This window comes from Mustelus asterias, chromosome 2 (genome assembly GCF_964213995.1).
Source record: "Mustelus asterias chromosome 2, sMusAst1.hap1.1, whole genome shotgun sequence".
Lineage (NCBI taxonomy): Eukaryota > Metazoa > Chordata > Chondrichthyes > Carcharhiniformes > Triakidae > Mustelus > Mustelus asterias.
Window position 1 is genome coordinate 42,825,838 of NC_135802.1, and position 72,089 is coordinate 42,897,926.

At 44.3% G+C, this 72,089-nt stretch overlaps 1 protein-coding gene across 1 annotated transcript; it reads right to left on the reverse strand.

The window, feature by feature from the left end:
• Nucleotides 1-29,467: 29,467 nt before the first annotated feature.
• On the reverse strand, nucleotides 29,468-48,259 carry thnsl1 (threonine synthase like 1). The gene is made up of 2 exons (XM_078227692.1): nucleotides 48,069-48,259; nucleotides 29,468-31,938 (listed from the first exon to the last, which is right to left on the reverse strand). The coding sequence occupies exon 2, from the start codon at nucleotides 31,905-31,907 to the stop codon at nucleotides 29,682-29,684; it is 2,226 nt and encodes a 741-aa protein (XP_078083818.1). The 5' UTR covers nucleotides 31,908-31,938; nucleotides 48,069-48,259; the 3' UTR covers nucleotides 29,468-29,681.
• Between the last annotated feature and the right edge of the window lie 23,830 nt (nucleotides 48,260-72,089).

Below are 72,089 nucleotides of genomic sequence, written 5' to 3' on the forward strand. Positions count from 1 at the left end.
AGGAGCTGCCACCACGCACCCGACAATCGGAAGGGACTACAGACGACTCGAGCGACTACGGCCTGGCGTCTGAACCAACACCCCGGCCACCGGAACCGACACCACAACCGGCACTACGGCAGTCGCAGCGGCAGATCAAGCCCCCAGAGAGACTGAATTTGTAAATTTGTAATTTTGTAAATATCATTCTACCCACCTCATCCCCGCCGGACTCTTTTTTAAAAGCAGGGGGTCAATGTGGTAAACCACTGTTAAGCTTATTGCCTGTGTGTGTGTGTGTGACATGCCTGGGCATGCCCCTGCCGGCCCTGCCTGAGGCTCCTCCCCCCCGGTCCAGGTATAAAGGTGACTGCTCCCAACTCCCCTGCCTCAGTCGCCAGACCAGTTCATCGGCATGGGCGTGCTCCAAGTCTTTTGCGAATAAAAGCCCATTTGTTCTTGCATACAAACTAGTCTTTGCTTGATAGATAGTGCATCAATTGCCATCACAAAATCCTCCAACATCCACATCCTGGGGCTTACCATTCAAAAGAAACTGAACTGGACCAGCCATTTAAATACTGTGGCAACAGGTCAGAGAGGCTGGGAATCCTGCAGCAAGTAACACACCTCCTGACTCAAAGCCTGTTCACAATCCACAAGGCCTAAGTCAGGAGTGTGATTCGTTATTCTGGATGAATGCGGCTTCAACAACACTCGGGAAGCTCCAAAAGCAAAGCGGTGCACTGCACCCCAACCACAATCTAAAGCATTCACTCCCTCCGTACTGGCACACAGCGGCTGCAGTATGCACCATCTCGTAACATGCACTGCAGCAACTTGCCTTCATACATTGTGGGTGGGTTAAATTGGCTCGCAGTGGGACCCCCACTCCTTCACCAGGGGGAAGCCTGTCCTAAGGAACGGCTGGAGCCAACATTAGCCAACAGTTCCAGCAGCCCTGGCACTGCCAAGAGAGAATTGGCAAGAATGGAACTTGTCCCAACAAGAAGGCAAGTCGGGGATATTGAGCAGGGAGGGTTTGCAAGGGAGGGCTTTGGAGTGCATGCTGATAGGAATGAATGGGAGGGGTTCTATCTTAGGTGGGGGGTCGGGGGTGCTGCTTCCAATGTGCAAAGGTTGCCCCCCCCAAAAGGTAGACTCCATGTCCTACACACCCTTTCAAAAACAGCCAGCCCACTCACACCCACCTGTCCATGCCAGTTGTATTATCAGAGTCAATTGGCTTGTTAGCAAGCTCAACTGACCTTACTTATTTATTTACACATAACAGCTGGATGCCAAACACACCTAAAGTGTTATGGTGGTGAGTTTGGGGGTGGGAGGGAAGTTGGTGGTCCACCCTATTTTATCTGCCAATCCCCCTCGCCCCCCCCCCACTATGTCCCCCTCTCCACCCGCCGCCATGCTCCCCCCACCCCTCTAACCCCCAACCCTACTGAAAACACAGCCCGTGGTGACGTGTAAAATACAGCCCCATATCATTGCACCTTCACAGTTTCTGGATCAGGATCCAGGAACTTCCACCCCAGCTGCACTATAGGTTTACCTACAGCACAGGGCGTGCGTGCAGTGCTCCATGGTAATGGCTCAACACATTTTCAAGGGTACTTATTGATGGGCAACAAATGCTGACATCACCAGCGATACTCTAATCCCATGAAAGAATACAAAAGAAGTCTGATACAGACCGGTAGCTTGGTCAAAATCAAATTTTAAATATAAATTTTCATGAGGATAAAAACGCAAACACAATTCCGAAAAGATCAACTATGCCCAATTCCAGACCCACCTACACACAAGTGCTTCCAGATTACAGAATTCCTTTTGTATTTAGCTACATCTGTCCCTTTACTTTCCATCAGACCGCTTCACTGAGTGCAGACAGATTCCAGGCATAATCCCCATGATAACTGTCCTCACCCCTGCCTCCCAAGTGCTTTTATATACTTCAGTCTTCTGTCAGTTGCAGCCAGATGGCATGCCTTTATTCATGCTAAATTACTTCTGCAAGGTCCCAGTCCCCTATTCTCCCCCACTGCTGAAAGGCCCTAGCTGCACTGATCAGACTATTCTGAGGGCCCACAGCCCTCTTCCCTACCTGCCGCCAGGGCAGAGGCTGGATTCCTTTGAGTGCTCCAGGTGTCGGATCTGTACTCCCAAACTCTAGTCTGAGTTACCGTTTGCCCATTCCTGCTCAAGCTCCTGTGACTTCTGAGCTGTGTGAAGCCCAGACCCAGCTTCACACTGCTTTACAACCTCAGCCTACTGCCACTAGGCCCAGGTTTACCTCACTCCAGCCAAACTCTGAACTAGAATTCACTCCGGGTATGTGCTCTGATTCACGTATAGCAGCTACAGAAGGGTTAAGCCTTAGTAGTGCTGAAGGGAAGCTGACATACGAGCAGTAAATCACTTATCACCTCCTGACGCTAATGAGCTGCGAACCGGCCTTAAAAAAGGCCCCTCGAGTTCTTCCTTATTTAATTTAAATCCTTTGCTAATATTGCATGATACATTATTTCTATGTCACCTCTTCCTTCCACCACTAAAAATAAATGTTCTTTAAGTTATTTTATTTCTCAGTACCATTGACCTAATTGGACAACCTGCAAAAGTGCTGTCAGTTAGAAAGTAATGGCTTCCAGAGTTCCATGGCGCCATCTTATGGTAGGTCAGCATAACACAGATGATACTTAAAGATAAAACAACGGTCTAATTTTCAAGCACGTACAAGTCAAACCAAGGTTTTGCCCCTGCTTTCGGCATGAAACATATGGCATTAAAGCCCTGGGCAGTGTTTTTGTTAGAAAATTAAAACGACATTAGCCCTCTTTTAGAACTCTATTATTATCCCTGAAGTTTATCTTTTATTGGAAATATATCAGGATCTAGGGCGGAATTCCCCCCCCAAAAATTCTCAGTGTTGACGGGCAGGAAAATAGTAGGTTTTCTCGCCGGTTTTCTCAGCGAGGTAAGGTTCGTAAATTTTCGGCGCTCTGTGTGAAACAGGAGCGATTCTCACCATAAAGGGGGTGGATGGAGCCTAATCTCGCCGGTGAAGCCGGCTGCTGAACTCTTGGGATGCCATTGAATGGGTGACCCGATCTCCCAGAGCACTGGGAGATCTCCTGTCACCCCCCCCCCCCCTCCCCCCCCCCTCTCCACAGATATCGGGACCCACTACCAATCGTTCCCTGTGCCGGTCTGACCCCCTCCCCCGCCCCCCCCCCAATCTCCCCAGACATCACCCCCACCCCACCGATTGTTGCCCTTGCAGAGCTCCCCCTACCCCTCGACCACCACCCCTGCAGATTCCTCCCATCCCTGATTTGATTTGATTTATTATTGTCACATGTATTAGTATACAGTGAAAAATATTGTTTCTTGCGCACTATACAAAGCATACCGTTCATAGGGAAGGAAAGGAGAGAGTGCAGAATGTAGTGTTACAGTGATAGCTAGGGGTGTAGAAAAAGATCAACTTAGGGTGAGATAGGTCCATTCAAAAGTCTGACAGCAGTCGGGAAGAAGCTGTTCTTGAGTCGGTAGGTACGTGACCTCAGACTTTTGTATCTTTTACCCAACAGAAGAAGGTGAAAGAGAGAATGTCCAGGGTGCGTGGCATCCTTGATTATGCTGGCTGCTTCTCCGAGGCAGTGGGAGGTGTAGATAGGATCAATGGATGGGAGGCTGGTTTGCGTAATGGATTGGGCTTTTGCAGTTTCTTGCAGTCCCCTGATCGCTGCCCCTGCAGATTTTTCCCCACCCCCAATTGCTGCCTCCACCAATCAACCTGCACCCCCCCCCCCCCCCCCCCCCCCCCGTCATCGCAGAGAATCCCCTTCCGATTGCGTCCAGGACTCACCAATGACATTTAAATGATGTCATTAATATTGAAATCAGCTTTGTGCCCTTTCTGGGCCAGAAAGATCACGCCCCTAGTGTTTTATGAACGTTTGTTTCTGTTGTCATTTATTATTGGCCACTATCTCCTTCGTGAATTCAGTTCCATGTCCTGTTACTTTAATTGTTTCGGGAGAAAGTCAATCATTATTCTCTAGAGCAGGAATTCCCTGAAAACCGTCTTCCTGTGGGGTACTTTGTGAGAACAAAAGGGCTAACAAACCATTGCTTGGTAGGGAGAGAAATGCATAGTCTTCACCAGTGTGACCTAATGTTTAAGCTCGATCAGTGCAGCAAGTTTGTAAACCAAATAAATGCTTCATGAGGACACTGCTCCTTTTTAAAGGAAGGTTAACATACGGCATACAGTTCCAGTCACTGAATCACAAGAAGGATGCGATTGCACTAGAGTGTGCACAGAGGAGATTCGTGAAGATATTGCCAGGACTGGAAAACCATGAGCAAAGATTAGGTAAGATAGAATTATTTTCCCTATAACAGAGAAGGCTGAGGTGAGATTTAAATGAGGCATATAAAATTCGGAGAGATCACAACAGAGTGGAGAAAGTAAAGACTTATTTTTCTTCACAGAGAGCACAGACAACACCCTAACACCATCCAACCCTGTGACACAGAAGTTTTATATTCCATGGAATACTTCAGTCTGTCGTCAACTAGTAACCTTATTGATTTCACTCTCAACTACATATTTATTTACTTTTTGTTTGATAGAGGAAATTAATTCTTTGTGCAAATATTTGAAAGTTTATTTATTAGTGTCACAAGTAAGCTTACATTAACATTGCAATGAAGTTACTATGAGAATCCTCTAGTCGCCACACTCTGGCACCTGTTTGGGAACACTGGGGGAGAATTTAGCATGGCCTATGCACCTAACCAGCACATCTTTCGGACTGTGGGAGGAAACCGGAGCACCCAGAGGAAACCCACACAGACACTAGGAGAACATGCAGACTCCGCACAGAGAGTGACCCAAGTCAGTAATCGAACCTGGGTATCTCGCGCTGTGAGGCAGCAGTGCTAACCACTGTGCCACCATGCCGCCCTTCAATTTTAGTTCCGGCAATCCATGAAATTACTTTTAGCAATTTGTGATTCCAATTACATTTACCCTGCAACTAATAAGGCCAGCTCTTAGAAATAATCTAATTCACAAATAGTCTCAAAAGCTCAAGATGGTGTCAAAGTTGCTGCATAATACATTTGTATTCACTCCACCAATTAGCTGTTTGTAAAGACCTTCGAGATATCTCAATGTGCTAAGATGCAAATTTATTATTAGTTACTTACTTAATATTCTTCTATAATAATGGCACTCCCAAATGTAATCTAAAATGGTAGCAGAGGACAACTTACTTGCATGCACTACTAATGGGAACATCAACAGGAATTTGTAGATTTGCTTTCAATAGTGAGATATATGTTTCAGCTTAGCTAACTTTAACCAGAAAGGTAAAAGAGGTTCATTAATAATACATGCTTTCATACAAATAAAGTGTTCTATATTAGATGTTTGGACCGGTAGTACTAACAAGACAAAAGATGATAAGGTGCCACGCTGTGGGTTTTGAACCAACTAAATGCAGATTTCTTTAAGAGCTGTTGCCAGATTGAACTCCAACATGGAACAGAGATTTTTAAAGACCCGTGAATGCCTCTGAATACGTCATGTGACTAATCACGCAGAGATGCATTGCTTTACAGCATATAACATAGACACACTGGGCAGGATTTTCCAGCCACACTCGCCCCAAGGCCGGAAAATCCCACCCGAAGTCAACGGACTTTTGCATGGTTTGTGTCCCGCTCACTACTATTCCCGTGGTGGGCGGGATGGGAAAATTCTGCCCACTGTGTTTTTTAATTTAAGAACATTTTACCTTTCTGGTTAAAGTTAGTTAAGCTGGAACATATATCTCACTATTGAAAGCAAATCTCCAATGTTCTCCAAAGCAGGCGAAGTTAAGTAACATACCCCTCCTCCAGTGCACAACATGTTACATTTATAAAATGGAAAACCTGTTCAGGGAAAAAATCCAATCTGTGCAGAAGGATTTAAAAAGCAATGTGAGAGAATTTCACAGCACCATGTCCATTTACCGGTTGACCTCTGCAATCCAACAGCTTTCAACTGAAGAGCACATTCATTCAAGGCATTGCTAAGTTTATGGTGGCTTACAATAAGCATTGGGCTGTTCTTAATATTAAGATGAGGCTCCTCTGCTTGATTCAGGACTCCATTGTTAAATTTGTCCAGGGCAGCACCTGACCCGTTGGTTCTTAATTTACAATTCACACCTTTTGGAACTCTGATTCAAATGTATTTTATGGATGAATATCTTCAGAAGCAACAATTCGTTTCTAATACCAGAACAAGGACGTGTTAAAGTCAGTTGCCCTAAAATTCGAGCACACGCATTCGGAATCACGAGGAACATTCCATGTAAGGCAAGGCTGTGTACTTCATTCCCAGTGGAAACCCCAGACCCAGCTTCACTTTGCCTCACAACTGAGCCTCCTGCCCCAATACCCAGAAGTACCTAACTCCAGACAGACTCAGAATTCACTCCAGCACTTGGTCAACTGCTAATTCTCTGGACTTCAACCGAGGTGTGATAGAAATTTGAGATGATCAGTATTGGAATGTGTGTAAGAACTGCAGAGATATTCTGAGTTAGACAGAAAAGAGACAGAAGGAAGAGAGGTTTACAGAAACCCTTGGTTCTCCAGACCATAAGCCTCAGGCATCCTTATAATGGATCTAACGTGGTAACTTTAATCTATCAACAAAGAACAGTGCAAGCCAGTCTACTGCCAGTGTTGCAGTGCCCCTCAGGTAATTGGGTCTGAGAGTCATAGCATTTGAAGGCTAGGTTCAGAGGTTGATGAATCACTGGGTGAGGTACCATAGTGTATGGAGATTCCAGATGAAGATTGCAGAGTATAGGAGCGATTGGGACTGGGAAACAGGGTCTGAGAAATAAAATCAAGGTCAGGGATTGTAGAGGTCACCAGAGGTTGGGACCAGGAGAAGAAATCAGAAATTAGGGCCAAATGGCAGAGGTGGCTGGGATGGGTGAGTTTTTTTGTTCTTTCACAGGACGTGAGCATCACTGGAAAAGTCAGTATTTATTCCCCACCTCTAATCACCATTGAGAAAGGGATGCTGAGCCACCTTCGTGAAACGCTGCAGTCCATTTGGTGCAGATACACCTACAGCAATGTTTCAGTTTTCTGTTCTGGTGGCAGTGAAGAAACGACAGTATAATTCCAGGTCAGAATCGTGTGTGTCTTGGAGGAGAACTTGCAGGTGGTGGTGTTCCCACGTGCCTGCTGTCCTTGTTCTTCAAGGTGGTAAAAGTTGCAGATTTGGAATCTATCGAAAGAGTCTTGGAGAATTGCAGTGCATCTTGTAGATGGTACACACTGCTGCTACTGTGTGTTGGTGGCAGAGGGATTGAATGTTTAAGGTGGTGGATGAAGTGCTAATCAAGCAAGCTACTTTATCCTGAATGGTGTCAAACTTCATGAGTGTAGTTAGAGCTACACTTGTCCAGGTAATTGAAGAGTATTCCATCACACTCCTAACCTGTGACTTGTAGATGATGGACAGGATTTGGGGAATCAGGAGATGAGTTACTCATTGCAGAATTCCTAGCCTCTGACCTGCTGTTGTAGCCACAATGTTTATATGGCTGGTATAGTTCATATTCTAGTCAACAGTCACCCCCTCCCCACCCAAACCCTAACCCCCACCACCCTCTCCTTTCCCTGCCCTCCCCTACCCCAGGATGTGATGGTGGGCGATTCAGCTATGGTCATGCCATTGAATGTCAAGAGGGGATAGTTAGTTCTTGGAGATGGTCCTTGCCTGACATTTATGTGACATGAATGTTACCTGCCACGTATCAGCCCAAGACCGAATGTTGTCCTGGTTTTGCTGCATGTGAACCGGATTACTTCAGTATCTGAGGAGTCAAGAATGCTACTGAAAACTGTGTGGATATCAACAAACATCCCCACCTCTGATCCTATGACAGAGGGAAGGTCATTGATGAATTGCTGAAGATGCTTGGGCCGAGGACACTCCCCTGAGGAAATCCTGCAGTGATATCCTGGAGCGGAGATGACTGACATCAACAACCACAACCATCTTCCTTTGTACCAGGTATGACTCCAACTAGCAGAGACTTTTCCTCCTGATTCCCACAACTCCAGATTTGCTAGGACTCCTTGATGCCACACTCAGCCTCCTCCAGAGGTCCCCAGCGTCATAGATGGCAGTCTTCAGCCAATTCAATTCAATTCACTCCACGTGATAACAAGAAATGGCTGAAATCACTGGATACTGCAAAGGCCATGGACCCTGACAATATTCCAGCAATAACTCTGAAGTCTTGTGCCCCAGAACTAGCCATGTCCCTAGTGTTATGATCCCAACTGATGTTACTACTGGACAAGTCAGATACCAGGATGGACCCTAGCTTGATAGATCCTACCTTTTATTTTCTTGGTTGGAGACATGGATGAACAGAGTCACAAGACCTCCAATGAACCTTTAACAAATAAAAATATTTATTGGACAAGAAAAGATTAATCAGGTTACATTACTCATTCACTCCAACCATACCTTTTCAAATTTGTAAGGATATCACACATTACAAAATCTATCTTCTACTATAACGTTCTCAGTAAACGCACAGTCCAAGTAAGTCAAAAGGCGAAACACCTCAACCAAGTGACAGAAGCCATCCAATACTACCTTTCAGAATTCCCTCCAGTTGCTTATCTTGTGAGCCAACTGTTCTCACTGGAACTCTGACTTCCGCACAAGTGTTTCCAAACTTCACATTCAAAGAACAAGCCTTGGAATCCTCTCCCACACAATGCTTTCTCTCATACACTTTCGCCACGGATTCACCTTCAGGGTTTTCAACCTCTCCTTTCTGTATTCCTCTGCCCTGGATTGCCACAGGTATTCAAGCTTCCCCTTCCACAGACTCTCTCAGGTACTTAGCCATGCCAATAGAACACCACTGCTTCACAGGCCTTCAATGGGGTCTCACCAACCTTCTGATCAGCTCGAATGTTTGGTTTCTCTCAAGCTTCCTTTCAGATCTACCTGGTGCAGCTGTCTCTTTAATTCAGAACCCTTTCTCTGCTCTTTACTTTAATTTCCCTGAACAGGACCTTTTGCAAATTCCTGTGCTCTGCTCCTTTGTCCCGGGAAGACTGTCATTCTTTTGTCTCCATTCTCTGCTTTCTGGGACTTCCTTTTCCCCTTTTGGGAGATTTTCTCTCTGCAGTTCCCTATTCTGTGTCCAGCTGCTCCTGATACTAGTTTACAACTAACTGAAAAGCTCTTGCAGTCTCTCTGTTGCCAAGCAACAGTCTAGTTTTTTTTATACCCTATATGCTTTAACATCATAAAACTATCATTACAACACAGGCACTTTTTAAAGTGACTAAATTGAAGTTTTTAACGCTTTCAAATACAGAAACACAAAATTAAGCCTACTTAAAGCAATACTTCATTTCTAATACCCACAGAAACAAAAACAAATTACTTAAAACTACCTCTATTTTCTGACACTCCTGCTTCATCAATGACCTTTGCTCCATCATAAGGTCAGAAGTAGGGATGTTTACACAACATTCAGCATAATTTGTACTCATCAGATACTGAAGCGGTCCATAGTCATAAGGAGTAAGACCTGGACAACATTCTAGCTTGGGCTAATAAGTGTCAAGTAACATTCATAACAAGTGCCAGACAATGACCATCTCCAACAAGAGAGAATCTAACCATCTCCCTTCGATGGGCCAAAGGGTCTTTTCCACTCTGTATGACTCTATGGTATTCAATGGCATTACCATCATTGAATCCCCCACTTTCAACATCCTGGAAGTTACCATTGACCAGAAACTGTACTGGACTAGCCATATAAATACTGTGGCTACAAGAGTAAGAAGTCTCACAACACCAGGTTAAAGTCCAACAGGTTTATTTGGTAGCAAAAGCCACACAAGCTTTCGGAGCGCTGCCCCCTCGTCAGGTAGGTGGGAGTTCTGTTCACAAACAGGGCATATAAAGACACAAACTCAATTTACAAAATAATGGTTGGAATGTGAGTCTTTACAGGTAATCAAGTTTTAAAGGTACAGACAACGTGAGTGGAGAGAGTATTAAGCACAGGTTAAAAAGATGTGTATTGAGATGTGTAAAGAGATGTGTATTGTCTCCAGGCAGGACAGTTAGTGAGATCTCACTAACTGTCCTGCCTGGAGACAATACACATCTCTTTAACCTGCGCTTAATGCTCTCTCCACTCACATTGTCTGTACCTTTAAGACTTGATTACCTGTAAAACCTCACATTCCAACCATTATTTTGTAAATTGAGTTTGTGTCTTTATATGCCCTGTTTGTGAACAGAACTCCCACTTACCTGACGAAGGAGCAGCGCTCCAAAAGCTAGTGGCTTTGCTACCAAATAAACCTGTTGGACTTTAACCTGGTGTTGTGAGACTTCTTACTGTGTTTACCCCAGTCCAACGCCGGCATCTCCACATCATGACTACAAGAGTATGTCAGAGGCTGTGAGCCTAGCAGCGAGTAGCTCACTTCCTGACTCCCCAGAACCTGTCCAACATCTATAAGCCACAAGTCAGGTGTGTAATGGAGTACTCTGCACTTGCCTGGATGAGTGCAGCTCCTTGACAAATTCAAGGACAAAGCAGTTCACTTAGTCGACTGGCACCTCATCCACCACCTTAAATATTCAACTTTCACCACCACTGACACACGGTGGCAGCAGTGTTTACCACCTACAAGATGCATTGCAACAATTCACCAAGGCTCCTTTGAAATCACCTTCCAAACCTACAACCTCTACCATCAACAAGGAACAAGAGCAGCAAGCACATGGAAACACCACCACCTGCAGGATCCCCTCCAAGTCACTCACCACCCTGACTTAGAAATAGATCGCCGTTCCTTCACTATCCTGGAGTCAAAATCCTGGAACTCCCTCCCTAGCAGCATGGGAGGTGGACCTACACCATGTGGACTGCAGCGATTCAAGGTGGCAGCTCACCACCCCCTTTTCAAGGGCAAGTAGGAATGGGTAATAAATGCTGGCCTAGCCAGCAACATCACCTCCCAGGAATGAACTAAAATAAAACTGGCTCCGTGAAGCTAATTATATGTGGAATAACTTGTGGAATGTGAAATTACTCCACTATGATAAAAAGAATCCAAAGACTTCTTAAAAAAAAATCAGGATTTTTTTATCTCTGTTTTAGCTTCTATCATAAGTCATTTATTCAGCAATCTGGAATTTCATACTAGAACAAAGATCAAAGAAAATTACAGCACAGGAACAGGCCCTTCGGCCCTCCAAGCCTGTGCCGACCATGCTGCCCGTCTGAACTAAAACCCCCTACCCTCCGGGTACCATATCCCTCTATTCCCATCCTATTCAAAGAACAAAGAACAAAGAACAATACAGCACAGGAACAGGCCCTTCGGCCCTCCAAGCCCGCGCCGCTCCCCGGTCCAGGATTGAATCCTGAATCCAGGATCCCCGCCCAATTTTCCAGCCTATCTACATCCTAATATCCTATCCACCGAGCTGTCCCTCACAGCTACGATGCTTTGTTCATTACAACCTATTAACTCACCCCCACCCCCCCATTCCAGACCATGTGATCTCCAGGGAGAGGCGAAAACCCAGAGTGAAAAATCCCAGGGCCAATATGGGGAAAAAAAAATCTGGGAAATTCCTCTCCGACCCCCTGAGGCGATCGAAACGAGTCCAGGAGATCACAATGGCCCTGATCGGAAAATGCTTCCCAACCCTAGTCATTTCCACTTCCACGAGAAACAAGGAACAATTAGCCCGCGCCGCTCCCTGGTCCAAACTAGACCACTCTTTTGTATCCCTCCATTCCCACTCCGTTCATATAGCTGTCTGGATAAGTCTTAAACGTTCCCAGTGTGTCCGCCTCCACCACCTTGCCCGGCAACACATTCCAGGCCCCCACGACCCTCTGTGTGAAATATGTCCTTCTGATATCTGTGTTAAACCTCCCCCCCTTCACCTTGAACCTATGACCCCTCGTGAACGTCACCACCGACCCGGGGAAAAGCTTCCCACCGTTCACCCTATCTATGCCTTTCATAATTTTATACACCTCTATTAAGTCTCCCCTCATCCTCCGTCTTTCCAAGGAGAACAACCCCAGTTTCCCCAATCTCTCCTCATAACCAAGCCCCTCCATACCAGGCAACATCCTGGTAAACCTCCTCTGTACTCTCTCCAAAGCCTCCACGTCCTTCTGGTAGTGTGGCGACCAGAACTGGACGCAGTATTCCAAATGCGGCCGAACCAACGTTCTATACATCTGCAACATCAGACCCCAACTTTTATACTCTATGCCCCGTCCTATAAAGGCAAGCATGCCATATGCCTTCTTCACCACCTTCTCCACCTGTGACGTCACCTTCAAAGATCTGTGGACTTGCACACCCAGGTCCCTCTGCGTCTCTACACCCTTTATGGTTCTTCCATTTATCGTGTAGCTCCTCCTTACATTATTCCCACCAAAATGCATCATGTATTTGTCAACATGCCCCTTAAAAGTCACTATCGTATCTGCTTCCACTACCTCCCCCGGCAGCGAGTTCCAGACACTAAGTGTCAAGTTGCAGCCATTTTAATTCCCTGGTTTGTTCTCTTCATTGTAATTGGCTGCCTGGTTACTGGCAACACTGCTGCTGCGCACCTGGAGATACCCTGGATTTGACATCTGGTTAAAACTGCTGCTGAGAGAGCCAAAGACCGTGTCGTGGAGATTAACCCTTAGCGGACAGCTTTCTGCGGTCAGCAGCCATTGCTTCATCGCTAATCCCCCTGACACTAAGGGGCAATTTACCATGGTCAATCCGCCTAATCTGCACATTTTTGGACTGTGGGAGGAAACCGGAGCACCCAGAGGAAACCCACACAGACACGGGGAGAACGTGCAAACTCCGCACAGACAGTGACCCAAGTCGGGAATCGAACCTGGGTCCCTGGCGCTGTGAAGCAGCAGTGCTAACCACTGTGCCACCAGTGCTCAGAAGGGCTGAATGGAAGAGAGGACTGAATCTACAGCATCCATCAGCACCAGCGCAGCCTTCATACACCCCAGACCTTTGATGCACTCGGGCGCGTCAAAAGCTGACAGTTCAGAGCTTGTGTTCATACTTGACAGCTTTTGGCTGCTTACACTGGTTTGATTGAAAAAGACTGAAAACTCCCCCCAGACTGTTCCTTTGACACTTGAAAAATGAGATGGTAAAAAGTAATTTTTTCCAGCATTCGACATGACAATTTTTCAATCAGTACAAATCAAAATCAACAGAACAAATAATTAGAAAGCCAATCAAAGTTGCAGTCTAGGATGCAACATCTGCTCAACAAATCAACATTTATTTCTCCCACGACCAAATCGATTTGCTCAATACATGACAGGACCCACTTTAGTAAAAATGCTTACAAGACTATTAACAATTCCAGCAAGGAATAAAAAAAAACACATAAAAATTGCACCTACTCAACACATTTGTACGTGTGCTGCAGGAAACAGTGGACTCGGCGGGCAATTCTTTCCGATCAAACTCAGCCCATGATCCAGTCCCACCAGCAGGGAGCAGTGTTAGGAACACCAACAGGAGAGGTTTGATTCAATGAGCCATTTATCATCAAAGCTCCATTTTGTAGTTAAAAGACAGGTTTCTAGAACCTGTGGTAACAAGTTATATCTGCAGAAGGTCAACAAATCAGCTCAACTGCCTACCTCACTGAATGTTTTTAAGGCAAGGATAGATACATTTTCGAACAGTAAAGGAATTAAGCGTTATGGGGAGCGGACGGGTAAGTGGAGCTGAGTCCACGAAAAGATGAGCTATGATCTTATTGAATGGCGGAGCAGGCTCGAGGGGCCAGGTGGCCTACTCCTGCTTCTAGTTCTTATGTTCTAATGTTAAATTTCCAGACGATACTGATTGTCAAAGATTGAATAGAATCATAGAATCCCTACAGTACGGAAGGAGGCCGTTCAGCCTATCAAGCCTGCACTGACAACAGTCCCACCCAGGCTCTGTCCCCGTAACCCCATGTATTTACCTTGCTAATTCCCCTAACACTAAGAGGGAAATTTAGCATGGTCAATCAACCTAACCAGCACGTCTTTCGGACTTATGCTACGACGACTCTCACCAGGTTTTACAGATGCACCATATAAAGCTGCTTCACAGCGCCAGGGACCTGGGTTCGATTCCCGGCTTGGGTCACTGTCTGTGTGGAGTTTGCACATTCTCCTCGTGTCTGCGTGGGTTTCCTCTGGGTGCTCCAGTTTCCTCCCACAGTCTAAAGATGTGCGGGTTAGGTTGATTGGTCATGCTAAAATTGCCCCTTAGTGTCCTGAGATGTAGGTTAGAGGGATTAGCGGGTAAATGTGTCGGGATAAGGGGGTAGGGCCTGGGTGGGATTGTGGTCGGTGCAGACTCGATGGGCCAGATGGCCTCCTTCTGCACTGTAGGGTTTCTATGATTCTTCTATGATTCTAAAGCATTGTTTCTGGTTGTATCACAGCTTGGTATGGCTCCTGCTCTGCCCAGGACCGCAAGAAACTACAAAGGGCCATGAGCGAAGCCCAGTCCATCGCGCAAACCAGCCTCCCATCCATTGACTCTATCTACACCTCCCGCTGGCTCGGAAAAGCAGCCAGCATAATTAAGGACCCCACTCACCCCAGACATTCTCTCATTCGCTTCTTCTTATTCATGGGAAAAAGGTACAAAAGTCTGAGGTCATGTACCAACCGACTCAAGAACAGCTTCTTCCCTACTACCATCAGACTTTTGAATGGACTTATCTCACACTAAGTTGATCTTTCTCTACACCATAGCTATGACTGTAACATTACATTCTGCACTCTCTCGTTTCCTTCTCCATGAACGGTGTGTTTTGTTTGTATAGCATGCAAGAAACAATACTTTTCACTGTTTACTAATACATGTGACAATAATAAATCAAATCAAAACCAAATCTGTAGGAGGAAACCGGAGCACCCAGAGGAAACCCACTCAGACACAAGGAGAACATGCAGACTGCAGGCAGACAGTCACCCAAGGCGGGAATTAAATCCAGGTCCCTGGCACTGTGAGGCAGCAGTGCTAATCACCGTGCCACCCCATCTTCTAATATACTCTGTCTGTATAGCACACAAGAAACAATACTTTTCACTGTATGCTAATACATCTGACAATAATAAATCAAATTCTAATAAATGTGCATCATTTTGGCAACAATATCTTTACCTTTCCTGTAACGGTAAGGACAGCTGAGGCTCGGAAATGCTGAGCTGACATGTGTTAGCTGTAAAACCAGGGTCGAAGGTAACAGAGAGCCTTTTAGCTGACCTTAAAAAGGGAGATCATGGCAAGAAAGTTGGGAAGAGATGGGGCAAATCACCCCATGACGGAACTCAACATCTGCATTGTGAATAAAAGCAAAATGCTGTGGAAGCTGGAATCTGAAACCAAAACAGAAAGCAGGACTGCATGGTAAAGTCTCCCCCTGCCTACACTTCATTGTGTGCTGTCTGGGTATATCATTTCCATATAGTAACTTCTATAAACAAAGGCTCAGCACCTAGAACCTTAATTCCTGTCACAGAGCCAACAGCTCAAAGCTGGTTTCTCTAACGATTAATCTGCAAGCAACATTCACGGGCAATGCATCTTGGAAAGCTGCAGGTGCACATGCTGTGATTTTGTAGCCATTAAAATTAATTACTGAGCTGCTTGTTAGGGATAGATGGCATTTATTCCAGAGTGACAAAGGAGACAATCAAAGAGTTTCACACGGTATTAAGAATCATTGTGAAGTCGTCACTGGGCACTGGGAAGATACCAATAGACTGCAAATGCATTTAAAGCAGCCATATTCAAAATATTCAACACATCACACACAGGCAACTAAAGGTGTATTAGTCCAATTTCAATATTGTGTAAAATAATGGAACTGATGATTAAGAGCAAACTAGAGGATTATCTTCTGTACAGCAATTGGAATCTTTCGCTCTCATTGGAATGTGTATTCTGAAATATTCCTTTAAGTGTCTGCCACTGAACCTGTATTGATCTATCCCGGAAGCACATTTGCCAGTTCTTTTTTTTTATTCTTTCATGTGATGTGGACTGGGCCAGCACTTATTGCCCATCCCCAATTGCCCAGTGGCTTGATTAAGAGTCAACCACATTGCTATGTCTGCAGTCACATGTAGGCCAGGCCACATAAGGGTGTCAGGTTTTCTTCCCTAAAGGACATTAGTTTTTACGACAGGTTTTACAAACATTGACATGGTCATCATTGGACTTTTTATTACAGATTTTTATTGAACTACAATTTCACCATCTGCCATGGTGGGATTTGAACCCAGGTCCCCAGAGCTTTACCCTGGGTCTCTAGATTATTAGTCCAATGACAACACCACCACATCACTACCGCTAGTGAAAATACCACTATATCACTGCCTCCCTCACTTTAGCTAACTTTGCTTTCATGCACTCATAATTACTCTTATTTAAGTTTAAAATACTAGCCTTGGATATGCTCTTCTCACCCTCAAACTGACTGGAAAATTCAATCATGTTATAATCGCTGCTACCTAGGGGTGCATTGTGAGATTATTAATTAATCTTATCTCATTGCCCAATGGTCAAGTATAGTTTGTCCTCTGGTTGGCTCCAGAATATGCCGTTCTAAGAAACTATCCTGAAAGCATTCTATGAATTCTTCATCCATGCTACCTTTGCCCATCTTGATTTTTCCAGAAATCCAGATGTAGATCAAAATCCCCCATGATTATGAGGAGAAATCAGGAAAATGAGGATGAGGAGCATATCAGCCATGATCACATGGTGGAGCAGACTCGATAGGCTGAATGGCCTAATTGGGGATTTTCACAGTAACTTCATTTCAGTGTGAATGGAAGCCTACTTGTGACTCATAAATAAACTTTTTCTGCTCCTATATCTTATGAACTATTATCACAGTATCTTTTTGCCAAGCTCCCATTATCTCCTCTATACTCTGATCTACCGTGTAGTTACAATTAAGGGGCCTGTACACGACTCCCACAAGTGACTTCTTGCCTTATCATTTCTCATCTCAATCCAAAATGCTTCTACATCCTGGTTTCCTGAACTTAGGTCATCCCCCCTCTCTAATGTGCTCATACCATTATTAATTAACAGAACCACCCCTTCAACTATTCCTAACTTCATGTCCTTCATAAATGTCACCTACCCATCAATATTCCACTCCAAATCTTCGTCATCCTGTGGTCATGTAATGGCTTTCAGATCATATTTACTTATTTCTATTTATGCCTTCACTCCTCTGCTTTGCTTTGAATGCTACACACGTTTAGATACAGAATTTTTAAATTTTTAATGTCTTTTTTATTATTTGTGTAGCATCCAGCCTTATCTGCTGCTTTACTCTTAGATTTGTACTCTTTATCCCTTTCTGTCAGTCTGTTTCAGAATTTCCCATATTAGTACCTTTCTCTCTCACCTTATTCCTATTCTTCAGTTTATCACATCTTCCCAAATTTGATCCCTTGCCCCGAGTATTCAATTTAAACTCTCTCCACTTCTCTGGTTATGTAAAGCAAAGAGTGGGGGTAAATGGGTGTTTTTCTGGTTGGCGATCAGTGACTAGTGGTGTGCCTCAGGGATCAGTGTTGGGACCTCAATTGTTTACGATTTACATACATGATTTGGAGTGGGAACCAAGTGTAGTGTGTCAAAATTCGCAGATGACACTAAGATGAGAGCAAAATGTGTAAAGGACACTGAAAGTCTGCAAAGGGATATAGATGGTCTAAGTGAGCGGGCGAGGGTCTGGCAGATGGAGTACCATGTTGGTAGATGTGAATTCATCCATTTTGGTAGGAATAACAGCAAAATGGACTGTTATTTAAATGGTAAAAAATTGCAGCATGCTGCTGTGCAGAGGGACCTGGGTGTCCTTGTGCAAGAATCACAAGGAGTTGGTTTGCAGGTGCAGCAGGTAATTAAGAAGGCAAATGGAATTTTGTCCTTCATTGCCAGAGAGATGGAGTTTAAAAACAGCGAGGTTATGTTGCAGCTGTGTAAGGTGCGAGTGAGGACACACCTGGAGTACTGTGTACAGTTTTGGTCTCCTTACTTGAGAAAGGATATACTGGCACTGGAGCGGGTGCAGAGGAGATTCACTAGGTTGATTCTGGAGTTGAGAGGGTTGGTTTATGAGGAGAGACTGAGTAGACTGGGGCTATACTCATTGGAATTCAGAAGAATGAGGGGAGATCTTATAGAAACATACAAGATTATGAAGGGAATGGATAAGATAGAAGCAGGGAAGTTGTTTCCACTGGCGGGTGAAACTAGAACTAGGGGGCATGGCCTCAAAATAAGGGGAAGCAGATTTAGGATTGAGTTGAGGAGGAACTTCTTCACACAAAGGGTTGAGAATCTGTGGAATTCCCTGCCCAGTGAAGCAGTTGAGGCTACCTTATTGAATGTTTTTAGGGCAAGGATAGATAAATTTTTGAACAGTAAAGGAATTAAGGGTTATGGTGAGTGGGCAGGTAAGTGGAGCTGAGTCCACGAAAAGATCAGCCATGATCTTATTGAATGGCGGAGCAGGCTCGAGAGGCCAGATAGCCTACTCCTCCTCCTAGTTCTTATGTGGCTTGCTAGAACAGCAGCGCCAGCATGGTTCAGGTGTAGATCCCAATTTTCCCAATGCTGGCGCCAGTGCCCCATGAACCAGAACCCAATTCTCCCACACCAGTCTCTGAGTAATGCATTTATTTCTCTAATCTTATTTGTTCAATGCCAATTTGCAAGTGCTCAGGTAATAATCCAGAGATTATTACCTTTGATGTTCTGCTAAATTGCAGCCTGACACTGAGTGACTGCAGGAATCATGAGTACTATTCTATTGACAGTCTTTCTTCCTCAGAGCTCTGCAACTTTGTGTGCCCTACATGGTATCACTTTGCTGAGAGACCAGTGGCCAGGAAGGAGGCTATGTCTCTCGTCTTCCCCTTCTCCAAGGAGTTGAGTAGCTGACAGTTCTTGACTTTCTAGAAAGACAAATGCATGAGGGTAGGCGTGAAGGAAGTGGAAGCTGGAGGAAAACAGATGATCCACAGTCACCCTACAGTTTCCATTTCATTTGGGATGTGAGGAGTGAGTGAAGAGGCAGCAGTTTAGCAGCATTGGATTGGCAATGTTGTGTGCCACTGGTTCTGTGGCACTGGTTCCATGGCACTCGTTAAATGATACTAGTGCCCATGATCCTATGGATCCAGTGCTCAAGCGATCATCCTCTGCTGGACATCTTCCTCTCCCTCTTGTTGTGGGTGATCTTCTCCTTCAAGACAGGGTGGAACGTTAGTGACTGTGGCGGTCATTTAATGGAGGTGATTCGGGGCGGGGGGGTCTGCCTGCCATCTTGAGGGCTGGTGAGAATTGTTTGTGGGCCTTCCCCGGGAACAAAGACCCCAGGGGCAGACGTCCCACTGCCAAGAGCTGCTGGCCAGTCAGAGGTAGGCAGCTTTGCATTGCTCAGTAGTGCCAGCGAGGGAGACAGTGGCTGCTGCCCGTATTGTACTCACACAAGGCCCAGGAGCAATGGGGGACCCAGGCACAAGTGGGGTGGGGACCAGCAACAAGGGCAGGGGATGGCTCTTGTGATGATCCCCTGCCTGATGCCAGGTCTCTAGATCAGGCACTGAGTAAGTTCCTTTGAATGACAGACTCCTGCCCCCTCCAACCAACACCTACACCACTGCCCAATAGCATGCATGCAACACCAAGAGGATTTATGTTTTGGACTTCCTGCATGGTGAATTCCTGCCACCAACAGCACAATGAGGGCTCAATTGGTAGCAGGACAGGAAGGCCATCTATGGACCTTACCATCATTGACTTAATCAGTGCCAGGGTGGGAAGGTGGCATGGTTCCCACCCCCCACCCAATTGTATAGATTCGTCCAAACTCATCACGTGGCAGGGCATTACATTTCACCCTGTATTGTGCTTCAGTAGGAGGCATACCATATTTGAACAGCTGGAAGTATGTGGAGGTAGTTGTGAGGGTGGCAGCACTGGTAGGTGTGTGAGAGTGTGGTGTGGAGTGAGGATGTTCAGGATGATTCCAGAGTGTCAGGCTGAGGAATGAAGATGTGGTGAATTGTTCAGTGTGAGAGATGAGCAGTATGGCGAGTAAGAAACGTGATGTGCAAATCTATCCATTCACCTCAGCGAAGTCATTCAGCCCTTTCCAACACGGCTGCCAGTTTTGTGGAGCCAGTCTGGAGGCATTGACCATCATGACCACCTGCCTCAATGCCTTCAGAGGGTTAGTCAAAGGTTTTCTGCACCCCCACCCCCCCTCCCCACCCCCCTCGCGGCTAGAGACATAGCCTCCTTCCTGGCCACTGGTCTCTCAGCAAAGTGATACCATGTAGGGCACACAAAGTTGCAGAGCCTCTGCTTCACCTGGTGTGCCAGCACCTCTCCCTGTATGGCAACAAGTGATTATGCAGCAGTCATCAGTGGTATTGCTGCAACTCCCCATTACAGAGGCTACCAGCAGGATTTTCCGGCTTCATTTGCCCCAAGGCCAGAAGGACAATTGGCAGTCTCTCCAAGCTGCAGGGTGAAGAGGAGCCCACCCAGTATGAAAAGGCCTGCAGCCTGCTGTTGTACGTAATGGAGACAGAGGCACTTCCATCTTGAAGCATTTCAGAGTCATCCTGGAGAACTGGGCTTCCCGTCTGGCACTAAGGCCGGTGAGCTTTACGTCCGTGGTGGGGAAGTTGTTGGAGAAGATTCTTAGAGATAGGATATATGCGCATTTAGAACTGAATAATCTCATTAGCGATAGACAGCATGGTTTTGTACGAGGGAGGTCATGCCTCACAAATTTGGTTGAGTTTTTTGAGGAGGTGACAAAAACGATTGACGAGGGAAGGGCCGTGGATGTCGTCTATATGGATTTTAGTGAAGCGTTTGACAAGGTCCCTCATGGCAGGCTGGTGCAAAAGGTTAAATCTCATGGGATAAAAGGTGAGCTAGCTAGATGGGTGGAGAACTGGCTTAGCCATGGAAGACAGAGGGTAGCAGTGGAGGGGTCTTTTTCCGGTTGGAGGTCTGTGACTAGTGGTGTTCCGCAGGGCTCTGTACTGGGACCTCTGCTGTTTGTGATATATATAAATGATTTGGAGGAAGATGTAACTGGTGTGATCAGTAAGTTTGCGGACGACACGAAGATTGCTGGAGTTGCGGATAGTGATGAACATTGTCAGAGAATACAGCAGGATATAGATAGGCTGGAACATTGGGAGGAGAAATGGCAGATGGAATTTAATCCAGATAAATGCAAAGTGATGCATTTCGGTAGATCTAATGTAAGGGGGAGCTATACAATAAATGGCAGAACCATCAGGAGTATAGACACACAGAGGGACCTGGGTGTGCAAGTCCACAGATCCTTAAAGGTGGCAGCACAGGTGGAGAGGGTGGTGAAGAAGGCATATGGCATGCTTACCTTTATTGGACGGGGCATAGAATATAAAAGTTGGCATATGATGTTGCAGCTGTATAGAACGATGGTAAGGCCACATTTGGAATACTGCGTCCAATTCTGGTCGCCACACTACCAGAAGGACGTGGAGGCTTTGGAGAGAGTACAGAGAAGGTTTAACAGGATGTTGCCTGGTATGGAGGTCTTAGCTCTGAGGAGAGATTGGGTAAACTGGGGTTGTTCTCCCTGGAAAGATGGAGGATGAGGGGCGACCTAATAGAGGTGTATAAAATTATGAAGGGCATAGATAGGGTGAACAGTGGGAAGCTTTTTCCCAGGTCGGAGGCGACGAACACAAGGGGTCACGGGTTCAAGGTGAGAGGGGCAAGGTTCAACACAGATGTCAGGGGGACGTATTTTACACAGCGGGTGGTGGGGGCCTGGAATGCACTGCCAAGCAAGGTGATTGAGGCGGATACGCTGGGATCGTTTAAGACTTATCTAGATAGCCACATGAACAGATTGGGAATAGAGGGATACAAAAGAATGGTCTAGTGGGCACATGAGTGGCGCAGGCTTGGAGGGCTGAAGGGCTGTTCCTGTGCTGTATTGTTCTTTGTTTGCTCTAAGAGGCCACCTCCAGGCAGCTGCAGTGCACCCAGCACCTTGGAGGGCCTGCAGACTGTAATGACTTCAATCAGGCCATTGAGATTGGCCCATTAGAGTATAAACTCCCTGATTGATGATCCAATTGATGGGCCAATCAGGGAGTCTTTGCCTTGTATTTAACCAGGAGTATCAAGAACAAAATAGAACATCGAAAATTACAGCACAGGAACAGGCCCTGCAGCCCTCCAAGCCTGCACCAACCATGCTGCCCGACTTAACTAAAACCCCCTACTCTTCCGGGGACCATATCCCTCTATTCCCATCCTATTCATGTATTTGTCGAGACGCCCCTTAAAAGTCACTATCATATCTGCTTCCTCTACCTCCCCCGGCAACGAGTTCCAGGCACTCACCACCCTCTGTGTAAAAAGATTGCCTCGTACATCTCCTTTAAACCTTGCCCCTCGCACCTTAAACCTGTGCCCCCTAGTAATTGACTCTTCCACCCTGGGAAAAAGCTTCTGACTATCCACTCTGTCCATGCCTCTCATAATCTTGTAGACTTCTATCAGGTCGCCCCTCAACCTCCGTTGTTCCAGTAAGAACAAACCAAGTTTCTCCAACCTCTCCTCATAGCTAATGCCCTCCATACCAGGCAACATCCTGGCAAATCTTTTCTGTACCCTCCCCAAAGCCTCCACATCCTTCTGGTAGTGTGGCGACCAGAATTGAACATGATATTCCAAGTGCAGCCTAACTTCTGACACCCCTGGAGGTAGACTGCTGACTGCTAGCACTCTGTATACTGCTGTTAGCGTTGTGAATAAAGGGATGTTGGTGAAGGAACTTCTGCCTCCGCAGACCTATTACACAAACCACCAGGAAAATTCTAGTCAGCCCCTGACCAATGACCTTTCATTAACTTAACATGTTACCCAGCATTTGCAGGTGGCAAATGGTGCACAGTGCGGAGCACACAATTACACATCAACCTCAAATTGCTGTCCCATCAGCCTGTGAAAACCCTGCTCATGGAGCACAGGCTACACTCAAAATGAGGTGAGTGGACAAACTGTGTCCTGTGATTTCCAAAGAATGCCAAAAATCAGGGCAAATGAATTTCATACTGCTGATGTCTGATTATATTTTTAGATAGTTTTGAATTATTGAAGCATTTTACTTCCAAATTGGCAAATTCTTTCAGAGTCTTGAAAAAATTTTGAAGAAATTTTCTTTTAAATTGTCTGAACAAATTGTCATCAACTGTAATCTACTCAAAAGTTAATTCAGTTCACGGAATCATAGAAATTTATAGCGCAGAAGCCATTCAGCCCATCATGCTTTGAAAGAGCAAAGTTCGTTTTAAGTTTAAAGTTTATTTATTAGTCACAAGTAGGCTTACCTTAACACTGCAATGAAGTCACTGTGAAAATCCCCTAGTCGCCACACTCTGGCGCCTGTTTGGGTACACTGAGGGAGAATTTAGCATGGCCAATGCACCTCACCAGCAGATCTTTCAGACTGTGGGAGGAAAGTGGAGCATTCGGAGGAAACCCACGCAGACACAGGAGAACATGCAGACTTCACACAGACAGTGACCTAAGCAGGAAATCGAACCCGGGTCCCCGGTGTCACTGTGCCACAATCATGCATAGTCTCATATCCCTGATTTTCTGTTCATAATCCTATAATTTCCTTATCCTCAAGTACTTGCCAATTCCCTTTTTAAATTATTTAAGGAATCAGCTACCACTTTTTAAGGAGAGCATTCCAGATCCTGACAACTCCGAGTGAAAATCTTTTCCAAATGTCCCACTGTCTTTTATTTTATTCACTCAAGGAACGTGGGTTTCACTGGGTAAGCCAACATTTATTGCCCATCCCTAATTGCCCTTGAGAAGGTGGTGGTTGAGCTGCCTTCTTGAACCAATGCAGTCTATATGGTGTAGGTACATCCATGGTGCTGTTAGGGAGGGAGTTCCAGTATTTGACCCAGTGACAATGAAGGAATGGTGATATATTTCCAAGTCAGGATGGTGAGCGACTTAGAGGGGAACTCGCAGGTGGTGGTGTTCATATGTATCTGTTGCCTTTGTCTTTCTAGCTTGCAGATTTTGCGGGTTTAGTAGGTGCTTTCAAAGAGGTCTTGCTGAGTTGTGCAGTGCCTCTTGTAGATGGCACACATTGCTGCCACTCTGTGTTGGAGGTGGAGGGAGTGAATGTTTGTGGATGGAGTGCCATTAAATGGGCTGCTTTACCCTGGATGGAGTCAAGCTTCTTTGAGTGTTGTTGGAACTGCACTCATCCGGTCAAGTAGAGAGTATTTTATTACACTTTCGACTTGTGCCTTGTAGATAGTGAACAGGTTTTGGGGAGTCAGGAGGTGAGTTACTCACTGCAGGATTCCTAGCCTCTGACCTGTTCTTGTAGCCAGGGTATTTATATGGTAGTCCAGTTCAGTTTCTATTCAATGGTAACCACTAGGATGTTGATGTGAGGGGATTCAGCGATAGTAATGCCATTCAATTTCAAGAGCGATGGTTAGATTCTCTCTTGTTGAAGATGGTTATTGCCTGGCACTTGTGTGGCATGAAAGTTACTTGCCACTTGTCAGCCCAAACCTGGACATTGTCTAGGTTTTGCTGCATTTGGACATGAATGACTTCCATTTCTGAGAGTCACGGATGGTGCAGAACAACCATCAGCAAACATCTTCATTTCTGACCTTATGACGGAGGGAAGGTCATTGATGAAACAGCTGAAGATGGTTGGGCCTAGGATACGAACCTGAGGGACTCCTGCAGAGATGTCCTGGAACTGAGGTAACTGACCTCCAACCACCACAATCGTCTTCCTTTGTGCTAGGTATGGCTCCACCAGCGGAGAGCTTTCCCTGATTCCCATTGATTCCAGTTTTGCTCGGGCTCCTTAATGCCACACACAGTCAAATGTGGCCTTGATGCTCTGGAATGCTCATCTCTGGAATTCAGTTCCTTTGTCCATGTTTGAACCAAGGCTGTAATGAGATCAGGAGCCGAGTGACCCTGGCAAAGCCCATAGTGGGCGTCGCTGAGCAGGTTATTGCTGAGCAGGTGCTGCTTGATAGCGCTGTTGATGACCCCTTCCATCACTTTATCGGTGATCGAGAGTAAACTGGTGGAGCGGTAATTGGTCGGGTCGGACTTATCCTGCTTTTTGTGTACAGGACATAGCTGGGCAACTTTCCACATTGCTGGGTAGATGCTAGTGTTTTAGCTGCACTGGAACAGCTTGGCTAGGAGTGCAGCATGATCTGGAGCACACAGCTTCAGTATTGTTGCTGGAATATTGTCAGGGTCATAGCCTTTGCAGTATCCAGTACGTTCAACCATTTCTTGATATCGTGTGGAGTGAATCAAATTGGCTGAAGACTTGGAATCTGGGACCTCTGGAGGAGGCTGAGATAAATCATCCACCTGGCACCTCTGGCTGAAGATTGTTGCAAATGCTTCAGCCTTTTATTTGCACTGATGTGCTGGGCTCCCCCATCATTGAGAATGGGGATATTGGTGGAGCCTCTTCCACAATAGTCCATCACCATTCATGGCGGGGTGTATAGGACTGCAGAGCTTAGATCTGATCTGTTGGTTGTGAAATTGCTTATCTTTGTCTATCACTTGCTGCTTAATGTTGTTTGGCATGCAAGTAGTCATGTGTTGTAGCTTCACCAGGTTGGCACCTCATTTCTAGATATGTCTGGTGCTACTCCTGCACTCTTCATTGAGCCAGGATTGATTCCCTGACTTGGTGGTAATAGTAGAGTGAAGGATATGCCAGGCCACGAGGTTACACATTATGGTTGAGTGCAATTCTACCGCTGCTGATGGTCCTCATCACCTCATGGATGCCTGGTCTGGATCTGTTCAAAATCTATCCCATTTAGCATGGTGATAGTGCCACACAACATGATGCAGGGTATTCTCAATCTGAAGATAGGACTTCACCTTCACAAGGACTGTGGGGTGGTCACTGATACTGTCCTGGACAGATACACCTGTGGCAGGCAGGTTGGTGAGGATGAGGTCAAGTTTGTTTTCCCTCACCACCTGCTGCAGTTCAATCTAGCAGCTATGTCCTTTAGGACTCATCAAGGTCTGGCAGTATTGGTGCGACCAAACCACTCTTAGTAATGCACATTTAAGTACATTTTGTGCCTTTGCCACCCTCAGTGTTTCTCCCAAGTGGCCTCTGACATGGAAGAGTACTGGTTCATCAACTAACCAGTACGTGGCAATCAGCAGGAGGTTCATTGCCCATCTTTGATCTGAGACTTCATGGACTCAATGCTGAGGACTCCCTGGGCAACTTCCCCCTGGCCGTATACCACTGCTGAGTCTGTCCCACCAGTGGGACAGGACATGTCCAGGGATGGCGATAGTGGTGTCTGGGACATAGTCATACTATAGACAATGCTTGACTACTCTGTGATACAGTTTTCCCAATTTTGGCACTAGCCCCCAGATGTTAGTAAGGAGGGCTTTGCAGGGCTGACAGGCCTGAATTTGCCATTGCCATTTCTGATGCCTGGGTTGATGCCAGGTGGTCCAAGTTTTTAGCAGTTTGATGTAACTGAGTGGCTTGTTCTGCCACTTCATCAGACATTTAAGAGTCAACCACATTGCTGTGGGTCTGGAGTCAAATTATAACCAATGGTGGGATTCAAACCCAACTCCCCAGAGCATTACCCTTGGTCTCTGGAATACTGGCACACCGACAATACCACTACAGCACTGCCTCCTGCCTATTGATTTTGAATCAATGATCTCCAATTATTAAGCTACTTGTCAGAGGGATCAATTTTTCTCTATCCACTCTGATCAGAACTTCATCATTTTGATATTCTTTATTGTGTCACCTTGTAACAATCTCTGCCCCAAGGAAAACGGTCCTAACTTGTCCAACCTTTCCTTATAAAACCCTGATTCCTGGTGTGAAGGTCTAAGACCTCATATTGTATATTTTCATAAAATATATATAGATATCCTCGTGGCTATTTCTAAAATGTTAAAACTGAACAAAGGCCTTTAAAATGCTGAACCTATGTCCGTCTGTGACTCCCAAACAAAAGACGCTACTTGGCAGCTTTGGGAAAACCCGCAAGTTGTTATCTGGGAGGAGCCACCAATGACCACCTATGGACAGTCCAATTTCAGAGAGAGCTATACAAAGGCCATTGGCATTGAATAATCCAGGCTGACCAGAAGGAGACTGATGGTCTGCTAAGACAAAGGCCCTGAAACCTTACCTTCAAGGGTCATTTAGACTCGAAAGATTAACTCCGTTCCTCTCCACAGATGTTGCCAGACCTGCTGAGTATATCCAGCATCTTCAGTTTTTATTTCTCTATTACGAACCTGTTTATAGCTTCCTTCTCCAGTTTTTGGTATAATCTGCACATCTCCTGCTTCCTTTATGAAGACAGATGTAAAATATTCATTTAAAACATCAGTTATGTCCTCCTCCTCTACATGAAAGTTTCTTTTTGGATCTTTAATAAGTTCAACTCTTCACTCGTAACTAACCCAGTTACCCTTTATATGTTTAGAAAATGTTTAGGGGTTAAGTTGCTGCCTGCGTGCTAGTTTTTTCTTGTAACATCTCTTCCGTTTCCGACATTAACATTGAATTTCCTCCTTCACTTTCCATAGTTCTCCTGGTTATTAACTGAATCTTGCCCCTGACATTTATAGAACCATAGAATCCCTACAGTGCAGAAGGAGGCCACTCAGCCCATCAAGCCTGCAATGACAACAATCCCACCCAAGCTCTATCCCTGTAACCCCAGGTATTTACTTCGCAAAGCCCTGTGACACTGAAGGAAAAACTTAACACGACCAATCAACCTAAACTGCACATCTTCGGACTGTGGGAGGAAATAGATAGGCTGGAAAATTGGGCAGAGGGGTGGCAGATGGAGTTCAATCCGGATATTGGGCGGAGAGTTGGCAGATGGAGTTTAATCCGGATAAATGCGAAGTGATGCATTTTGGAAGAAATAATGTAGGGAGGAGTTGTACAATAAATGGCAGAGTCATCAGGAGTATAGAAACACAGAGGGACCTAGGTGTGCAAGTCCACAAATCCTTGAAGGTGGCAACACAGGTGGAGGAGGTGGTGAAGAAGGCATATGGTATGCTTGCCTTTATAGGACGGGGTATAGAGTATAAAAGCTGGAGTCTGATGATGCAGCTGTATAGAACGATGGTTAGGCCACATTTGGAGTACTGCGTCCAGTTCTGGTCGCCACACTACCAGGAGGACATGGGGGCGTTAGAGAGAGTGCAGAGAAGGTTTACCAGGATGTTGCCTGGTATGGAGGGTCTTAGCTATGAGGAGAGATTGGGTAAACTGGGGTTGTTCTCCCTGGAAAGACGGATAATGAGGGGAGATCTAATAGAGGTGTACAAGATTATGAAGGGGATAGATAGGGTGAACGGTGGGAAGCTTTTTCCCAGATCAGAAGTGACGTTCATGAGGGGTCACGGGCTCAAGGTGAGAGGGGCGAAGTATAACTCAGATATTAGAGGGATGTTTTTTACACAGAGGGTGGTGGGGGCCTGGAATGCGCTGCCAAGTAGGGTGGTGGAGGCAGGCACGCTGACATCATTTAAGACTTACCTGGATAGTCACATGAGCAGCCTGGGAATGGAGGGATACAAACGATTGGTCTAGTTGGACCAAGGAGCGGCACAGGCTTGGAGGGCCGAAGGGCCTGTTTCCTGTGCTGTACTGTTCTTTGTTCTTTGTTACCGGAGCACCCGGAGGAAACCCACGTAGACATGGGGAGAAGGTGTAAACTCCACACAGTCACCCGAGGCCGGAATTAAACCCGTGTTCCTGGCACTGTGAGACAGCAGTGCTAATCACTGTGCTCCCTTCCCACCCATAAGCCTCCTTTTTCTGTTTTCCTTTAACTTTATTTTTTTGTCATCCAGGGCACAGAAGATGCCAAGTTTGTACCTGACCCATATCTTCCCCGCATGCCTTCCATTACTCAGACTGGAAAATGCAGCTGCAGGATAAAGCAGTCACTATCTGTTCTAGACCTCCGTTGAGCATGTTTACATTTAATATTCTCTGATCTCGTAACATAATTACTTTGAACAGAATTACGCTGTGGTCACTGTTAGCTGCATGATCGCGTACTGTAACATAATCCACTTTGCCCCTCTTAATTTCTCAGAACCAGATCCACAATTGCTCCCAACCTTGAAGTGCTTGTTCTTTATAATCTGTTAACAATAAAGATATTACACAGTGGATGAAGGAGCTTTAAAGGTCACAAAGCAACATAACATGATTGCATTTCAACGTGATCCAGCAACATCCAATAAACATAGCAGGACGTACAATAAATCTGTGTTTTTGAACCCTAGTCCAAAATGTAGAAGCAGCCTTCAACCCATTGCTCCTCAGTCTTGGATTGTGATGAGTCGGGAATTTTTTCGGCGAAAATCAAAGCAAGTACAGTTTAAGCAACTTTCATGAAATTCTGTTGAAGAAATCTTTCAATAGTGTCCATCATGTCACTCGGATCTGCTGGACAGACTTGGCTTTCCTGGGTGTGAACCTTTCCAAGCCTCTCCGTCACAGCTTTGTGAATAGCAGGCACGGGGTTTAGGGAGTTCAACATCTGGAGCTGATCAATTGGGCGGTGACTTATTTCATTAACCCTCAAAGCCTGTAGCACGGCAGCTGCAGATGTGCAAGGATGAGCTGTTGACACGATCACAACAGGACAGGCCCCATCATGCAGACGATCCGCGACCACTTTGGCCCCAGCCGTGTGCACATTCAGAATGTAGCCCGTGGACCTGTAAACAGAATAGATAGCAGCCAGGCACTCCTCCTCCGAGCACCAGTCTGACACAAAATGATGTTGAATTCTCCGCAGTAAAGTGTCTGGCACCTGGAAGTAGCATTGTTCTTCCAGCTGGGAAAACAGCTTGCTCACCAGCTGCCCATCACCATGTGAAACAAGGTGTAAATATCGCTCAACGCTGGAGGACTTGAGAACGTCTAATGTTGGAGACAAGGAAGCAGTCATACTTCTGCGCCTCAGATCATATTTGCCTGTCCTGATGAAATCAGTCAGCGTGTTATTTTGTGTCAAAGCACAAATAATTTTTCGAATCGGAATCCCCATGCATTTTGCATACACTGCTGTCAGTATGTTGCTAAAATTACCTGTGGGAATGCAAACATCTATCGTATCTCCAAAGGTGATTACACCTTGGTTGATAAGATCAAGGTAAGCAGAGGCATGGTAGACCACCTGTGGCAGCAGACAAGCCCAGTTTGTTGAGTTTGCATGGCACAAAGCCGTCCCATACTCAACGGTTAGGAAGCCCGTGTAGTCGGGATTTGTGAATATTTCTTTTACAGTCCTCCGACAGAAATCAAAGTCAGACTTGACACCGACAGCCTTTATATTTTCTGCTTTGTAGCTAATCATCTGTGCCTTCCAAATCTGGCTAATTCCCTCTTCGGGGAAGAATGAGAGAACTGCAATTCTTTGTTTGTCAGCATCACTGAGGCGAAAGAAACCGTCCAGAACAGCACTCCCTGTATCCCCAGATGTAGCCACTAGAATCAGATAATTGCAAGTTCTAGGCATGCAGTATGCAAATAGCTGGGGCAACATCTGCAACGCAAAGTCCTTGAAGGAAGCCGTGGGCCCATGAAACAATTCAAGAAGAAACTGACAGCCACTCAAATGTCTGACTGGTGCGATCTTGTTACAGGAAAAGTTCTGTCCATACGCTTTCACCACCATCTCCCGCAGGTTGGCAGCGAGGACATCATCGGGATGGATGCACTTCTCAAATAGGACTTGGGCCCGCTCACTGTAAGGAGCTCCCACCAATCTTTGCCACTCTCCAGCAGTCAATTCTGGAAGCCGACTAGCAGGCACGTAGAGGCCTCCATCCAAAGCCAGGCCTTCAATAACAATGTCAGTGAAGAAACTAGGGGCTTGTCTAAACTCAGAGTCTTTAGCTATACTTCTGGTGGAAGTAAATGTTCCAGAGTTAGAGTCCTGATACCTCTTTATAACATCAAGTACTTTCTCAGCAACTGCTTCGGCTGTGTCACCAGCTTGACAGAGGACACGTACATCGTACCACTGGTGGTAAAACTGGCGCCTGTACTGAAACATTTCCTGGATTGAAACACCAGGCCTCAGTCCTACAATATGATCAACGTTCATTCCTTCGAGTCTTTGCAGTACATCTTCAAGAGGCACGTCAAGGTAAACAACTATTCCATTCTTTTTCACGTGGTGCATACTGCAGCGATGCATAGGATTGGACCCAGTAAGAGAAATAATGCTCCTGGCAGTTGAAAGCTCCTGGAGGATTTGTCCTTCCTCTTGCAAGAATAGTTCCTCGCCAACCTCCTGCAGTTTCTGAGCCACACTCATCTGCCATGTCTTTTCGAGTACCTCATTAATGTCGATCACGGGAAGACCAGTGATCTGACCCACAAACACCGCGACTGTTGACTTCCCTGCGCCAGGAGCGCCTAGAAGAGCAATGTTCTTCTCACCAAGAAGTGAGCTAGGTATGGACAGCTTCGACTTAGCACGTTTAGAAAAATGGAACACTTTCGAACATGATAAAGCAATATTCCAGCTCATTGAAATTAAAGATTGATCACAGTGAAAAAGTCTGTGTGTCAGGTGAAGCAGCCTGGACATCCTGATCTTCAGTCAAACAAGTGCATAAGTTCTTAAATTGAAAAAAAGACAGAAAATATTAAAGCATCGTTAAGCTTCCTCAATGGAAAATAAAATAAGCAATAATCAAAAATCACCAATTTGTACTGCAATGAATAACAGCTTCATTATCTCATTTTCTACATTTATCATTTTCCAAAGATGTGAGAACTGTGCAATTATTCAGCACACAATTCAAATTTTTTAAAAACTCAATCTCGCCGCTTCTCTTACTCATTTCCAGCTTGTTGGTGGTCTGCAGTGTGAGGGCCTGATTCTTCTGAATTTGTCAAAAGTGAAACTACGCAGTCTTTCATGATGTAATCATTTGCTATGCTATTGAGAGGCCACACTGGAATTCAAAAGGGCTGGATTTGACTCCCGAGATAGGTAGCTCAACACTTGCCAGACCCACCTCAATAAAACGTACCTCCAAATGGCATGGTTTTCACTTGGGGATGCGTGGTGGGGGGGTGGGGGAGAGAGAGTCAGACCTGCTGACCCCTGAAGCAGAATGCAAGCCCAATGTCAACAGGGGCTGGTTAGGAGACCTGCTTCAGTTCACTGGGACTTTGTCCCAGTTGTTTTACTCAGTGAATGGTTACAGCATAGGAGGAGGCCATTCAGTCCAACGTGAGCTCATTGCAGTCTCACTTTCCTGCTAGGCCTTCTAGCAATAACCCTTCACACCACCCAATCTGCATAGCCCGTCATACCCTCCATTCCAACTCAGTCTCCACCCAGCGCCCTTGGCCTCTCATACCCTCCATTGTCATCTCCATAGCTATTTAACCAGTATACATCATAGTCAGACCTCAGGAAATATGCGGAGATGAAAAAATAAACTAAAAGCCCAACACCACTCTCAAAACTATACACTTGACAGTGAAAAGAACTCCTAATCATAAGATTCTTTCAAGTGGATAATCTCTTCTAAAAATAAACTTCTTTTGTACCCCAAAGACTGCTAAACCTTTAATAACATATTTAATCTGTCAATCAAACTGTGAACTCAGAACCCTCTGGTGAGTCAATTACAAGTTTTGAAAATCAGCCAAGCATTTATAATGTCAGGCCCTTATAGGCCTTATCTACCTTTTAAGAGCGTTTTAATCTACTCCATCAATTTGTGACTCTCACACTTTGGGTTAAGTTGCTTGCAGATGCCATAATGGGGTCTATTCTAACTCAGCACCGAGTTCAATAGTCCTGCTAAGAATGAGTTCCCTGCCTATGTGAATCACACCTTCTTCCGCCAAATATTGATCTGTCAGACATCTGTCCAAATCTGTGAAAACCTGACCCAAAAGTGGTGAAACTGCACTGACTAACCTCTGATACTGTCTGTTACACAATTTCTTTAACCAAAGGTTGAATTAATTTGTCATTGCACAGCAGTCAGCCTATTGAGACCATATTACAACAGATAAGGTACAATTATAATCCTCTACGATTCAAGTACTTCCAGAATACCAGGAGAAAACAAAATTGCCTTTCTAGCTTTATCCACAATAAAGCATTGATATTTTTCTGTATTAAAAAGAAACAAACCAGATAAAGCATGGAAATTACAAGTGTGTTTTTTGCTGCAGTATGCACATATGAAACTAGAGGGAGTATATTTGTTGTTTACAGGTTGTTTACAGGTAATGGGAGGTAGAGCCATCTGGTAAATTTACAAAGAAATGTGTATAATTGTGAAATGAAACAAAAGGTGTCTAAAGAAATACACCAAGACTAAAAATACTTGGTCCTAGCATTACTAATGCAATATATAAACTTTTTAGAACTCAGAAAGTTACTTCATTGCAAAAATCACTCGAACTAATTACATTATTTTACATCAACCTTGAACCACATGCTAAGTATAAAACCAAGGTAGGAATATATAAATTGGTGAATAAAAAAAGCAGGATGAAAAAGGGATGTAAAAATGAATCAGTGAAAGAAATGAAAATAAATCATTAGAAATAAAAACTGGGTGAAGGTGGAGGAGGGTGTTCACAGCCTGGAGTTGTTGAACTCAATGTTAAGGCTGGAAGACTATTCTAGAAAGGATATTATTAAACTAGAAAGAGTGCAGAAAAGATTTACTAGGATGCTACCGGGACTTGATGGATTGAGTTATAAGGAGAGGCTGGATAGACTGGGACTTTTTTCCCTGGAGCATAGGAGGCTTAGGGGTGTTCTTATAGAGGTCTATAAAATAATAAGGGGCATAGATCAGCTAGATAGTCAATATCTTTTCCCAAAGGTAGGGGAGTCTAAAACTAGAGGACATAGGTTTAAGGTGAGTGGGGAGAGATACAAAAGGGTCCAAAGGGGCAATTTTTTCACACAGAGGGTGGTGTGTGTCTGGAACAAGCTGCCAGAGGTAGTAGTAGAGGCGGGTACAATTTTGTCTTTTAAAAAGCATTTAGACAGTTACATGGGTAAGATGGGTATAGAGGGATATGGGCCATATGCAGGCAACAGGGACTAGCTTAAGGGTTTAAAAAAAGGGCGGCATGGACAAGTTGGGCCGAAGAGCCTGTTTCCATGCTGTAAACCTCTATGACTCTATGACAATGACTCTAAGACTGTAACATGAGGATGAAGTGCTGTTCTTCTGCTTTGAATTGGGTCTCACTGGAACACTGAAGCAGGCCACAGATGGACATGTGGATAAAAATAAAATACTGTCGATGCTGGAATCTGAAACAAAAACAGAAAATGCTGGAACATCTCAGCAGGTCTGATACCATCGTTGGAGAGAGAAAAAAATGTTTTGGGTCTGGATGACTCTCCGTCAGAGCATGTGAACATGAGAACAGGATGGTGTGTTGAAGATCTGGGTCCTGTTTGCGTACGGACTGAAGATGTGCTGCAAAGCCGTCACTCAATCTGGGTTTAGTCTCTCTAATGTAGAGGAGACTGCATTCGGAGCGCTGCTTCATCCAAAAAATGTTTAGTCCCTTGGATGGTGAGCAGGGAGGAGATAAAGGGGCTGGTGTCACACCTTCTACAATTGCATGAGAAGGGGCCAAGCGAAGGGGGTGAGGTGTTGGGGTGATGGAGTGGACCAGGGTATCCCGGAGGGGATGGTCCCTGCAGAATGTTGATAGGGGGAGTGAGGGGAGACGTGTCGAGTAGTGGCATCATGCTGGAGTTAGCAGAAATGGCGGAGGATGATCCTTTGATTGTGGAGGCTACTGGAATGAAAAATGAGGACAAGGGGGACCCTATTCTGGTTTTGGGAGGGGGAGGAGGGGGTGAGAGCAATGGCACAGGCGATGGTTCGGACATAGCTGAGAGCCCTGGGGATGGGAAACCATGATTAAGGAAGAAAGAAGTCAGCAGCGCTGATTTGGGAAGGAATAAATAAATTGGAGTAAACAGATTAAAAACTGTGAATTTAATGTTATATCTCTACAATTTACTTGAGTTTAAGAGCTTTAAAAATTTAAACTCTAAACTATACTCTTGGAACATTACAATATTGCCTACTCTTTAAAAACACTTCATTCAAAAACATTTTACAGTTAATGTCCTGAAGTTGCAAAAGGTGTTATATAAATGAAAGTTCTTTCTTTAACATATTGGCGGTACTAAAATCATTCTGCTTGTTGAGCAGAGGTAAGGTAGGGCCATCTATCAGCCATGTTAAGCTACACACCTAATTCCAAAATGAAACAAAACATTTCCTCAAGGAGCATGGGAGTTCAATAAAGATGTCCGTGTCCATTATTAATGGTGTCTATATAATTGAGAAGTATTCCCACTGAAGACATCTTAACTGCACAAACCTAAAGACCTTAACTAAATAGCGTGGCTTCCAGGAAAGGAAGCGTAGACATCTAATGAACATGGCAGATTGCATGCCAGATACGTACACATTTTACTCGGTTACTGGATGTAACATCTTTTATGTATTGCCTGACAACCGTGTTTACGTTGGAGCTGAAATATGGCCCTCTCCTCACCAAATCGCCAAAGTTCCCAATGTATGTGTTTTTTCTTAATATAAAATAGGAGCAGGAGGAGACCATAATAGCTTCACCACAACCTATGGGTATCTGACTAGTACCGACCTCACACTGATGTTTTCTTTAGCGCTCTTGTCAGTGGCCATCCTTGATTTTAATACAGAGTACAAAAAACAATTTTGTAAAGTAGCAGATAACAGATGGCAAGTTACGTAAAAGATAAGAGAATCAGTGGTTTATGGAAATGAACCAACCTCTCTGCGAATGCTGCAGACTGTAAACCACCTGTCCCTGATTAGGGGTTGCCAACTTTGGTTGGATATATTCCTGGAGACCTCATCACATGACCGTCTTCCTCTAAAACATCCTGCCCCCACCCCACCCATCGCCAACACATTAATAACAAAAAAACTTTTTAAATAAGTGTTCAATCTGTAATTTCTGGATACTTTAGAATAATTCTGGAGAGTTGGCAATCTAATATACATTTGATTAATGCGAAGCATGTCTTTTCTGAACCACCTTAAAAAGAATGATACAATTGCAGAATTAAACATCGCAATTCAGCACAATTTGCTTCTGGAAGGGGTTAGTCTCGGGCTAAAGCTCAGTGACTGAAGTTATATAACAAATCACAGGAAAGACAAAGCTGTGCCATTGATGTTTCGCCTGGTCAGCCTTTTCCCAGTTGGTAGAACTTGTGCCTAAATCAGAATTCAAGCCTCACTACAGAGACTTCAGCAAAATTCCAGCAGTACTAAGGCAATGTTGTACTGTCACAAGAGCTGTCTTACAGATGAAGTATCTAATCAAGCCCTGGTCGGCCCCTTCAGGTGGACAGTAATGATCATGTGGCAGTATTAGAAGACAACCAGGAAAGTTCATAGAATCATAGAATCCCTACAGTGCAGAAGAGGCCATTCGGCCCATTGAGTCTTCACCGACTCTCTGATCTTACCCAGACCCTCTCCCCTGCCCTATCCCCATAACACCACAACTTTCCCATGGCTAATCCATCTAACCTAAGGGGCAATTTACCATTTTCAATCCACCTTACTGCACATCTTTGGACTGTGGGAGGAAACTCCACACAGACAGTCACCCAAGGCCGGAATTGAACCCGGGTCCCTTGAGCTGTGAGGCAGACGTGCTAACGACTGTGCCATCCGTGTTCTCTTGATGTCCTGGCCAATATTTATCACTTAAGCAACAATCAGATTATCTAGTCATTTATTTCACTATTGATTGTGGGACACCGAAATGCATAAAATGGTTCCCTCATTCCCTGGTCAGTTTCGCTCAGTTGACTGGAGAGCTGGTTAGTGATACAGAGCTATGCCAACAGCATGGGTTTAATTCCTATGATGTGGAGATGCCGGCGTTGGACTGGGGTAAGCACAGTAAGAAGTCTCACAACACCAGGTTAAAGTCCAACACAAGGTAGGACTACCAGTTGGACTTTAACCTGGTGTTGTGAGACTTCTTACTGTTCAATTCCTATACCAGCTGAGGTTACTAATGAAGGCCGTCCTTCACAACCTTGCCCCTCACCTGAGATGTGGGGATCCTCAAGTTAAAATCATCACCAGTCTATGGTCATCTGGGACTATGGCGACTTTACTTTTACGTTACAACACTGAGTTAATTTCAAAAGTACTTAGTTGGAGGTAAACTACTCTAGGGTGTCCTGAGGTTGTGAAAGAGGCTATATAAATATTTTTCTTTCACCCTAACCAAAACCCCACTTGTGGCACACTTAGCAGTGTGTACCGCCATGCATGATGTTCTGCATTCCATGTTAAAAGTTACACCGTCTTCACTTAGGAGAAGCATTGAGCATATATGTTAAATAAAATGTTCTTGCACATAGTAATTACAATATGCTGAAAAATAGGAAGTACAAGCTTCCTATTTGCAACGATTGAGACACAATTACTTACACATCAGGTAGGGCAATGTTACAAATTAGTTACATGCAGCTACCTACATCCCCAGTGATACCTGACACTTAACAAATCAAATCTGCTCCACCAATTCCAGTGTATTCATTGATACACACATGGGAGTGACTTGGAGCTAGTAAATCTCACGTCAGGGATCTGATAAATCACAAACTCTTCGAACTTCAAATCGTGGATGATACTGTCTGGCGATCTCTCCCGGGAATCTGTGGAACCTTATCACAGGTGCAATGATGTTTTTAAACTGCTTTAGCATTAAGTGAACCCATGGCTGGTGCAGAGTCTTTTGAGTAGTTCCCTTCATCTTCTTAATTTTCCTGGGCAATTAAAATCACAATTAATCTCAGGTTTAATTATTACCTGTACTTTTGAAACTATGTCACTGACAGTCATAGCTCAGAGATCCCAGAGAATTAAGTTGCAAGGCAAAGGGGAAATTATCAATATCTGTGACAAACACAGCATCCGAGAATGGGCCTAAACAGCATGGATTTTTCTACATGTTTCAAGGTTTAGTAACTTTCGGAGAACCTAAACTTTTAAGATGTTTGTGGAGCTTCACAGAATATTCTTCCGTTACTGCAGGTTACTTAGAGGGGAGGTGCAGGGAAATCCACTTTCATTGAATCCCTACAAAGCAGAAAGTGGCCATTCGGCCCATCGAGGCTGCACCGACCAGAACCCCAGCCAGGCCGTATCCCTGTCACCCCATGTATTTACCCTGTTAATCCCTCGACACTAAGGGGCAATTTAGCGCGGCCAATCAACCTAAATTGCACATCTTTGGAGTGTGGGAGGAAACCGGAGCACCCGGAGGAAACCCATGTAGACACGGGAGAATGTGCAAGCTCCATACAGGCCGGGTCTCTGGCGCTGTGAGGCCACAGTGCTACCCACTCTGCCACCTTGTTGCCTCTTTGTTGGACCATAAACAAACTCTTCCAATAAACACCAGTTTCATTTAGGTCTATAAACTTCAAGATAATTATATTTTGTTATTATCCAAAGGAGGGCAATTTCAGCCCCCTGTTTTCAGCAGGCGGGAAAGCTGGAGGACAGGAACCCCATTTGCTTCATTTAAATACACTTAGCCGGCTTCCCCGCTACATGTAGGGGATTTCCCCCTGCCAGCGTGACATCACGTCGGGTGGATTTAGAACAGGTCTTCATAAAAACAGGGACCTGGTGAACTGATCCCACTGGGGTCGCAGAGGTAAGTACAGCCCCAAGGTGGGGGAGGGCCATGCCTCGGCATTGCCCCGGCACTGTCCCCTGGCACTGCCTTGGGGTGGGGGCCTTGTGTTGGGGAGGTTCAGGTTTCCCTGGAGAAGATGAGGTGTTCCTTGTCCATCAGAACATTCCTCTTTTAATAAAGATCTGTCAAGAGCCGAGGTTGCTGACAGGATGGGTCCATTCAGAGCCCGCCCTGCCAGCATGACCTCATGAGACCCAGCTCTTAACATTTTATCTAAGTGTTTAAAAATGTGAAAGGAAAAGCCAGTAAGGCAGCGAGTGGAATGCCCTCCACTTTTCCCAACAGAGACAACACTTAGGAAAAAAATTGAAAAATGGTGTCTGTATATTTACATCATTTTGAATGACACTGATCTAATAATTCTATGTGCAATTATAGCTTTTTCGGAAAATTAGAATAATTTTTTAAAATTCTGGTAAAATATAGTCACGACAATATTTTTGCTTAAAAATGTTGGTGCTCAAATGTTATGTAGATGGTCAAAATTTACAATCTAGATGAAGACAACATTTAGTTAAAATCATGCATATACAAAGCCAGCCAATCCTTGATTTCTTTCATGTGCAGCCTGTCCTTTGTCTAATTATTCTAGTTACTGTAGGTCGACTAAAATTGTTGCCTTCATCCAATTAGGAGACAATCAAATACATGAAACTTGACTCTGAAACAGAATGTCACCCACAAAAGCCAGTATCCCTAGCAACAAGGCTTAGCAGCAATTATTCCCTCATGGGAGGATTATTCTTTCAATAATCAACCGGCATTTCAATATTTAATAGAAGGTAAAAGCTATCTTGCGATGTGTCACGAGAAGTAATTCAATCATTTAACATCATCCTCATATCTTTGTTTCTCTAAAATAAAGAAATTGAGTAAAGGCAGACTGGAGTTCTCTCAAGAAATGTACACTGACATTAATATGTCTATGCAGGATTTTTAACATTTCCACAAAGCTATTACTGTACATAAAGCAATCCCCAGTCATGTCTCTAGTTACGTGGTTGTCACTACTTTTGGGGACCAGCCTTTCAGGACTGACTTAATACTTCTTTCCAAAGGATTTGATGACAGAATAATAATCAACCCATTCAAAAATAACTTGTCTATGAAGCACTTTTGCGATGTTACACCACAATGAGATGTTGCATGAACATGAGCATTGCTATCTGTTATTAGATAGTTGGAGTATGTAGTATTAGAACACAGAAAGCAGGTCATTCAGCCCAACTGGTGCCTTCTACTGTTTATGTCCCACATGATCCTCCTCTGCCCATCTTCATCAACTCAATTAACACTTCTATTCCATGTCTTTATCTAGCTCCCCCTTAAAAACAAATGGATTGGATGCTGAACAAGTGGCATTCTTTGTCTTGGATAGCACCAAATACACAGGAAGCTCACTACCATCCACGACAAAGCAGCCCACTTCAACAGGACCACATCTACCACATTAAACATTCACTCCCTCCACCATCACTGCACAGTGGCAGCAGTGAGTGCCATCTATAGGATGCACCACAGCAACTTGCCAAGGCTTCTTTGACAGCACTTTCCAACCCTGAAAGCAGATCATAGAAAGAAAGATCATAGAAACCCTACAGTGCAGAAGGAGGCCATTTGGCCCATCGAGTCTGCACCGACCACAATCCCACCCAGGCCCTACCCCCACATATTTACCTGCTAACCCTCTAACCTACACATCTCAGGACTCTAAGGGGCAATTTTTATCCTGGCCAATCAACCTAACCCACACATCTTTGGACTGTGGGAGGAAACCGGAGCACCCGGAGGAAACCCACGCAGACATGAGGAGAATGTGCAAACTCCACACAGACAGTGACCCGAGCCGGGAATCGAACCCAGGACCCTGGAGCTGTGAAGCAGCAGTGCTAACCACTGTGCTACCGTGCCGCCCCAGATGCATGGGAACACTATACCACATGGCCTCCCGCAGAAGATGGTACACCACTTTCTCAAGGGCAGTTAATGATATGCAATAAATGCTGGCTTTGTCAGTAATGTTCACATTCCAAGGATGAATAAAGATCACAGCTAGAATTCTCCGGCCATTCGTGCCGGCGGGGCTTTCAGGTTCCGCTGGCAGCGCACCCCTGCCCGCGGGTTTCCCGCCAGTGTGGGGTGACGTCAATGGAAATTCCCATTGACAGCAGCGAGACCAGAGAATCTCACTGTTAGCAAACAATGCACCACCTCCCGCCAGCGGGGAACACATGGCCGGGAAGCCGGTGAATCTTGCCCAACACCTATGTTAGTCAATGACAATAAATCCAAGAGATAGCGAGTTTCACATCATCACCATTCAAAGTAAGATTCTCCTGGATTCTCTATTGGCAGGGACCCAGGTTCAATTCTGGACTTGGGTGACTGTCTGTGTGGAGCTTGCATGTTCTCCCATGTCTGTGTGGGTTTCCTACCACACTCCAAATATGTGCAGTTAAGTTGATTGGCTAAAATGTACCTTATTGTCAGGGGGATTTGCAGGGTAAATACATGGGGTTGCAGGGATAGGGCCTGGGTGGGATTGTTGTCAGTGCAGGTTTGATGGGCTGAATGGCCTCCTTCTGCACTGTCTATGAATGACTATCATAAATTGATGGCCCTTAGCACTAGTTTTTCCTGAAAGTGGAAATACCTGAGTCCTCCCTCTTTAGAATCTTAAAGACCTCGATTAGGTCACCCTTCAGTCTTTTTACCAGAGAAATTATTCCTCGTTTTATATTTCCTCATATGTTTAACCTCTCAGTTCTGTTATCGATCTAGTACATCTGTATTGCACCTTCTCTACTACCTCTATATCCATTTTATAACATGGAGGTTCCAACAGTGCACAATACTTTCAAGTGTGGTCTAAACAAGGTTTGAAGCAAGTTTATCAGAGCCTTTCTGCTTCTCAGTTTTATTCCTTGGGAAATGAACACTCATGTTGTTTGCTTCTTTTGGCCTATTTGATTTGTGTCACTGCTTTCAGTGATTTGTGTATTTGGACCCCACAAAATTCATTGTTTAGATATTTTTCTGCTACATCTGAGAGTTAGGATCCAATCACGTTTCTTGCACGCAATACTAAGCTAAATGGTCTACTGCTCCATCCCATTTTTTAAATAAATGGATCACATTAGCTGTCAGCCAGTCATCTAGTGCTATTCCCTTTTCTAATGATTTTTACATATGTGTAATAATGCATCAGCCAGCTCTTCTTTAACTTCTTTTAATGCATGTGCACAGACCAGTTTATCCTAAGTTTGATTAATTTTTTACATATCACAATCCATTCCCTCTTAAATGTCTTTATATCCTTTTTGGATATTTTCTTTTAAAGTCATGTCAACCCGCCTAGTCTTCTTGGTAAATCATAGAACCATAGACTTCCTACAATGCAGAAGAAGGCCGTTTGGCCCATCGAGTCTGCACCGACCACAATCCTACCCAGGCCCTATCGCCATAACCCCACATATTTATCCTGCTAATCTCCCTGACACTAAGGGACAATTTACCATGGCCATGTCTGGAGTATGGGAAGAAACTGGGACACCCAGAGGAAACCCACGCAGACACGGGAAGAACGTGTCAACTCCACACAGTCAGTCGCCTAAGGCTGGAATTGAAGCTGGGTCCCTGGCGCTGAGGCAGCAGTGTGCCACTGTGCCACCCCTGCCAAGGCAAAGTAATTATTTAATATGTCAGCCATTTCTCTGTCATTACTTATGAATTTATCATGTGTATCCCTCAGCCCCATCTAAATCCTATTTTTTCTTTTGTCCAAAGATGTGCCGGTTAGGTTGATTGGCCAAGTTAAAAATTGCCCCTTAGAATCCTAAAATGCGTAGGTTAGAGGGATTAGCGGGTAAATATGTGCGGGTAGGGCCTGGGTGGGATTGTGGTCGGTGCAGACTCGATGGGCCAAATGGCCTCCTTCTGCACTGTAGGGTTTCTATGATTTCTATTTGTGTGTCTGTCGAACATCTTACAGTTCGCTTTTATATTCCTTGATAATTTTATGATGCAGTTTATCTCTGCCATTCTAATTGTTGGGCGGCATGGTGCCAGTGGACGGCACAGTGGCACAGTGGTTAGCATTGCTGCCTCACAGCACCAGGGACCCGGGTTCGATTCCTGGCTTGGGTCACTGTCTGTGTGGAGTTTGCATGTTCTCCCCGTGTCTGCGTGGGTTTCCTCCGGGTGCTCCGGTTTCCTCCACACTCCACAAACGTGCTGGTTAGGTGGATTGGCATTGCTAAATTCTCCCACTGTGTGCCCAAACAAGCGCCGGAGTGTGGTGACTAGGGGATTTTCACAGTACCTTCATTACAGTGCTAATATAAGCCTACTTGTGACTAATATATAAACTTTAAACTTTGTTTTTTTTATTTCTTTCTTCATCTTTTCATTGTGCCTTTAGTGGTCCTCTCCTTTGTTGTCGATGTATAATTATTTTTCTTTAGTATCAGTTTAGCCCTTTCTCTTTATTCATCCACGGTGTATAGGTTCTGATCAGTTTGTTCTTGTTTTTTGGTGGAGTTCTCCTGGATTCTATTAAGCAGTATTTTAAATGTTTCCCACATCAGTTCTATTTCTTTCTTTATCATAAATTTACCCAGGTTACTTTCCCTAGCTCCATTCTCATCACCTTCAAATAAGCTTTTATTTCCCAATTTATTAAACATAAGAACATAAGAACTAGGAGCAGGAGTAGGCTATCTGGCCCCTTGAGCCTGCTCCGTCATTCAATAAGATCATGGCTGATCTTTTTGTGGACTCAGCTCCACTTACCCACCCGCTCACCATAACCCTTAATTCCTTTATCGTTCAAAACTTTATCTATCCTTGCCTTAAAAATTACTTAGGTGTTTGTCTTACTTATGTTTGTCTCAATCATTTTCTTAAACCTCATTCTGTTGCGATTGATAGATTATCTACAGACAATATGTACTGGCTTTTTATATAAAATCTACTTAGACAGTTACCATAAATGCACGAGAGGGATTGACGATCTTAAGGTATAAGATCTTAAGGCTGACAAATACTAGCCCAGTAACAATTATACTCAGTAACATATATGAATGAACAGAGGTCCACTCCCAGCTATTTTTAACTGTTTTGAGAGCTTGCACATTACTAGCACTCAGAACATTTAACACAGACTGTATATGCGTATGAAATTACTAGGAGCTCCATTGTGTTGTTGCAAAATGAAAATCACTCCACAGTGACGCAGAAGTAGCAGTATTATTGATTCTTTCATCTGTCTGAGTCATGAAAATAAAGAGTGTCAAAATTGGCTTGTGACAGTCATCTTCTTTTCAATCAAACAAATCTCACAAGTAGCTGTTCTCTGATTTTGCCATTTATCCAACAGGGGTAAGGGCATTTATGTATTTTTATTTCCCTATAGAACAATGAGCCAAGCAATAGGTAACAATGAAGGGAGGGTGGGTGGAGATTGTTGCAGATGTTTATTGGACATGATGAGATGGGCAAGACAGATGGAAATTGATGCATAGAAATTTGAGTACTTTAAAAGGAAGAATTAGTTGTGATATAAATTCAATGGTACAATGTGGATATAGAGAGACATACAGAAATCTTTGAAGGTGGCAGGCTAAGTTGATAAGGTTGCTAAAATAGCACGTGGGATTCTTCCAATGAGAAAGGGGAGGTGATGGCCTAGTAAGGGGAGATGATGGCCTAGTGGTATTATCGCTAGACTATCAATCCAGACTATTAATCCAGAAACTCAGCTAATGATCTGGGGACCCGGGTTCAAATCTCACCACAGTAGATGGTAGAATCTGAATTCAATAAAAAGAATCTGGAATTAAAAATCTACTGATGACCATGAAACCATTGTCAACTGTTGGAAAAACCCATCTGGTTCGCTAATGTCCTTTAGGGAAGGAAACCTGCTATCCTTACCTGGTCTGGCGTACATGTGACTTCAGAGCCACAGCAATGTGGTTGACATTCAACTGCCCTTGGGCAACTCAGGATGAGCAATAACTGCTGGCCAGCCAACGATGCCCATGTCCCACAAATGAATAAAAAAAGAAATAGAAGCATAGAGTAAGGCAAGGAGGTTATGCTAACCCTTTATAAGTATTGTATCTGACTCTAGGATGTTAATGCCTTGGACAGGGCATGGAGGAGATTTACTGGAATTATACCAAGGATGAGGAAGTTCAGTTACGCTGAGAGACTAAATAAACTAGGATTGCTCTTAAACCTTTTTGCTCCAAGAGTAGATTTGGTAGAGGGGTTCAAAATTGTGTGATGTTTTGATAGATTAGATGGGAAACAGTTACCATAAGCAACTGACATAGAAATCAGAGACCACAGGTAGAAGACAATTAGCAAAAGAGCAAAGGAGAGATGAGAAGGTTTGTTATGCAGCGTAGGGTGGAAAGAGATTCAACAGTGATTTTTTTTTATTCATTCGTGGGACATGGGCGTCATTGGCTGGCCAGTATTTATTGCCCATCCTTAGTTGCCTGAGTGCTGTTGAGAGTCAACCACATTGCTGTGGCTCTGGAGTCACATGTGGACCAGACAAGGTAAGGATGGCAGACTTCCTTCCCTAAACGGCATTAGTGAACTAGATGGATCTTTCTGACAATCGACAATGGTTTCAGTGACCAATAAATTCTTAATTCTGGGTTTTTTTATTGAATTCAAATTCTACCACCTGCCGTGGCGGGATTCGAAGCCGGGTCGCCAGAACATTAGCTGTGTTTCTGGGTTAATAGTTTAGCGATAATCCCACAATGTACAAGAAATGCAAAAATTTGCATGGCTATCAAGAAATAGGAGGTGATCAAGACTGACGAGACAGCTCTTTCAAAGTGCTGTCACAGATACAATGGGCCAAACAGCCTCAGTCTGTGCTGTCAGGTTCCGAACTCGGCTCATATCCAGGAGGTTTCACAACACAAGTTTCAAGCACCTCATCCTCACTGTCCTATCAGTGGTCACCCAATACTGTCATCCTCAGGGTGCACCTCATTCCGACAGCTATTGGAAAGCAGTTACTTTTATGTCTTATTGATTCTTGACTGTCAGTCAAATAACGCCTTTCCCCTAATGTGGACTTCCTCTGGATGCTCCGGTTTCCTCCCACAGTCCGAAAATGTACAGGTTACATGAATTGGCCGTGCTAAATTCTCCCTCAGTGTACCCAAGCAGGTGCTGGAGTGTGGTGACTAGGGGATTTTCACCGTAACTTCATTGCAGTGTTAATGTAAGCCTACTTGTGACTCATAAATAAACTTTACTTTAAGTTGTCTTCACCTCACTATAGCTGCTGGGTTGTGTGAAGCTGGGGAACCCCAGCTGGCCGCAGTTAACCAACAACAACTTATTTTCATATAACACCTCTAATGCAATAAAACATCCTAAGACACACCAAATAAAATTATCAAAACAGAATATGACACTGAGCCACATATGGAGGGCTAATGTAGATGAGCAAAAATGTTATCAAAGAGGTAGTTCTTAAAACAGGAAAGTGAGACACAGAGATGGAAAGGTGTAGGGAGGAAATTCTTAAACTTAGGGCCTAGGCAACTGATAACACTCCAATGTTGGAGCTTTTAAAATACAAAGCTCCGAATCTTAAACATTTTAAAAACCTCCTGGGAGGAGGTTAGCTTCCCATCCCTTGTCCTGCTTGTGTAAAATCCAAAGATTGGCAAGTTGGAACCATCTACCCCTCACACTTTGATTTGTTACCGATTTAAACTCCCGACCGATACCCAGACCCAACTTTTTAACCATTAAACCATCCCCCTATGATTCTACAACTGAAAATGGTTTTATCGTGTCTCTTTTGGAGGGCTACATAGTAGAAATCGGGGTGCAAATAAAGCAGAATAATTAAACCTTTTGATGGGTCAGACTCTTAAAAATATAGGCCGGAATTTTCTGACCTCGCCCACAGCTGGGATTCTCCGGTGCCGCAGCTGTGAACGGAGGTTTGGCTGAGTGCCAAATTCCACGTTCTCGCTGGCAATGGTAGCAGGGAGACTGGAGAATTCTGGCCATATACTCACCCGCTGTGACTGCAATATAAAAACAACTAAAGTAAAATGTATTGCAGTGGCTATCGGTGCCGTGACATGGTGGTTGTAACCCACGTAACATATTGCTCTGGTAGCAATAGTGCACAGGCTGGGACATAACTATCAGCACATGTTAGTTGACTATGAAAGAGTTATTGGGTGATGCTTGTTGATCATACCCATAGTTAGTTAGCGAGCAATATAGGTTAGCAGGCAGCAGTTCATTATCAGGCGATAGTGGTTTACCAAGCAGCGGGTAGTTTCTGAACAATAGTTGGTTAAGGGGCAGCAGCTGGTCACTAACAAATAGTTACTTACCAAGCAGTGATTAGTTACTGAGATTAATTATTTACCTGGCAGTAGTTAGTTAGTTTCCTGGCAGCAGTTGGTACTAAACAATAGATAGTTACCTGATAGTGGATGATACTCAGCAGTGGTTGATTTGGTTAGTTATGGCTATGGTTAGTTGCTAACTGGTAGTTAGTTACTGGGCAGTAATTGGTCACCGAACAGTAGTTAATTACCAGGTGTGATTAGTTACAATAACAGTTATTGGTTATTGCAGTTAGTTACTGTGTGGTTGTTAGTTACTTTGCAGTGGTTTATTACTGAGCGGTAACAGTTAACAGGCAATGGTTAGTTACTGTGTGGTTGTTAGTTACTGAATAGTAAACAGTTACCAGGCAGTGGTTAGTTGCCGGCAATGGGTTAGTTACTGAATGGTAAAATGTTATCAGGTAATGGTTAGTTCAGTTACCGGACAGTGGTTAGTTACTGAATGGTTGTTAATTACCCTTGCAGTGGATAGTTGCTGAGTAAACTATTGCCTGAGTTAGCAGGCAATGCTTCGTTCCTGAGCTGTTGTTAGTTACCGGACAGTTGTTACTTACTAAATGGTAAACAGTCGCTGGATACTGGTTAGTTGCTGAGTGATTTAGTTCCTGGGCAGTGAGTCTCTGGCTGCTCCTGGGGTGAAGCAATGATCCGGGCCGGAGCGGGGCGCGGGAGGCCGGGGTTGCAGCGGCCCGATCTCCCCGGGTGCGGGCTGAGCTTTACCCGGAGGAGGTTGCGGATCTCCGCCGGAGTCTGGGGTTAATGGACGGCCTCAGAAGCTGCAGCTGAATGGGAACTGAAATGAGGCGGCAGCCGCCTCCCGCTGTGTGTGAATAGATTTCTAATTCATTCTGCTCTCAATCCAAACAGAAATATCCCAGTCCCTCTCCTAACAGTACATATATATATATATATAGTCAGTAAATAAAACAACATGTAATGGTGTGCAATAGTTTTCAAATCCCTATTTCCCATTGCAATAACTCCTAGATATCTGTGCTGCTCTAATCCTGGTCTCTGCAGAATCCACAATTGGATTTAAAGTTTATTTATTAGTCACAAGTAGGCTTACATTAACACTGCAATGAAGTTACTGTGAGAATCCCCTAGTTGCCACACTCTGGCATCTGTTCGGGTACACAGAGAGAATTTAGCATAGGCAATGCACCTAACCTTCACGTTTTTCGGACTGTGGGAGAAAACTGGAGCACCTAGACGAAACCCACGCAGACACGGGGAGAACGTGCAGACTCCGCACAGTGACCCAAGCCGGGAATCAAATCCATACCTGAACGAAAAAACATAAGAAATAGGAGATGGAGGCTATGGAGGTCCATCGAGCCTTGTCAACCATTCAATATATTCAGTGCTAATTTGTTTGTGTCCTTCATTCCACTTTCCTGCTTGTCCCCCATAACCCTCCACTCCCTTGTCAAATACACATCTGTCTGACAGAAAATGCTGGAAAATCTCAGCAGGTCTGACAGCATCCAAGTAGAGAGAGAATAGAGCCAACGTTTCGAGTCAGGATGATCCTCTGTCAGTATTTTCTGTTTTTGTTTCAGGTTCCAGCATCTACAGTATTGTGCCTTAAAACAAATCTGTCTAACTCAGCCTTGAATATATGACCCAGTCTCCACTGCTGTCTGAGGAGATCCAAAACACTAATGACCCTCTCTGGACTGCATCCAGTTCATGTATTTCCCTACTTAACAAAAGGGGCCAAAACTGTATACAGTGCCCAAGGTAAAAATCTCATCAACACCCTGTACTATTGTAGTAAGCCTTCCTTATTTTTATGCTCCAGCCCCTAAAAGGCCAGCCATTCCATTTGCTTCCCTAATCACTTGCTGTAACTGCATGCTAAATTAGTGATTAATGTACAAAGACTCGTAGATCTCTCTACTGCTGCATTCTGCAGATTCTCATCCCATTTAAATATTCTGCTTTTCTATTCATCCTGCTTTTTCCCACATTTTAGTATCTGCCAACTTTTTGCCTATTCACTTAACCTACTCTCTGCATCCTCCTCACATCTTTGTATCAGCACCACATTTGGCTATAATACTCAGTTCCTTCATCCAAATCAGTATCATAGTTCTTAAATAGTCAAAGCCCCAGCACAGATTCCTGCAGGACTCCACTAGTTACAGTTTGCCAACCTAAAAATGACTTATTTATATCCAGACTCGGTTTCCTGTTAGATAGCCAATCCTCTATTGATGCTAATGTATCCCCCACAAAATCAAGAGTTCTTATCTGAAGCAGTAACCTTTATGTGGCACCTGTCAAATGCATTTTGGAAATCCAAATACTGGTTACCCTTTATTCACCTGCTTGTTACATCCTCAAAAGATCTCTAATAAATTCGTCAAACACAATTTTCCTTTCACAAAACCATAGTTGACTCTGCTGGATTAAAAAAATTATATTGCAATGTCCTGGTGCTACTTCCTCAAAAATGGATTCTAGCACTTTCCCAATTTCTTTCATTCATTTGTGAGACATGGGTGTCGCTGGCTGGCCAGCATTTATTGCCCATCCCTAGTTGCCTGAGAGCAGTTGAGAATCATTGCAGTGGCTCTGGAGTCACATGTAGGCCAAATCAGGTAAGGATGGCAGATTTCCTTCCCAAGGGACATTAGTGAACCAGGTGGGTTTTTCCTGACAATCGCCAATGGTTTCATGGTCATCCATAGATTCTTAATTCCAGATATTGTTTATTGAATTCAAATTCCACCATCTGCAGTGGTGGGATTCGAACCCGGCTCCCCCAGAACATTAGCTGAGTTTCTGGTTTAATAGTCTAGTGATAATACCACGAGACCATCAGCTCCCCCTATTCTCAATGACAGATATTAGATTAACTAGCTTATAGCTTCCTACTTTCTGTTTCCTTCTTTTTCAGAATAGTGGTGTCATATTTGCAGTTTCCCAATCTACTGGGAGTTTCCAAGATTCTAAGGAATTTTGGAATATTACAACCAATGTATCCACCATCTCAGTAGCTACTTCCTTGAACAACTCAGAATGCCAGCCTTTAGTCTCATTAGTTTTCCTTGCACATGTTTGTCTAGGGATAATGAATATTTCAATTTCTTCCCTCTTTTTTGTCACTTGTTTTTCCACTATTCTTGGAATGCTTATTGTATTCTACTGTGAAGATATATACAAAATATTTGTTCAAAATCTCTGCCATTTCTTGTTTCCCATTATTTATTTGCCAGTCTCTCCCTCCAAAGGATCAATACTTAACTTAATATACTTGTAGAAGCTTTTACATCTCTTGTTAGTTTTCATTCTCCAATTTCTCCTTCAACTATTTTAAAAGTCATCCATGGTGGGTTTCTAATTTTTTCTCAATCTTCTGGGATTCAACAATCTTTTGCAACATTGTATATCCTTTCTTTCAGCTTGATATCCTTAACCTTCTTAGCCATGGATGATGCATTCCTCTCCTCACATCGCCTTTCTCAACGGAATATTGAGTTATGAAATATCTATTAAAAATGTCTGTCACTGCTTCTCCATAATCTTCTCATTTAACCTATTTTCCCCATTACACTTTAACCAACTCTGTTTTCATACCCTTGTAACTGGCTTAAGTTTAAGGCACTAGTTTCAGACCCAAATTTCTCACTCTTAAACTGAATATGACATTCTTAATGTTATGATCACTATTACCTAGTGGATTCTTTACTCTGAGGTTGTTAATTAATTCCATCAAATTACCAGGCCTACAATAGCTTGTTTCATGGTTGGTTTCAGCATAAATGTTCAAATAAATTGACCCGAATACACTATGAAGCCATCCTCCAGGCTACTTTTGCCAGTTTGATTCATCCAACCTATAAGAAGATCAAAATTTCCCACAGTTATTGTAGTACCTTTCTTACAAGCCTCCATTATTTCTGGATTTATACTCTTTCCATCAATGTTGCTCCTATCGGGACCTATAAATGACTCCCACCAGTGACTTCTTTTCTTTGCTATTTCCTATTACCACCCAAACTGATTCCACATTTTTATTCTCCCAACCAAAAGATTTTCTCACCACTGCACTGATCTTCTCCTTTTATTAACAGAGCCACCCCAATCTCCTTTCCCTCCTATCCTTCCAAAATACCCTTGAATATTGAGGTTCCAGTTGTGGTCACTTTGCAGCCATGTCTCGGTAATGGTTATCAAATCATAAAAGAATCATTGAATCCCTACAGTGCAGAAGGAGGTCATTTGGCCCATCGAGCCTGCACCAATAACCATCCCACCCAGGCCCTATCCCCATAACCCCACGTATTTACCCTGCTTATCCTGACACTGAGGGTCAATTTACCATGGCCAATCAATCTAACCTGCACATCTTTAAACTGTGGGTAGAAACCTGAGCACCCGGAGCAACCCCACGCAGACATGGGGAAAATGTGCAAACTCCATTCAGTCACCCAAGGCCAGAATTGAACCCGGGTCCCTGGTGCTGAGAGGCAGCAGTGCTAACTATTGTGTCACCATACCACCCATACATATACTTATTTATATTTGTGCTATCAATTCATCCAACTTGCATTCAGATAAAGAATCTGTCTTTTGAACCAATGTTCTCTATTTCCACGTTATTTATTGGTATACTATTTCCTTGATACTCTGGATATCATTACCCATTTCAAAACTCTACACTACTGCATTGTCTTTTCTCTTCAGCTTTCCAAAACCCTCCTTATGTAAATCTTCCCCCACTATTTATTTTAAACCTTTTCCACAGCTCTAGCTAGATGATTCACCAGTATACCAATCACAGCATAGTTCAGATGAAGACCACCCCAACAGTATAGCTCCTTTTCTCCATCAGAAGGTGCCAGAACCCTCATGTGCCAAAATCCTTTTCTCCCACACAATCTTTGAGCCACACTTCAACTCTCTGACCATATTTAGAGTTGTGCCAATTTATTTGTGAGTAAAGTGGTAATCTAGAGATTATTACCTTTGTGGTTCTTCTTTGTAAATCTAGTCCCCAGCTGCTCATAATCCCTCAGCAGAACTGGTTTCTTCGTCCTACCTAAAGCTGAGATGAGGGAGAATTTCTTCAGCCAGAGAGTGGTGAATCTGTGGAACTCATTGCCACAGAAGGCTGTGGAGGCCAGGTCATTAAGTGTTTTTAAGACAGAGATAGATAGGTTCTTGATCAGTAGGGGATCAAGGGTTATGGGGAGAAGGCAGAAGAATGGGGATGAGAAAAATATCAGCCATGATTGAATGGCGGAGCAGACTCGATGGGCTAAATGGCCTAATTCCATTCTTATATCTTATGGTCTTATGGTCTATGACATTGGTACCCAGGTGAATCAGGACTACTGAATCCTCCCCAAGTTCCTCCCTGAGGAGATGTATTTAACCCTGACACCAACCTTTAAGACTCACATCCTCAGCTGCAGGGAATAATATTAACCTTTTAATTATACTGTCCCATTCTACAACATCACTTTTTACTCTTCAACATGAATGGCTCGCTGCACCATAGTGCAATGGTCAGTTTCCTGATCCTTCCTGCAGCCCCTGCTCTCCTCGTGTTTCTCAAACTGATTGGGCAACTGCAAGGGCTGAGGCTCCTCTGTTGCTACATTTCTGGATCCCCATACGTGCCCAATTCAATCACACTCTCCTATCCCTGACCACAGACCAAATCTGAAGTTACTAGTTTAAGGGGTGAGACTGCCTCCTGGAACAAAGCATTCAGGTAATTTTCCCTCTTTCTAACAATGGCATGGTAGCACAGTGGTTAGCACTGCTGCTTCACAGCTCCAGGGACCTGGGTTCGATTCCCGGCTTGGGTCACTGTCTGTGTGGAGTTTGCACATTCTCCTCGTGTCTGCGTGGGTTTCCTCCGGGTGCTCCGGTTTCCTCCCACAGTCCAAAGATGTGCGGGTTAGGTTGATTGGCCATGCTAAAAATTGCCCCTTAGAGTCCTGAGATGCATAGGTTAGAGGGATTAGCGGGTGGATATGGGGGTAGGGCCTGGGTGGGATTGTGGTCGGTGCAGACTCGATGGGCCAAATGGCCTCTTTCTGCACTGTAGGGTTTCTATGATTCTCTGATGAAATAGCAATCTCTCAAGCTCAGACTCCAGTTCATCAACTCAAAGCTGAAATTCATTAAGTCTTCCCAGTACTGAATTTCCAAGTCTTCTCTACACTGAATTCTCAAGTCTTCCCTGTACTGAATCCTCAAGTCTTCCCTGTGCTGAATTCCCAAGTCCCCCTGCACTGAATTCCCAAGTCTCCCCCACACTGAATTCCCAAGTCTCCCCAGTACTGAATTCCCAAGTTAGATTTAAAGTAAGAAAATCTCACCAGAGAGGTTCCCACCTGCACCACATTCCCAAGTTAGCACTTGTATCTCATTGAACTGAGGCCTCCATCACACTCTGCATGTCCAGACTCTAACTAGTGAATGTTTACAATCTAGACACCTGAATTGCAATGATATCATCCACAGATATTGTTATTTTACTAAGTGTGTTGCATTCTCTGTTAAATACTTATCAGGACTACTGTTGATACCTGCTTACAGGATACCTTGTTACCTTACAACATTGCCCCCCTGTGGTATTTTACTACAATAATCTTTGATAAGTGCTAGAATATTCTATTTTCCTTTTCCTGAGACTGGGATGGGCAAATTGAGCTGAAGAGGCCTACAGTGTATTATTAATGCAATAGCTTGATTGCAATTTCTGGATAATTCATATTCTGAGAGTCCTAAAAATGACACAAATTATCAGTGATGGTCTGTGGCCCATCAAGAGGTTATGCCTGTTCTGGTCACAGTATTTGATGGTGAAATTTTTCCACATATATTGTCTCCTTACTGATAACACTTGCATATACTTAATCCACGGGGCCCTGTAAATAAAAAAAGCCCTGGTTTATTTAAAATTTAATGGTGTGTTTTTTTAAAACAGACTGATTTTATATCAATTTTTTAAAATGATTTGTTCCTATAATAAGTCACATAATATTTAAGTGTTTTAATTGGTGGGCAGCATTTAGAGGAAGATTCTATACCACTGGTATGTATAATACATGGAGCTTCAAGAAGGTTATGAACTTAATGATTAAAAATAGCATCAGATGGTCTGAATCAATTGATTGATATTCAAAACAGATGGTAACTTAGTCTAGGCTAAGTTCTATGAAAGGTCACTGCACTGCACTGCAGGGGTGGTATAGTGGTTAGCACTGCGCCAGGGACCCAGGTTCAATTCCAGTCTTGGGCCACTGTCTGTGTGGAGTTTGCACATTCTCCCCGTATCTGCATGGGTTTCTTCTGGGTGCTCTGGCTTCCTCCCACATTCCAAAGATGTGCAGGTTAGGTGGATTGGCCATGCTAAATTGCCCCTTAGTGTCCCAAGATCTGTAGGTTAGGGGAATTAGTGGGGTAAATGCATGGAGTTAAGGGGATAGGATGGGTGATCGAACTGGGTAAGTTGCTCTGTCGGAGAGTCAATGCAGACCCGATGGCCTGAATGGCCTCCTTCTGCACTGTAGAGATTCTATGATACTACAACAGAAGTACTTGATACTACAACTACTATGATACTACAACAGAGGTAGTTCCGGCTGGATGCCTGTGACTAGTGGTGTTCCGCAGGGCTCTGTATTGGGACCTCTGCTGTTTGTGATTTATCTAAACGATCTGGAAGAAGGTGTAACTGGGGTGATCAGTAAGTTTGCGGACGACACAAAAATGGCTGGACTTGCAGATAGTGAAGAACATTGTCAGAGGCTACAGAAGGATATAGATAGGCTGGAAATTTGGGCAAAGAAATGGCAGATGGAGTTCAATCCAGATGAATGCGAAGTGATGCATTTTGGTAGAACTAACGTAGGGGGGAGCTATACGATAAATGGCAGAATCATAAAGGGTGTAGATACGCAGAGGGACCTGGGTGTGCAAGTCCACAGATCTTTGAAGGTGACGTCACAGGTGGAGAAGGTAGTGAATAAGGCATATGGCATGCTTGCCTTTATAGGACGGGGCATAGAGTATAAAAGTTGGGGTCTGATGTTGCAGTTGTATAGAACGTTGGTTCGGCCGCATTTGGAATACTGCGCCCAGTTCTGGTCGCCACACTACCAGAAGGACATGGAGGCTTTGGAGAGAGTGCAGAGGAGGTTTACCAGGATGTTGCCTGGTATGGAAGGGCTTAGTTATGAGGAGAGATTGGGTAAACTGGGGTTGTTCTCACTGGAAAGACGGAGGATGAGGGGTGACCTAATAGAGGTGTATAAAATTATGAAAGGCATAGATAGGGTGAACGGTGGTAAGCTTTTTCCCAGGTCGGTGGTGACGTTCACGAGGGGTCATAGGTTCAAGGTGAGGGGGGGGGGAGGTTTAACACGGATATCAGAAGGACGTATTTTACACAGAGGGTGGTGGGGCCTGGAATGCACTGCCGGGCAAGGTGGTGGAGGCAGACACACTGGGAACGTTTGAGACTTATCTAGATAGCCACATGAATGGAGTGGGAATGGAGGGATTCAAAAGAATGGTCTAGTTTGGACCAGGGAGCGGCGCGGGCTTGGAGGGCCGAAGGGCCTGTTCCTGTGCTGTATTGTTCTTTGTTCTTTGTTAGAACAAGCCTTTAAAAGTGAATGTCGGTTAAAAGGATTAAAGCATAATTTGAGCTGCCATTCAGATGTCAGACCCCTTCATTAGCATAGCTGCCAGTGTGATGGTGGGAGCTGATGATGCTAATTATTCAAATGAACAAATCTCACAAATTGGCCATGGTGATTTTATTGTGCTGTGGGTGGATCACAGCTGACAATTCCCAGCACAAATTTTGATGGTCACAGAGACTATTTTCTTTTACATATTTGTTCAGAACCATGGCACAGTAGCACAGTGGTTAGCACTGCTGCCGCACAGCACCAAGGACCCGGGTTCAAACCTCGGCTTGGGTCACTGTCTGTGTGGAGTCTGCATGTTCTCTCCGTGTCTGCGTGAGTTTCCTCCAGATGGTCCGGTTTCCTCCCACAGTCTGAAAGACGTGCTGGTTAGGTGCACTGGCCATGCTATATTCTCCCTCAGTGTACCCGAACAGGCGCCAGAGAGTGTTGACTAGGGGATTTTCACAGTAACCTCATTATGGTGTTAATGTAAGCCTACTTGAGACACTAATAAATAAACTTCAACTTTTACTCTGCATTATCACTTTGCCCGGTTTATTGAATACCAAAGGTCCAAGGCATGAGGTAGAAATTACACTGGGCCCCAATTTTCACCTGACCTGCCCCATTCTTCAGGTGACCAAGTTGCTCTTTAACAAGTATTTGGGCTGGAGTATTCAAGAAGGACTCTAACACTTGTTGTTGGGATGAGCCTAAAAAATGATCCCCAGTTTGACAGTGGGCCCGATGACTGCACTGCTTGGACACAGTTTCACTGCTAACTTGGCATGGTTAGCACCAACTTACACCCAAAGAAAGATTTACGAGGATGTTGCCAGGACTCGTGGGCCTGAGTTACAAGGAGAGGTTGGTCAGGCTAGGACTTTATTCCTTGGAATGTAGGAGAATGAGGGGTGACTTTATTGAGGTGTATAAAATCATGAGGGGCATAGATAGGATTAATGCACATATGGGGCGATTCTCCCAGGAAACATCCGTGGAGGCCGTTTAACGGATTTCCCGTTGGGTGCCATGGGCTTCTGTGAGTCTCCAGGCACCATTTTAAGGCGCTGTCAGCTCTGTGCCAGAAATCGGCGCAGAGCTGTATAATTTATGCAAATCGGGATTTGCATCCCATTAGCGGGCCCAGGACTGAAGTCTCCGGGCCCGGTAGCCTACCTCCCTGGAGTGGAAACCCCATTCAATTGGGGTTTACTTCAGTTCCCCACTAGCGGGGAACTGGCGGCCTGACCCCGCTGGAGTGAAGGAGGGCCGAGGCCCCCAGGAGATCAGGGATAAGGGGGAGTGCCCCTTGGGCAGTGCCCAGGGGTCAGCCTGACTGCTGGTCCCCTGATACGTCTGGGGGGCCAGCGGTCAGGCCGTGGGTGGGTTGGAGGGGCAGCGTTACAGAGTTGTGGACTGGCCAGTGATCAAGCTGGCCAGCAATCGGGAGGCTGGTAATGCGGGATTACTGAGCATGCGCTGATCTTGGCGCTGACAGATCGGTGCATGTGCAGTGGCCCACTCAGCGCTCTTTGGCAGGAATAGGCCCCACCCACTGATTTTTCATATAAATCGCTTTAGTGCACTCTGTAGTGTAGAGAGTGCGGGAGATTTGTTTTGAAAATCCTGGTGAAAAAATCAGCAGGAATTACTCCAGTTTTTACGCAAATTCGACACTTAGAATCTTTTTTGGAGAATCCCACCCCCATAATCTTTTTCCCAGGGAAGGGGAATTGAAAACTAGAGGGCATATGTTTAAGATGAGAGGGGAAAGATTTAAAAGGTACCTGAGGGGCAATTTCCTCACGCAGAGAGTGGTGCGTATATGGAATGAGCTGCCAGAGAAAGTGCTTGAGGCAAGTAGAATAGCAACATTTAAAAAACATTTGGATAAGTACATGGATGGGAAAGGATTAGAGGTATATGGGCTAAATGTGGGGAATTGGGACTAGCTGGGAGGGCACCATGGTCAACATGGACCAGTTGGGCCAAAGGGCCTGTTTCTGTGCTGTATTGCTCTATCAGTCTCTGTATGGCTATCAATTTCTAACCCAAAGTATTTAACAGGAAATAGACAGCTCCTAATCATTTAAACAAAGCCTAGAATTATTTATTACTGGGGACACAATTGAAATAAACTCATGATTTTGATATATTTCAGGAGAAATTAAAAGCATGCATTCAAAAATCTGTTTACTTCTTTTTATCTTGCAATGCTCTGTTCCGACAGTGGATGTCGCCAAGGGAGCTATTTAAATCTATATTCCTCAATTATTTTGTCAAAATCAATGTTAAATATTAAAAATGAGGCATTGTTACATTAATATTTATTCCAAATTGAATGCATTGTAGCAATTGGCTTGAAGCTATTTTCTTTTGAAAGGATTAGCATGTCGAACAATGTGCAAAGCACAGTCATGAATTATTGAAACATACTCAAACCAAAAGAGAAATAAAATATTTTGATAAATTTAAATGAACTACATAGATTAGTCAGACAGAAAGTCTGTTCATGGAGATCACTTAAACAAGGCACACCTACTGTTTCCCAGGCTGATTCCGGGGATGGCGGGACTGATGTATGTGAAGAGATTGACTAGGTTAGGATGGTTTTCGCTGGAGTTCAGATGAATGAGGGGGGATCTCATAGAGACTCATAAAATTCTAACAGGACTAGACAGGGTAGATGCAGGGAGGATATTCCCGATGCTGGGGGAGTCCAGAACCAAGGGTCACAGTCTGAGGATTCAGGGTGGACCATTTAAGATGGAGGCAAGGAGACATTTCTTCACCCAAAGAGTGGTGAGCCTGTGGAATCCATTACCACAGGAAGTAGTTGATGCCAAAATATTAAATGCATTCAAGAGGTGGCTGGATATAGCACTTGGGGCAAATGGGATCAAAGGTTACGGGGAGAAAGCAGGATTAGGCTTTTGAGTTGGATGATCAGCAATGAGCATCCAAAGATGTGTGGTTTAGGTGGGTTGGCCATGCTAGATTGTCATTTAGTATCGGGAGAATAGCTACGGTAAAGTTATGGAGATAGGGCCTGAATGGGATCGCGGTTGGTGCAGACTCGAAGGGCCAAATGGCCTCCTCCTGCTCCTATCTTCTACGTTTCTATGTTTTATTCTCAGACTTCCATTGCAGTACAATTAGCCACATCTGAAGATGGTACTTCAGTGTTTATCACTCAAAAATAAAAGGCCAAATTACTTTTAGTATTGTTTTCAGCCATTATTACCTATTTCTGCCATGTCCACTGAATCCCACTGATTCCATCCAACTGATCTCAAAGCAGGAAAATCTCCAATTTGTGAGCTGTAATCCATTGAATACAATAAGAAATCAACTTGGCTGTGATAACATAGAATCCATAGAATCCGGCAGTGCAGAAGGAGGCCATTCAGCCCATCAGGTCTGCACCAACTGCAATCCCACTCAGGCCCTATCCCCATAACTTTACCGCAGCTATTCCCCCTGATACTAAATGGCAATTTAGCATGGCCAACCCACCTAACCCACACATCTTTGGACTGTGGGAGGAAACCGGAGGCAACCCACGCAGACACGGGGAGAACGTGCAGTCTCCACACAGACAGTGAACCAAGCCAGGAATCGAATCCGGGTCCCTGGTGCTGTGAGGCAGCAGTGCTAAGCATTGTGTCACCCAGATATGAGAACAATGACATGATAGGTAAGTTGCAGCGTGAGAAACACAAAAACTGCAAAGGTAAACATAAATCAATTTTTAATACCTAACAGAAGAAACCAATTCCAAAATAAATTCTACTAATTTTATTTCTTGGGGGACAGTTTTAAAGCATTGAGGTTTCACACAGCCCCGTGTCCATTGTCAAAGATACTGAACACGATTAAGAGCAACAGAATTTAAATGACCTCAGCAATTTCATTTCAGACAGATGTTTGAATACTCCATTGGTTCCAAAACGGATTTAAAATCTTTGTCGGAATTTTATTTTGCTGGTTTTCATCTCATTCAAGCCATACCCGCCTGTTTATTACAATACTGGGTCCACTGGCATTGCCCTCTGCTGAAATCCACTGAAACGCTCCGGTTGTGTTTGTCCTTACTTTGAACTTGAGTAAAGAGATAATATTTGCACAATGAGCAGCATTGTTGGCATACGTTTGTACTTAGTACAGAGTAGTACAGAGATGCAAGGGACAGAGAGATGAAAGAGAATGTATATTGTTACGACCAGCCGGAGGTGGGGTTCCCAAAAAGGTATTGATCTGGGTGGGACCCTGCAATTTGTCACAGTCTGACTGGGATACCCTTTAATTGTCACAAACCCAGGTGGAAAGGGATGATTGTTCTACCAACCCTCTGCTGGTGGTAACAAAGGTTTAACCTAACAAAGTTTTTTTTTCCTTAGATATCTTTTCCAGACCCAATAGTTATGTTTAAAAAGGAACCAATTCAACCAGGCTTTCTTGAGTTAAGATAGAGTAAGTTTATTAACTACTAAATGGTAAGGAGAAATGGTAAAACACATGCAGCTGTATTCATACGGATTAGAGATAAGAATTGAGTCCAGCAGGAAGTAAATATATTTTAAAAGTTATGCAGAACAGTCCCTGAGTTGGCTGCTACAATTGTTCTCCATATAGTTAGCTTCTGCTGGCAAACAATTGATTTGTTGGTTCAGGGGCGGCATGGTAGCACAGTGGTTAGCACTGCTGCTTCACAGCTCCAGGGACCTGGGTTCGATTCCCGGCTCGGGTCACTGTCTGTGTGGAGTTTGCACATTCTCCTCGTGTCTGCGTGGGTTCCCTCCGGGTGCTCCGGTTTCCTCCCACAGTCCAAAGATGTGCAGGTTAGGTTGATTGGCCAGGTTAAAAATTGCCCCTTAGAGTCCTAAGATGCGTAAGTGAGAGGGATTAGCGGGTAAATATGTGGGGGTAGGGCCTGGGTGGGATTGTGGTCGGTGCAGACTCGATGGGCCGAATGGCCTCCTTCTGCACTGTAGGGTTTCTATGATTTCTAGGTGGCCTGTAGTTCGGTAGCTTGGTAGAGATTTCAGTTCTTTTCCAGCTGCAATCCTTCTGCTGGCTTATCAACTTTTACGGAGAGAGATGGAAAGAGAATTTTAGATGTTCCTGCAAAGTTGGTTATCTTTGCATGGACCCAGCCTCAGTTATTGTATTCTCATCAATGTGGCAAACTTTCAGCCACTTTTCTCAGAGCACACATACACACACAGACCGACAGACAAACAGAACCTCATAGGCTGGTAGCAAGCAGGCTATTAACCCCTAGATATATGTATTCCAAGAGGGTCGGAATATACTAACCTATCTCGGCCATAAAATCCAGTGTCTTGTCCCTTTGTCCATTCCAGAGATGGGAATCAGATTTTGGGTGGTTTTACAAGTACCTTGTCTGGAAGCACAGGGAGGAGTCCACTTTTCCTTTGAGAAACCCTCTCCAAGCAGCCACTCCTGTCATTGGCTGGTTGTACCTTATAAGAAGTCTCACAAACACCAGGTTAAAGTCCAACGGGCTAACCTGGTGTTGTGAGACATCTTACTGTGCCCAACCCAGTCCAATGCCAGCATCTCCACATCATGGTTGTACATTTTCAGCCACCTTCAGTGTCAGTGTCAATTTTTTAAAATATAAAACTCTCGTCTTCTTTTAAAATCTATGTATAATTTTAGGGTTTTTCTCCATCATTGTGAAAATATGAGTAAGATATACACACCATTGCCTGATGCCCAAATGTGCAGGACATCATTTCTCAATCATGACCGTGTAAATCCAAAATTGCTCCAAGTGTACAAAGTACAAAGTACTCGAAAGGGCGAAGTAATATTAAGCAATGTGTATTTCACTTCTTTCAACAGACAGTTAAATTTATGTAGGACTTTGTGTAAATTATTCAAATTATTTTTTGTCCTGGGCACTTCTACAAACACCAAAGGAATTCTCCTACCTGAGAGTTTTGAAGAAGTGGGACACTTACAGAGCAATGTCAGGCTTGTCATATTCCCTCAGAAGTTCTCTGCACTCCCAGCCAGTAGCCTGTATCCACATTGGCAGAGACAGATAAAATTATGACATTACTGTGAATGACGGTATTCACAGACATCTTCAACCTCTCTTTACAACAATTTGAGGTCCCTATCTGCTTCAAGAAGACGACCATCATCCCGGTACCTAAGAAAAACCGAGCAGCGTGCCTTAATGACTATTGGCCAGTGGCTCTGACATCTTTCATTATGCTTCGAAAGGCTAGTCATGGCACGAATCAATTCCAGTCTCCTGGACTACCTGGATCCATCACAGTTTGCCTACCGCCGCAGCAGGTCCACAGCAGACGCCCATCTCCCTGGCCCTGTACTCAACCCTGGAACACCTAGATAACAAAGACACCTATGTCAGACTCCTATTTATTGACTACAGCTCAACCTTCAACACCATTATTCCCACGAAATCCATCTCCAAACTCCATGGCCTGGGGTTCGGCACCTCCCTCTGCGACTGGGTCCTGAACTTCCTAACTCACAGACCACAATCAGTAAGGATAGGCAACAACATCTCCTCCACGATCATCCTCAACTCCGGTGCTCCACAAGGCTGTGTTCTCAGCCCTCTACTATATTCCTTATACACCTATGACTGTGTGGCCAAATTCCCCTCTGATTCAATTTTCGAGTTTGCTGACGACACCACTGTAGTGGGACGGATCTCAAACAATGATGAGACAGAGTACAGGAATGAGATAGAGAATCTGGTGAACTGGTGCGACAACAATAATCTCTCCCTCAGTGTAAACAAAACGTAAGAGATTGTCATCGACTTCAGGAAGCGTAAAAAAGAACATGCCCCTGTCTACATCAATGGGGATGAAGTAGAAAGGGTCAAGAGCTTCAAGTTTTTAGGTGTCCAGATCACCAACAACCTGTCCTGGTCCCCCCATGCCGACACTATAGTTAAGAAAGCCAACCAACGCCTCTACTTTCTCAGAAGACTAAGGAAATTTGACATGTCAGCTACGACTCTCACCAACTTTTACAGATGCACCATAGAAAGCATTCTTTCTGGTTGTATCACAGCTTGGTATGACTCCTGCTCTGCCCAAGACCGCAAGGAACTACAAAATGTCGTAAATGCAGCCCAATCCATCACGCAAACCAGCCAGTGTTGACTCTGTCTCCACTTCCCACTGCCTCGGCAAAGCAGCCAGCATAATTAAGGACCCCACGCACCCTGGATGTTTTCTCTTCCACCTTCTTCTGTCTGGAAAAAGATACAATAGTCTGAGGTCACGTACCAACCGACTCAAGAACAGCTTCTTCTCTGCTGCTGTCAGACATTTGAATGGACTTACCTTGCATTAAGTTGATCTTTCTCTACACCCTAACTATGACTGTAACACTACATTCTGCACTCTCTCCTTTCCTTCTCTATGAACAGTATGCTTTGACTGTATAGCGCATAAGAAACAATACTTTTCACTGTATGCTAATGCATGTGACAATAATAAATCAAATCAAATCAAAGGCAATGGGGGCGATCTTACCCTCTCCTCCCGCCGGTCGATGGGCGGAGAGAGCTGGTAAGATCGCAAGATAGGTGAAAAATTTGTTTCGCGTCCGATTTCCTGCCTATCGCGATCTTACCGGGCCTGAATATCCAGCGAGATCAGCCTCACGTCCATAAAGGGCATGTGGCTGATTACAATATTTCAATATATTATAATATTTAGGTGATACTGGCTGAAAGAACATGTCAGCTTTCTCCAATTGGCTGTATGCATCAAGATGCTACCAAATATTTATGTAGGCTCTGACAAAACTTCGCCATATCTTCACAAGATTCAAATCATGACAGGGGCAGATTCAGAGCACTGCCATCTGCTGCAGAAATACTTAACTACCTTGCAGCACAGACCAGCATTCAGTGACTGTAACAATCAGTAGAGGCCTAGATTTTGGGTGTACCTCCTTACATGCAATGTCAACTTGTGAGGTTGACACTACAGATTGGCAAAATGGACATCCCTCCTAATAATAATCACCTCATGAGGCACAACCTGCCCATTAGTGGCAATCAAACAGAGTCAAGTGCTGGGCTGCCCTATCAATTGGCAGTCATGATGTGGAAATGCCGGCGTTGGACTGGGGTAAACACAGTAAGGAGTCTAACAACACCAGATTAAAGTCCAACAGGTTTATTTGGTAGCAAATGCCACTAGCTTTCGGAGCACTGCTCCTTCGTCAGATGGAGTGGAAATCTGCTCCATCTGATTTCCACACCATCTGACGAAGAAGCAGCGCTCCGAAAGCTAGTGGCTTTTGCTGCCAAATAAACCTGTTGGACTTTAACCTGGTGCTGTTAGACTCCTTACTATCAATTGGCTACAGACTCATAAGGTTCATTTTTGCCCGTTACATCTTCGCCCCTGGCAACCTTAGCAAAGGCTGCTAATCAGTTGTGTTGCCTTTTGCTACTCAGCTGACGTGTTTTCCAAACACTTCTTCTGAGTAAGAGGATGTTTTAATTGTGCCTTTTGCTATTTAGTACATTGTATTTTTGCAGCTCACAATACAGTCTCCTCTACACTGGGAAAATCAAATGCAAGATTGGGTGACCATTCTGTGGAATATCTCAATCGAGCATGACCCCAAGCATCCAATTTCCTGTCCTTTTAATACTCCACTGCACTCGCACTCTGTCCTAGGCCTTCTCCACTATTTCAGTGAAGCCTGAGGAACAATACTTTATCTTCTTGGTCAGGCATTTTACAGCCTTCTGGACTCGACACTGAGTTCAACAGTTTCAGATCATAACTTCTACCTCCTCTTTTCAAAGGGCAGCTATTGGTAATGATTCTGCTATTCCCATTGACTCCTCCTTTGGACCCACCTTCTGTTTCTGTAATTCACCCATTACCATTCCCTTTTGCCTTTGCACCATCACCTGTTTTGTCATTTAACCCCTCCTGCCAATCGCAGACCTTCGATTTTGTTCTTTCCCCCTTCCCCATTTTTTCTGCTTCTGTACTTGTTTAAAATCTACTATATCTCTTATTTGTTTCCACTACTAATTAAAGGTTGTTGGCGAGAAACATTTACTCCACGAACGCTGCCTTATCTGCTCAGCATTCCCAGCATTTTTTATTTGTTTCAAATTTCCAGCATCCACAGTATACTTTTGTACAAAATGTGTTTTAAGTCTCTTAGAATCCTTACAGTGCAGAAAGAGGCCGTTCAGCCCATCGAATCTGCACCGACAACAATCCCACCCAGGCCCTATCCCCGTCACCCCACATATTTACCCCACTAATCCCTCTAAACTATGCATCCTGGGACACCAAGGGGCAATTTAGCATGGTCAATCAACCTATCCCAACACATCTTTGGAGTGTGGGAGGAAACCAGAGCACCCGGTGGAAACCCACACAGACACGGGGAGAACATGCAAACTCCGCACAGACTGTGAGCCAAGCCGGGGATTGAACCCAGGTCCCTGGAGCTGTGAGGCAGCATTACTAACAACTGTGCCAACATGCCGCCCTAAGGTCCTTTGAATGGTTCCCATTGTTCCTCTTCAATGGTCCACGTCCAGTTAAATCTGGAGTGCACTCATTTTTGTTTTATTTCCCACCACTAATGATGTCCCTGAATATGTCTGAGCCTGAACCTTGTGCTGTGAATAAATTTGCATTTGAAGAATTTACTCTTTAATTTTTCGAGTAAGATTGGCAGCAATTCTTAACCATCTAGAGCTGACTTGGAAACATCAACAAAAGTCATCCAGACTTTGCCACTTCCTCTTCTGCAAGTATCAACTGATGTGTAACTGCATGACTTGAATATTTGATTCAAATGTACAGATACACAGCTGTCAGTAAGACATGTCTTATTCTGGGGATAGGAGCCACACTCTCTTCTGTTCCCCCATTAGATTATAGATTCATAGACATCAAAGGAGGCCATTCAACCCTTTGTGTCCGTGCCAGTCAACAAAGATTTGATTACACTAATCCTATTTTTCAGCGCTTGGCCCATTGCCCTGGATGCCACGGCTATGTGAATATCTAAATACTTCTCAAATGTTACAAGGGTTTCTAACTCAACCACCATTTTTTGCAAAAATATACCTTATTCATAAAATATCTGGAAGAACTTTACCAACATTTCAAAGTGGCCATCACGCAAAGTGCAATAATATTCAGGTTTCTGACATAGATCATGTTGCACTCTCAGGTGCTTCAATACAGTCAGAGACATGACAGACATATCAAATTGGTCATTACAAATGGTGCGATGGTACTTAAATTGTATATGTAGATCAAGTTGCACTCTGAGATGCTTCCATACAATTGGGCAGTGAGTTTCAGACTCCCACGACCCTCTGGGTGAAAAGATTTCTCCTCAACTCCCCTCTTAGCCTTCTACCTCTTACCCTAAATTGATGCCTCCTAGTTATTGACCCCTCTACTAATGGAAAAAGTGCCTTCCTATTCACCCTATCTATGCCCCTCATAATCATATACACCTCTATCAGGTCCCCTCTCAACCTTCACTACTCGAAGGAAAACAGCCCCAGCCTACCCAATCTTTCCTCATAGCTTAGACCCTCCAGCCCAAGGGGCATCCTGGATAATCTTCCAATTCAGTGGGAGATTTGAATGTATGAATGTATGCTGCTTCGAGCAAATGTAATTGAGCTACATTACGAGCTTAACAGATTACCTTAACTTGGTTGTTAGTGTAGCTATCAGCGCACTCAGCCATGTTCAGCAAGTGTGGCCCATAGCAGAATCCATCTAATAGTAGACATTTTGTTTTGAGTTTTACAAACACGGGCTGGTTGAGTACGATTTGTACTCCTCCTGTTCCAAACAACCAAAGAAACATGCTGTTTCATTTCATCAGGCAGTTGCTGGGATTTATGGCCTACATACCTGACATCTTACCAGCACTGAAATTCATACACAACATTACTCAATTGTGTAATCGGCAGAATGCCATCTTGGACTAACAGCAGCTTCCTGTTAGTGGAAAATACCATTCGTGCAGCCACTGCACAGTAGCAGCTTGCTTAACCTGTTGTTCAGATTTTTGAGATACTTTGCCTTTCCTGGGTAATTTGTGGTAAACACAGTAAGAAGTCTAACAACACCAGGTTAAAGTCCAACCAGAGGACTTTAACCTGGTGTTGTTAGACTTCTTACTGTGTTTACCCCAGTCCAACGCCGGCATCTCCACATCATAATTTGTGGTAGACAGGGCACTATTCAAGTTTGGAAGTTATGGCCTTTGGTCCATTTGCGAGTCTGCATGACACGCAGTGAACAATGATATGATCAGGATAGCCAGTGCCCTGAGAGTATCTCCATTCCACCCCTACCTTCTCCAGACTAAAATATGGTGAGCAGAGGCCATTTTAAAGGAGATGGGTCTGTTGACCTTCTACCTTCCTCGATAAAAATCCAGCCATTACTTGGGTTTCTCCATGGCAAGGGCCAATGGACGCAAGGGTCACCTTTTGGATAGCAGTTCCTACTGCCTATTGTGAGGCCCACCCAAAGATCTCGCTGATTTTCCTGGCACGGCCAATACATTCTCAGCAGAAAATGGGGTGGACAACAGAGGAAAACCATCTTCAGGTTTGATATTCCTAGCAATATTGTAAAAACATCCAAAAAAACAGATTTATGATTTCTCCAAAAATAGCAATCAGAGAAAATCTTCCCACTATGTTTATGATGTTGCTGACACATAGCAGGCAGAGAAATTGTTCCACCCAGATAGAAACAAAATCCTGCAAAACAGAAAGACAGCTGCGTATCCTAAATGGCTTTCCTACTCGTAGGAAATGTCAAATGAGACTCAACTCAAATCCATCTTTCATGATTAAGACTTTGTTTTGACAAGAATGCAACATGCAGATGTCATAGCACCTCGGGAAATCAAACGTAAGTACAGATATTTAGTTCTGCATGCTTGCAAATGGAAAAAATTGTATATAGAGAAATGTCAAAGCACAACGTAGCTACAAAAATCAAACTAAGTCATTATGAGGAATTAATCCTTTATGTTTATGATTCAGCAAAGCTAATGATTTGAATGTCTTGTCCTTGTGCTGGTGCATGAGTTTAGATTGGATGAGCCCTTGCAATTGACAAGGTACCTGGCCCGCCACAGATGCAGGCCAGAAAATTGCAGCCAATCCATAATTTTCTGATCCTCACTCAGTGACCCAGGTATGGGCAAATGCTGAGAGACCCTAAGCTTGGCATGAGTTATTGCCCTCTTTCTCGGTATATCAAAGACAAGGAGCTCCTACTCCCATACCCCACATAGTGAAAGAATCCCTACAGTACAGAAGGAAGCCATTCTGCCCATCGAGCCTGCACCGACAACAATCCCACCCAGGCCCTATTCCTGTAACCCCACGTATTTACCTTGCTAACCCTCCTAACATTAAGGGGCAATTTAGCATGGCCAATCAACCTAACCTGCACATCTTTTGAGTGTGGGAGGAAACTGGGGCGCCCGGAGGAAACCCAGACACGGGGAGAACATGCAAGCTCCACACAGAAGTCCCCGAGGCCAGAAATGAACCCAGGTTCCTGGCACTGTGAGGCAGCAGTGCTAACCACTGTGCCACCATGCTGCTGATGATAATCACCCCAGATACAGCAGAACTTCAAACCTACAAAGTCATCGGAGTTACATGAGATTTCTTTGCTTCTGTAAGCCGCTCCCAAGTTTAATTGTTTTGAGATAAGATGCAATCTGCATTTTCTTTTAAGATTAAGAAATTAAATGGAAAGCAATTTAAAGGTAACCAGCCTGTCTGAAAGGTTGTATTTATTTGAGTCCAGGCACACTTGCACCCGGAGAGCTCAGGCTAGCTTGTCAGCAGAATGTTCTTAATTGCTTTTAAGCACATCCCCTGACTGCATATAGGATGCAAAATTCCTTATTACATGCACCATTCACCTCTTCCCTGCAGTTACTGTGAGATGCTGTCTTAAGGACAGAACAGCTTCTTCCCTGCTGCCATTAGACTTTTGAATGGACCTACCTTGCATCAAGTTGATCTTTCTCTACACCCTATCTATGACTGTAATACTACATTCTGCACCCTCTCCTTTCCTTCTCTATGAACGGAATGCTTTGTCTGTACAAGCGCACAAGAAACAATACATTTCACTGTATACTAATACATGTGACAATAATAAATCAAATCAAATCAAAAACTGTGGAAGATGCATCTGGGATAACTGAAAGGGAGCTTTTCTTTCAGCAGGACCGTAATATTGGGCTGTTTCACTAACTTGCATCTTCGTATAGGACATAAGAACATAAGAACTAGGAGCAGGAGTAGGCCATCTGGCCCCTCGAGCCTGCTCCACCATTCAATAAGATCATGGCTGATCTTTTTGTGGACTCAGCTCCACTTACCTGCCCGCTCACCATAACCCTTAATTCCTTTACTGTTCAAAAATTTATCTATCTTTGCCTTAAAAACATTCAATGAGGTAGCCTCAACTGCTTTACTGGCAGGGAATTCCACAGATTCACAACCCTTTGTGTGAAGAAGTTCCTCCTCAACTCAGTCCTAAATCTGCTCCCTCTTATTTTGAGGCCATGCCCCCTAGTTCTAGTTTCACCCGCCAGTGGAAACAACTTCCCTGCTTCTGCCTTATCTATTCCCTTCATAATCTTATATGTTTCTATAAGATCTCCCCTCATTTTTCTGAATTCCAATGAGTATAGCCCCAGTCTACTCAGTCTCTCCTCATAAACCAACCCTCTCAACTCCGGAATCAACCTAGTGAATCTCCTCTGAATCCCCTCCAGTGCCAGTATATCCTTTCTCAAGTAAGGAGACCAAAACTGTACACAGTACTCCAGGCTTGTACGCCAGGACAAACAGATTTAAAACATTAAGTGAGTGGTTTTGAATAGCTCTCGACCCCACCCCTGCTAATGGTCCCTCTAACTGCAAGACAGGGATCGGCATATCCTTTCCCCAACTCTGAGCCAATGGAACAATTCCACTGTCCTCATCCCTGGAGCCAGCTGCTCATATGTAACCAGTTTACTTGCAGCTCCTCCCTTCCTGTGCACAACATACCACATATTTCAAAGCAATCCAAAGAACCAACGAGCACACATTAAGAAAATGCACAGCTAAACTGTAAATAAGAATGTTCCAAGTGAAGCAAGGTAAACTAAATGCACATTTAATAACGGTGGGGAGGAGGAATTTAACAGAATTTTACATTAAATCCAGACCTCAGGAGCAAGATTTGATATTCCGAGCACATATTGTACAAGCTTCCAAAAATAACATTTTTGATATAGGACTGTCATGAAGTATGAGAATCACCCCTTGTCTCAGTATTACCGAGTTCAGGGAAAAGGCTACACTTCCTCAGATACAGGACAAATCTATTCCTGATTTCATTTGTGCCCCAACTCCATAAGAACTTAAAATAGGAGTGTGGTGTCTGGGCGAGGATTTGCTCTCAAAGAGTGGGACTTATTGACTGATTTGCTTTAATACATTGGAATAATTTTTTTAGCATACATATGCAATTCATGATAGGCCTCTGTGATGGGATAAGTGAAGTGAATAATGGAAAACTGGGTGGGTCGGAGGACATGCTGGTAATGGAAAATGCCTAATTTTCCTCAAACCTCTGTGGATTTTATGGATGAATAAAGCTGGGGAATGCTGATAAAAAGGTATAGACTTCAACAATGATGTGTAGCCTCCATCAACCACAACTCCTTCCACAAATCTCTCATGCGTCAGAATTAATTTGACCACAGTCCTCAGAGACGGGAAGCTGGTTAAGGGATGTGTTGGTGCAATGTTATATATGCAACTAATCTCAAGAATTTCTCCAATTTCTTTTTGCATTTTTACTGACCCAAAGCTGTTCCTCAGAGCACTTTCTTAATTATCCAAGCTCCTGAATGTAGGTTCCCAATTATTATGACTCTTTGCACACGCATGCATTATACTCCACTTCACTGTTGGCTCTACAGTTCTGCTGGCGTGCACTGACATTAGGGGCCTCATTTTACCATCAAGTTGCACCTGTTTTTGGGCACAAAAACTTGGTCAAGTCAGGCATGAGGCGAATAGTGCGATCCGCACCCACCTCCGCGCCAATTCCCCCTTTACCTTTGCCAAGGCCTGAAAATGGCCACGATCGGGACCGCGTCCGAAACGTTTGCGACGGCCATTTAAATGCATTTGCATGCATTTAAATTGACTTAATGGGCTGCACGCCCAACCTTACCGGCACTTCCCCCTTTACCACTGCGTTTGCCCATCCAGAATCGGCGTGAATCAGACACACTCCACAAAAGTCTGATTTGGGTGGCTCCAGTTAGTGAAGAGGTAAGTGCCAAGTGTCCGACGGCTCTCTGCTTGAGATCAATTGCGGGGGGGGGGGTGGGGGGGGAGGTTGGTCCGACGGTTCTCTGCTTGAGATTAGTGCGTTGGTCTGCTGCCACTCTGCCTGAGATCAATGGGGTGAATGGGGGGTCCTCTGCCATTCTGCCTATGATCAGTGGGGGGGGGGGGGGAGAGGGGGTCCGCTGCCACTCTGCCTGAGATCGTTGGAGGGGGAAGGGGAGAGAGGCCCATGATCGGTCTGGGTGGCAGGGTGGGTGTGGGGGATAAGGGGGTCATTAATGTTGTGCGAATGGGGCAATGTCTGTGGGGCCCAGGGGGAGGCATTATCCGGCCCGGGAGGGATGTGGCTGGGGAGCCACATTCTATCATTTTCTTTCTGCGCCTGTGCGGTTGAAGGCGCCGATCAGAGCTGCAGGATTTCGGGAGCGTTAAGCCCCACCCACGGGCTTCTGCAGCACGATTCGGAATCGCTGATATTTTTTCAGGCA

Excerpts from the sequence above, each read along its gene's own strand:
- thnsl1 (XM_078227692.1), bottom strand. The coding sequence starts at position 31,907 with ATGTCCAGGCTGCTTCACCTGACACACAGACTTTTTCACTGTGATCAA.